Source organism: Pelecanus crispus, chromosome 4 (genome assembly GCF_030463565.1).
Source record: "Pelecanus crispus isolate bPelCri1 chromosome 4, bPelCri1.pri, whole genome shotgun sequence".
Classification (NCBI taxonomy): Eukaryota; Metazoa; Chordata; class Aves; order Pelecaniformes; family Pelecanidae; genus Pelecanus; species Pelecanus crispus.
In genome coordinates this window covers 55,546,374-55,618,172 of record NC_134646.1, presented here as the reverse complement: position 1 = coordinate 55,618,172, position 71,799 = coordinate 55,546,374, and the positions used below count along the sequence as shown (strand labels likewise).

The 71,799-nt window shown below is 41.6% G+C and overlaps 2 protein-coding genes across 3 annotated transcripts in view; one reads left to right on the top strand and one right to left on the bottom strand.

Moving 5' to 3' along the window:
* Positions 1-40,529: 40,529 nt before the first annotated feature.
* CRACD (capping protein inhibiting regulator of actin dynamics) lies at positions 40,530-66,380 on the top strand. Its single transcript, XM_075709628.1, has 9 exons — positions 40,530-40,649; positions 51,011-51,175; positions 53,676-53,744; positions 55,023-55,205; positions 56,908-57,338; positions 57,405-60,175; positions 61,851-62,041; positions 63,144-63,309; positions 66,220-66,380. Exons 1-9 carry the CDS (start codon positions 40,530-40,532, stop codon positions 66,378-66,380), a joined length of 4,257 nt encoding a protein of 1,418 aa, XP_075565743.1.
* A 3,640-nt stretch (positions 66,381-70,020) lies between these two features.
* The window catches only part of AASDH (aminoadipate-semialdehyde dehydrogenase), a 20,269-nt gene continuing 18,490 nt past the window's right edge, over positions 70,021-71,799 (bottom strand). For both annotated transcript variants that reach the window (XM_075709249.1, XM_075709250.1), the window contains one exon: positions 70,021-70,803. In XM_075709249.1, coding sequence (XP_075565364.1) covers positions 70,396-70,803 — 408 coding nt within the window. In that variant the 3' untranslated portion in view covers positions 70,021-70,395. The remainder of the gene's footprint in view (positions 70,804-71,799) is intronic.

Here is a 71,799-nt window from a genome sequence, read left to right as displayed (position 1 = left end):
TCTACCTCTTCATCATAGGATTGTCCACCACTTGTCTTCATGCCTGTTGTCTGAATGATGCTGCTCCTCAACTGCTGTTACAAAAAGTCCTTTGATAACCTTGTGTGATGATTAAACACTGCTAATTGTTCTCAGCTAGGAGATTGTTTCATGGTCATTCGTGCATCACCAACTTTGATGCTAGATTAGGTGGTCCCTCTAAGAACTACCTCTTGAGACCTATGCTTTTCAATACTGATACTGTAATGTTCGTCTGTTGGACTCCAAGTTGGAGCTCGGTCCTGGGATTTGAAATGATAAAACTGCAAAGGACCGGAATAGCTGCAGAATGCACCCAGGGTTGACCATGGCTGTGATCCACAGAGTGTTTGCTTGGGTAGCCATGCAGCCTTTCTGATGGTTCTGAGCCCTGTTGTCAGCTCTCATGGTCTGAATTAATCCTGGCTTGTTGGTTATTAGGAGGGATGCTAGATCTAGTGTAGTGCTGTGGGAGGAAGGCTTGAGGGGGCTGGGTGAAGTGATCTATTTGCTGCAGGGAATCTTGGGTCTGTCAGCTGCTGGAGTGGAGGAAGCAGCCTTTTTAGATGGGTCAAAAAGCCATGCATTTTGTCAAACGAGAGTAGTTTCATCCTTCTATTCTCTTTTTTTTTTTTTTTTTTAGCTCTTTTTAATTAAAAATTAAATTGGGTGAAAGTCATTCTCTTGGCTCCTGAGAGTTTCATTAATAAAATAAAATATGTCCCTAAAGAAAGAAGTCGCTAAAGTCATTATGACATGTAAGTCTTGATGTATCTGCCAAAAAAAAATCAGTGTGAGATACCTCAGAGGAGAGGGGGACAGGAAGATACTACTCTCAACTTTTTTATTTTATCTTCTCTCATTCTCAGTTCAATCGCATTTGCCTATGTCTTGGGGAAGTGATTCTGTGTGTCAGTATTTCCAGTGCTTAGCAAAATGCAGCCAGTAAGTAGTTTGGGATTCTTAAATGTTTCTCCAAATAAACTAATAATGTATGTTTAATTGACTTTACAGAGGGACATTTAACAAATCAGATATTACTGAATGCAGTATGTACAACAGATTAATCAAAATTTTGTTAAGGCTTTATCTTACTGACTTCAAAAGTCTCTGTGATTGATATGCAAGTGCTAAGGACCTCTGTTTAAACTAGGAGATAACCATAAACTTCCTTGGTTTCACAACAAGAAAGTACAATCTTCCTCTAGATCCTGAATTTTATGAGAAGCACTTTTTGGTTCAAACACCTTCGGGATGTGAAACCAATTCTTGTTGCTGGTCTTTGGGTAAAACTAGTAAGACGGAATTTTAAACAAACACCATGCAAGAACTGAAAAGAGAGCATTAAACCAGTAATTTCCTGTAGAGGATTTTACTGCACTAAGCTACTTGATTCCCGGGAGATTTGAAAATCAGACTTCTCATTTGCATGCCAGACTACAGATCTGGGAGCCTAGCTTTACCAGGTATATTTTCCCTTAAGTCCGGGTTGCAAAGATCTGTTTGTGGAAGACTGTCGCCTCTGCGAAAGAAGCTACTGGAGCCATCTGAAGTTTTATCCAGAGCACAGAGAAGTACCGTAGTAGGCTTTGGCTCAGTCTGTGTTGACAGAGAATTGCACAATGTGGTCTTTTTTAGGTTTTATATTCACAACTTTATTGCTTTCTAAGAGGGATTTGCATCATTGTTGCTTCTTTTATGACAATAATAGAGACTGCTTAATGTTTGTCTCTATTTCATGGTACTGTAGGATGCTTCAGAAAATACTAGTGTCTGGCACAGTTTTTCTTGGAAAATGCAGCCTCCAGATTTCATGGTAGTTACTGACATTAAACTGTTCCTGTAAAGTTAAAAACATGGATGACAAAATAATGATTTTTCTGACTTTTTAAAGACTGCTGCTGTTATTCATAGCACCTGTACAGAGTTGCCTAGTTTTCCAGGTATACCTTATTGCCCTTGTGGAAAAGGTAAGCTATTTTTGGCTTTGTAGCTGGGGAAGACTGAGCAAAAAGCAGTTGTATAAACTGATGTACCAATGAACATCGCATGAAAGATCAGTCGGGAGGTCTTAGCTATCAATCTGAAATCACCTTGGATCTTGCTAGTTAAAACCTCCCTTAGTATTTTCCACAGGGAGAGTGCTAAATAAGAACAGAGTGCTGAAATATGTGGTCAGATTGATTTGCAAGGCTGTTCCTACAAGCTTCCTATCATGTTACAGTATGTCCTTCAGAGTGCTCTTAAAAGCAGCAAAAAAAGCCAGACAAACCCTTCTCTTTGGTGATTTCATGGCTTTTGTTTCTTCCTCAGAGAAGATCAAGTCTGGAGTTTCTCTGACTTCGTCTGAAATTGTAGGCATGATCAATTTGTTTAAGAAACCTTGTAAGTACTTGACCGATTCTGTAGATTATGGAGCACATGATGTCCTGTCATTCGAAAGCTCACTGTTAAGTTTTTGTGGCTTAGTCTGGAGTACTTTCAGCGGGGAGCTGGCTGAGTGGGGAATGTGCTATGCTTATTGTTTTTAAGCAGGAGCTGCTGCTAATGTATGTGCTGCTTTTGTCCATTTTTATGGCAGTCGTAATGAACAGCGTATGTGTGAAGCGGAGTCACTTCCAAACCAAAGAGGTGAATAACCTCTGGTTTATATTTTTGCAGGTAATTCCCTGTGGCATCACTGGGAGCTACCTGCACCACTGTGGGAAACTTGACTCCCCCAGTTTGTGTTCATGTCAGATGTTGTGCTTTACCGTACCTTTGGAGATGGTCCTTTTAATTGATGAAAGTTCAGAATTTATGGATTTAAATTTTGAAGTAAATAGAAAAGCATGTGCCTATTTAGGATCATCCGGACTATTTTTCAAAGTTGTCAAAGTTTGCTATTTTTAAAGCTTACTACTGTAGCTCTAATGTCAATAGGTTTTCCTATGTTAGTTGTCAAATATTATATTTCAGCTGCACTGATACTAACTTACGTTATTTCAATTTTATTTCTTGCATTGGATTTGCAGACGTTGTTTGACAAATTCAGAATTTATTTGAGTTAAATCATGCGAATGGACTGAAGCAGTATTAAGTTTGTACCTATGTGTAAATACCAAGCATGCTATCAAGCAGTGGTGTCCTTCTGTTCACCTTTGTTGGTGGGGTTTTGGGGTTTCGGGGGGGGGGAGGAGGGTTTGGCCAAAGTGTTTATAATGAACAGGATTTGCTTTCAACATGAGATGATGGTTAACATCTTAACATGACAAACATGACAAAAGCTTTAGTCTGTTTTCAGGTTTCCTGATTATTTGTCTATTCCAGTTCAGAAGAAAATAGTATCTCTGTTGCCATTGGATGGTATGATGTTCCACATGAGCTTATGCTACTGAAAAGGTATTGAGGGGAAGAGGCTCTCGCTTGATTCACTAACTGCCCTTCAGAACAAGGCGTGAAGTCCCCCTGGCACTGACGGTCAGGTCAAATGCTCTACCAGGGAAAGAAAGGAGAGAGGAAGGAATGTAAAAAAGCCTTTACCTCTCCACAAGTTATTTAATCAGTTCTGATTACGGATTTAAAGCATGGCATAAGTAAGAAGACTTACTTTGCCTGCGCTATTGAGGAATTCATGTAGGAAGAAGAGACACAAGTGTTTGAAATACCTGGCTAGCTCTCTTGTTGCCATCTGTTAATAATTCACATGGCCCTTTTATTTGTATTTTGCTGAGAAAAACAGAGTAGGCTTGAAATATAAAGAAGCTCTTAACTTCCTTTGTGAAGCAGTGGGAGTACAGCATGTCCATTCAGTACAATGAAAAGAATTTACTTGTGTGAAGTTTTCAGACTTTTTCAGTTTTCTTTTCGTAGGGAACTTCAGTGGCATTGTGGGAAGGAACTCTGTTTCTCATGTGGCTTTTACACTTGTGTTAGCTATTATTAGTTAAGTCATAACTGAGCAGCAAATTCCAAACCCAGACTTTCCCAGAATTTGGTGCCTGCTTTTGTAGTAAACCATTTGCTATACAATTAGCACCAAATAAAATGGTGCATCGCTGTCTTGCCTTGTACTGGGTTTTGTGGTTGATCGCTGTATAGTACTACTGTAAAGACTTAAAAATCCCTGGCAGCCAGCTGTGGGGAACAAGTCTGATTCCATGTCATGTGAGTCTTCTCTGCAAGCTACTGTTCTAAGAAACCTGTGTCCACGGCCGCTGCCTCCTTTAATACAAAAAGGATTGGCAAAAATATGTTTGGTTTCTCTGAGGGTACCTGTGTTTCACTGATAGGATTAAAAGTAGAAAGGTAGAGAATATCTACAGTTTTCCAGCCTTCTAGCTGAGGTGAGTGATGACAATTTTGCATGCCTAGGTGGCCTTGTTTGCAGAACATGCTTCTGTGCTAGGGCTTTATTTTGCCTTTGTTTTCCGTCCCTTTTCTGTCCTAGTATGTGCAATGGTTTCTGAACTCTCTCACCCACAGCAAGTTTTCTCTCCCAAAATGGGTAAAGAGCAAATTTGGAAAATATTATGGTATTAAAATCTTGTTGATAATGTCTTACTTGGGATATTTGTTTCTGATTCCTTAAGAAGCATACAATTTACATAAGAGATAAGTATTACTTACTTATCTTACTTCTGTGTAAGTATTAGCAGAATTCTAAAAAATGGTAACATGAACACAGGTGATGTATACATCCACAAGTACTCTAGATAGGATAGCAATGCTTTTTATACATGGAACATGAAGTTTTAATAGCTCATGGGTGGAGACAGCCACTAATTGGCTAATCTTGTCATTTGTAGTGAAGGCATTAATTAGCTTTGGTTTAGATTTCTTCCTAGTCCTCTTTCAGAAATGCTGGAATGCATGGTCTGACTGCTTGTCCCCATGGGTCAGGACTGAATTTCAAATTATTCCCGTGCTGCTTGAGCAGACTGGCTGCATTGGAAATGTGACACTCACCTAGGTGGAATTCTTGTCTGCACCAACCTTACCATGCCTGCATTAGTTTTTCCTAATTACAAAACAACTTACACTCAATGAGCTGCAATTAATCAGTACCTTTTGCTTTGCTATGCATTTAAAGTTATACTTCCAGTAAAATGCTTCATGAACTAATTAGAGCTCTTTGGCCCAGTGTAGTTGGGAGACTTCTGTTCTTTAGTTTACTGGTTTTCTTATTAAATAGTGTGATTAAAATCTTGACTCCTCACTCCAGAGATGCAATCTCTTCATGTTCTTCTTCTCCCATGGCAGTTCTTCTCCCATATACTTCTCCCATATACGTTTAATTCTTATTCTGGAATGCTGTTTCCCTAAACAATGTGTCCTCTTTAGCCTACAGAGCACTTGTCCCATTTTGCAGTATAGCTTAAAGCAGGGATGACCAGCTGCTCTGTGGCTATGTTTGCCCCAGCTGACTACTCAGGTGCTGGAGGATTCTAAGAGGCTGACTCTGCAGAGGGTGCTCGGGGTATCCTGAAGAACAGGTACAAACAAACCTTACCAGTCTGATGGCATGGTCCAGGAGGGCAGGGCAAAGAAGCACAGCTATTGACAGCAAGGTCAGGTCCTCGGAACCTACTAGCTCTGGCACACAGCCCGTTCCAGCAGAAGAGAGCAGAATCCTGCAAGGCTGCCTCGGTGGCTGTGCCCTTGCCCATCAGCAGCTTGCGGGGTTTACAGCCGCCTTGCTGTTACCCACTGTGGATCTTGGAACAAAAGCTAATAAGCTTTTTTCAGTAAAAAACCAAGCAAAACAAGCCCCTTTCCTCCTTCAATTTGGGCTTGTTCTGCTAGAGGCCAGGTAATACTGGTGATGATTCTGCATAAATTACTGAGGACTGAGGTCTCTGGAGCTGCTGCTTGGGTTCCTGTCGTGCTGTGAGTAAGCACTGTGTTTCCACCACGGCTGCAAAGGGTGACAGTCTTTGAGAGGGTTTCTTTCACTGGGGGTTCTGAGGGCTTTTATGGACTTTTATACAGGCAGTTTTTGTGGCAGACTGTATAAGTAAACAAACATCTGATGTTACAAGGAGGTAATACGGATTGCCGCTGCCTTGTCCTTCTCTGAGAAGTAAGGTCTTGCATGAGTTCTCACAGCTGACCTTTCTGCCCTCTTCCTCGGTCCTGGTTACATTTCAGATCCTTTGGTTAAGAGGCTTTTGGCCTCTTTTATGATGTGCAGCGCATGTGGTGCCCGTGCAGGAATGTGCTGCTGTAAGTGCCGCCAGGCTGAAACGCTTGCCAGCCAGCAATATAGCTGGCAGCAATATATATGATGCAGATAGGCATCGGTCGCATGGATGTACCCATCACCAAGGCACCTCAAAGAGGAACAGTTACAGGGAGATAACCTGCTTCGGCTTCTATTCAGTGGACCTTTCCACTTCACTCTGACTGTTTTATTTAAATAAAATTGGGGAAAACACTTCCCTGTGCTTTTGGAAGAACTTAGTAAAAGCATTACTGTATTTTTAAAAGCAGTTCAAATCAGTTTTGTTACAAAGTAGTGAAATCTCATTACTCTCTTATTACCTATTTTTTGGTTGAGCCGTTATCCAGACGCTGTTCCTGGAGCTTTAGTATACAATGTAGGTGATGCCCTTATAGGAGTCTGTTTACCAAAATCAAATACACATACTTGAACACCTTTTAGTCACATGTTTGGCTGTGGTTTCCAAACTGGCACCTTCGAAGTAAGTAGCAGCTGCCCTGCTATTAATGAATATGGATATGTAATGCCAGGTAGCTGTATGTATTCTTTCTAGTGGTTTTTTTTTCCAGATTCGTCAGTGATCTGCAATATGTAAGTACATGATAAATTTCACGTACAGAAACATGTCTGTGCTCATCTTCATTTAGCACTTGTTGGAATGTTAATAAAACAGTGAATTGTCAGGTTATACAGCAGATTATTTGTCATTAGTTAATTTTCAGTTTACAGTCTGAAGTACTTAAACCTGTTTGTGCGAGTCAGCCAGCCAGAGAGCAGTTATACATAGTACTGACTGTGACTAAACAACACAGCTAGAATTGCACTTGCTCAGAGTAATGTTTTCTGCAAACAAATTGTGAGCAGTCCATATCCTGGTGTATATGTCATACCTCTACCGTCAGGTTTATAAAAGCTGATAAATCAAGCCAGACTGAAAACCAGAAGATTTGGAGGGAGGTTGTGCCTTTTGAGGCACAATCGCATCTCTGTCTCCTATTTTGTGCTGGTGCGGTGCGGTTGTGCATTTTATGGTTTGGCTCCACATAATTTACAGCAGAAAAGCAGGAACTGGTGTTTCTCTTGTGATTGAGAGATACCCTCTGATGAAAAATCCTGGAGAAAATGTTGCTCTGCATTGGCATTACAATGTGTTCCTGCCCCACAACTGGTGACAGGCATTTTTCTTTCTTCCATATAATGTGCAAGACTTAGTCTTAAAAAGTGAAGAAGAGGGGATGAAGGGGTGGGAGAAGCATGAGCTTAACTTGGACATTGTGCAAAGTTACCTTCGTATAACTGACAGTGCTGTCATTTCATATACCTAAATTAAATGGGTGTTTCCCCTGACTGTCCTGGGTGGGTGTTACTGTGCATATGGCTTTTGGGCTTTAGCTCTGCTGTTTAAAGAAGTATCAAGATTAACACAGTCATTTAGAGCATCAGGACTTTTCCAAAAATGCAGAAGAAAACCTGTTATGGGGGTCTGGGGATTTGATGGAGGGCAAACAGAGCCCTGGAATGACCGTTCTCTTCACCTAGGACTTGTGGCTATAAATGTTAATTTCCCCCTTCTGTATGCCATGATTAAAAAGACTGCCCATGACACAAAGCAACAAGTACTGTGTTGTTTCCATACTCACACTTGACAGATCTTTCGGAAATGATTGTGTGAGGAAGGTTTCAAGAAGTGCAACCTGGTTTTGCTTCGAGATGCTTTGCAGTATCTCAGCTTTAAAATGTGTCAAGGAGAGAGATGTGTGCATCTCTTGAGGCTAGTTGGTCACATAATGGAAACTGATTGTTTTTATAAATTTTTCTTTCTGCTTGTTTATTATTTTTGTACTGTCAAAACTCCTTTGCACTTGCATGTGCTGCTGTAACCCTGGGTGGTGCTTTACAGAAATGGAGAAATACTGTTTCAGCTACTGAATGCTTGTAGTCTAGGTAAATTAAGAATAGATACGAGGCAAGTAAAAAATGTTAAAACTAGATGCATACTCGCCTCTTTCCTCTGCCCCCACCGCTTTCCCACATTTGCTCTCTGGGATTTCTTTTACAGTGATTGCCTTGAATTTTACAAGTAGAGCAGAGGTATCAGGTGAAGGAGTGTTTTAGCAGGGTGGCAGGAAGCCTGCAGTGTCAGAGAAACAGTGAGGGAAGGGAGCTAAATACAGTTCGGTCAGCATCGGCTTCCCCTGAATCTTATTTTGAAGCTCCCTAAACTGGACAGGCAGGGTACCAATTCCTGTACCAAGCTGCTTGCCGGGATCCAAAATGTGCTTCAGCACCTGGGAAACAAGCTGCTGAAATGGACTCCAGCTTCCACCCTTGCTTGGCAGTCAGTCCCTGGCATTAATCAGTACCAGGAGCAGAATTTCTGTTTTCTTGCTCTTGCTGCTGTACTGGAAGAGCTGGAGGAAGGCATCCTGTACAAGCGATGTTTTCTGGAATGGTGCTGCATCAGGAGATGTTGCACTTGGCTGGTCCCCTGGGCTTTTATGGCTGCTGTAGCCCCTCAGAGTACGACGGATGCAGCCTGCGCTCCCAATGCCCTTCCAAGGCTTATATACTGCATACCTGAATATTTTCATTCTAGGGTCCATGTTGATGTCATATCTGAGAATCTACAATGCGTTCATTTCCCTTGGTGGTAGTTATGTTTAACCATCCTCACCAGCACAGGAAATCTTGTGCTTTGCCTGGCCACCTGAGTCCCCTCCGTTCTGTTTCATTCTGGGAAATAATAAATGGTAAATAAATTCCAGTGTGGGCAGGCGATGTTGGAGAGAAAGCACCGTCTCCTTTCTCAGTTGAATTGTGTTAACTTGTGTGGCTAAATTTGATGTATTTCACCAGTTTAGTGGTGATTATGCTTTGTAATCTCGGCACAGTGAGGTGGTGTGTGATTAGCGTGATCAGTCACATCCTGGCCTGGCAAATCCTTGCCTGGAACTGAACCAGCATGAAAACAGAAAGTAGTTTTTTCCTCTTTGTTCCCACTGCCTAATGGAAAGAAGATGTTTTAAAAGGAAATGTCTGGTTGTCCTAGTTCAGGAATAGAAAGAGTTGCTCACTTGTGCAAAGGCCTTTTTATATTTGAATTATTTTAGGTATTTTAAAAATGTTTATGTTTGTAAATGCTTGAGTATCATCTCCTTATGGCCCCTTCTCTTGTCCTCTTTAAATTTACCTCTTGATGAGTAATTAATTTTCTTCTATGATCATAAAATAGAATGGATAGGGGGAGATTTCACTTAGCATCACAGCAGTAGCTTGTTTTTTTTACATTTTGATGGTTAATAAATATACTCAGTGTCAGTCAAATAAGTTTGATGACAAAATACATCTATTTGAGTGTTTTATGAAGTGAATATTGTCAGTTTTGCAAAGATCAGAAGAAAAATATTCAAGATGTCTTTATTTCTTAAATATTTATAGGGAAGTCTAAGCTGGAAAATTTCACCAGATTTCTCTGAGGTTTGCAGTCAATAAGTGTTTCTAGTGATGTCCTGTTTCTCTGTTTTAATTCTGGAAAACAAAGGCAAACCATGCTTGCTTCAATTCTTCATTTGCTTCCAAATAGCAAGACCTCCACAGAAAATACACACAAAACCAAATACAATTTGTGTATTCTGACTTGTTCTTTCTTTCTTAATAAATAGTGACAGGGAAATATCATTTTATTCTGTATATTTTATTTCTGCATATTCATGACAAGATGAGGAATTGAGTCAACTTTAAGGTTCTTTTCCAAAGCATATCCTAGTGTTTAAGAAAGGTGCCAGAACTTCAACCCTAACACTTACAGTCTTCTTCCTGTAACAAAAATGCCTTATGCACATCTTGTGTCAGTGCTTGGCCTGGGTGGTGAAGGCAACCCAGGCTGAGGGCTCTGGTGCAGACGTGGAGAAGCAGCTACGAGTTCCCTGTCCCGTCTTTGACTCTGCTCTGTGAAAAAGTTGTTTGAAATTTGCCTTTGTGGCTCAGCCTGTTGCCTGCTTACCACATAGGGACAGGTGATGAATAAAGAGCTGCTAATTAAGGTTTGTAAAAGGCTTTGAAGTTTGAAAGACAATAATTACTGATTAATACTAATGATCAGTTTTGCATTTTTGTCTCCATGGTCTGTTTAACCATTCAAAATCTTACTACTGAAATTGCTGGTAACAGTGTTGGTTAAGCGCCAGCTCAGCTGGAGCTTTTCTCTTTTTTCATAGCATTCAAGTCAATACTGAGGTACAAATTTCATCCTTAAACTGATAGTAGTCTATGTTACAAAAATCAGCAATTTCAGAAAAAGGTGGAAATGGCCATCTATCTTTGGCACTCGGAAAGGAGATCCACTGTGGACTGGAAAAATGGCGTGTCAGCAGGGGAGGTAAAAGTGCGGTGCGGTACGGTACTGTTCCTTGTGCAGCGCGGGGGTGAGGCATGAGTGGGGAAAAGCCTTCGTGACTTGCAGTGAAGATCTACCCAAGTCTGGCATATTTCAATATTATGAGGATCCTTGGCTGAGCCTCTTGCTTGTGTGCCCAGGGGGTGAATCTTATCCCTGAACAGAAGAATAGGGAATGCCTCAGTTTAGTGTCTGCTGTTCCTGGCGGGGGGGGGGGGTATAATCTGGGCTTGTGCTCAATGTACATAGTGAAAGCTGCTCAGACAGTGGAAAAAACAGATGTTGGATAAATAGGCAAACTCACAGACTCAGGCCAGCTGTCCCAGGTCTTAATCTGGCCACAATTAATGTCAATTTGTGCAAAGAGGATTTGTTTATCAGAAGGAGTAAGTGAGCCTGGAGGAGTGGTTGGGAAAGGAGAGCATGCAGCAGAAAGGCAGAGGAGGAACAGTGAGGCAGTGAAGGTGTCCTCCTGCCCTGGCTCTGCAGAGTTCCAGCAGAGGAAGTGGCTCCTTGCCGGGGCACGGTGTTTCCAGGCTTTGGAGGGGAACACAGAGCAGGTTCTTCACACCCTGTGCTGCTGACGGATGTTATTTCCCACGATGATGTGGTGATATGCCAGTGCCAGTCTAGGGAATGAGTGCCACGGTTCCTTCTGACCACCTTGCCCAACAGAATGAGGTGGTTGAGGTTTGGCTTTCTTCAGGAAAAAAACCCTAAACGAAACAAAACCTTTCCCAACTCCCTACTTCTCTTTGCTGTGGTTTTCACCATGCAAACATTCACTTCAGTCTTTGCTTTTTTACCAGAATTGGCAGGAGGATTTCTGAATGCTATGGCTCATGCAGCTCTTTTCTTAAGAAATAGTTGATTTTCTTTACTTTGTTACCCAGCTGTAAACCATGACAGCATGATTTTAGTTCTGTGAAATCAGAGATGGTCACGAGTGTTTTCATTCTTTTAGACACATTGAGCCTGAGTTTAGATTTTACTTGGCTTCCAGGACGCTCAAATATGGGGTTTTTTAACTCATTGCAAAATTTAGAGATGGTTCTGAGATTCCAATCCCCTAAATTTGGGGAGGGGAGATGGATTTACTGCCTCCTGTCCAGCTTTACCTTTATAAAATTTAATGAGGAAATTATTAAAATAATGTTTCCACTGCAGTGGTTGGTAATTTGCTTGGAATAAGACCCTTTTTACTCTTGCCTTTCTGTATCACTTCGTAATTCTCAGCACTTTGAAAGACAATAAATAACACACAGGCATAAAGTAATTGCGCACCCCTCCCCCCCCCCCCCCCCCCCCCCCCCCCACTCTGGTTAGAGTTACACGTGGAACTATGCCTGAACTTTTTTAATGTATTTTTCTTCATAGAACATACATGGTAATTTTCCTTGTGATCCATGGAGCTGCTCTAACTCAAAAGGTATACTGATAGTTTCCAAAAAAAAAAAACCCAACAATCGGACATCCCTGATGACTGGGGACTAAGTAAGTTCACAAAATAAAAATTTGCCTCTCTTAATTTCATCTGACCTATTTACAATACTTTAGCAGTTCATCTGAATTGCAAGGGTAAAATTCATATATATGTTTGTCATTGTAAAAGTATATTAAACTGAAGTTGTGCAAAAATGGGGAAAAAAAATAACTTGAAGCCTTTGACACTTGCCAGTCACAATGAATCAAAAAAACCATTTTTATCTGCTGTTTTTCTTCATTAATTGGTTACTATTGTTCTGAGTAGTGACACTGCTTTGAAAGTGCTCCCTGAATTGCTAGTTTTAGTGCTTGCAGCTGCTGTATGTCACAGTATGTCTTCACAGGTTTCAATTTGTGTTAGGCAGCAAAAGCAGAAATATCATATCTGACTTTGCACCATGACAAGAAATTTTTATTCAGTAAGATTTCCCTTATGTGACATTCAGGAAAGAATTTGTTCTGTGTCAAAATGCCTCAGCAATGTATTAATTTGTTCTTTCCCTTAAAAAAGAAGGAAAAAATTCCAAATCCCAACCCAAAATATGTTTGATGTACCTGCTTGCTTTCAGCCTTGATTTAGTAGAACCTAGTGATTTATTAGCCAGTTGGCTCTCCAACCCCTTGCTCAGATAGTAACCCCTATGTGCTCCAGGAGCTCTTTCCATAGGATGACATTTACCTTTTCTGTAGTTAGAACAATAGAATCGTTTTGGTTGGAAAGGACCTTTAAGATCATCAAGTCCAACCGTTAACCTAGCACTGCCAAGTCCACCGCTAAACCATGTCCCTAAGCACCACATCTGCATGTCCTTTAAATACCCTCAGGGACAGGGACTCAACAACTTCCCTGGGCAGCCTGTTCCAATGCTTGACAACCCTTTTGGTGAAGAAATTTTTCCTAATATCCAATCTAAACCTCCCCTGGTGCAACTTGAGGCCATTTCCTCTTGTCCTTGTCCTATTGCTTGTTACCTGGGAGAGGAGACCGATACCCACCTCGCTACAACCTCCTTTCAAGTAGTTGTAGAGAGCGATAAGGTCTCCCCTCAGCCTCCTCTTCTCCAGGCTAAACAACCCTAGTTCCCTCAGCTGCTCCTCATAAGACTTGTGCTCCAGACCCTTCACCAGCTTCTCTGAACACGCTCCAGCACCTCAATGTCCGTCTTGTACTGAGGGGCCCAAAACTGAACACAGTATTTGAGGCACAGCCTCACCAGTGCCAAGTGACGATCACTTCCCAAGTCCTGCTGGCCCCGCTATTTCTGATATAAGCCAGGACGCTGTTGGCCTTCTTGGACGCCTGGGCACACCGCCAGCTCATATTCAGCTGTCTGTTGACCAACACCCCCAGGCCCTTTTCCACCGGGCAGCTTTCCAGCCACTCTTCCCCAAGCCTGTAGCATTGCATGGGGTTGTTGTGACCCAAGTGCAGGACCCGGCACTTGGCCTTGTTGAACCTCATACAATTGGCCTCGGCCCATCGATCCAGCCTGTCCAGGTCCCTCTGCAGGGCCTTCCTACACTCAAGCAGATCAACACTCCTGCCCAACTTGGTGTCATCTGCAAACTTACTGAGGGTGCACTCGATCCCCTCATCCAGATCACTCATAAAGACATTAAACAGAACTGGCCCCAATACTGAGCCATGGGGAACACCACTTGTGACTGGTCGCCAACTGGATTTAACTCCATTCACCACAACTCTTTGGGCTTGGCCATCTAGCCAGTTTTTTACCCAGCAAAGCATATGCCCATCCAAGCCACGAGCAGCCAGTTTCTCCAGGAGAATGCTGTGGGAAATGGTAGCAAAGGCGTTACTAAAGTCTAGGTAGACAACATCCACAGCCTTTCCCTCAACCACTAAGTGGGTCACCTTGTCATAGAAGGAGATCAGGTTAGTCAAGCAGGACCTGCCTTTCATAAACCCATGCTGACTGAGCCTGATTGCCTGGTTGTCCTGTAGGTGCCATGTGATGCCATTCAAAATGATCTGTTCCATAACCTTCCCCAGCACCAAGGTCAGACTGGCAAGCCTGTAGTTCCCTGGATCCTCCTTCTAGCCCTTCTTGTAGATGGGCATCACATTTGCTAGCTTCCAGTCAACTGGGACCTCCCCTGGTAGCCAGGACTGCTGATAAAGGATTCAAAGTGACTTGATGAGCACTTCCACCAGCTCCCTCAGTACCCTTGGGTGGGTACCATCTGGCCCCATAGGCTTGTGTGTGTCTACACATGTGTAGCAGGTCGCTAACCATTTCCCCTTGGATTATGGGGGCTTCATTCTGCTCCCTGTCTTACCGGCTCAGGGGACTGGGTACCCGAACAACTGGTCTTACTATTAAAGACTGAGGCAAAGAAGGCATTAAGTACCTCAGCCTTTTCCTCATCCTTTGTCACTATGTTTCCTACCCATATCCAATAAAGGATGGAGATTCTCCTTAGCCCTCATTTTGTTGCTAATGTATTTATAGAAACATTTTCTATTGTCTTTCATGGCAGTAGCCAGATTAAGTTCTAGTTGGGCTTTGGCCCTTCTAATTTTCTCCCTGCATAGTCTCATGACATCCTTGTAGTCCTCCCGAGTTGCCTGCCCCTTCTTCCAAAGGTCATAAACTCTGTTTTTTTCCTAAGTTCCAGCCAAAGCTCTCTGTTCAGCCAGGCTGGTCTTCTTCCCCACTGGCTCATCTTTCAGCACATAGGGACAGCCTGCTCCTTTACCTTTAAGATTTCCTTCTTGAAGAATGCCCAGCTTTCCTGGACTCCTTTGCCCTTCCGGACTGCCTCCCAAGGGACTCTGTCAACCAGGTTCCTAAACAGGCCAAAGTCTGCCTTCTGGAAGTCCAAGGTAGCAGTTCTGCTGACCCCTCTCCTCACTTCTCCAAGAATTGAAAACTTCATCACTTCACAATCACTATGCCCAAGACGGCCTCCAACCATCACGTCACCCATAAGTCCTTCTCTGTCCACAAACAACAGGTCCAGCGGGGTGCCTTCCCTAATTGGTTCACTCACCAGCTGTGTCAGGAAGTTATCTTCCACACACTCCAGGAACGTCCTAGACTGCTTCCTCTCTGCTGTATTGTATTTCCAGCAGACATCTGGTAAGTTGAAGTCCCCCATGAGAACAAGGGCTGGTGATTGTGAGACTTCTCCCAGCTGCTTATAGAATATTTCATCTGTTTCTTCATCCTGGCTGGGTGGTCTATAACAGGCTCCCACCATGATATCTGCCTTGTTGGCCTTCCCCCTGATTCTTACCCATAAATACTCAACCCTATTGTCACCATCATTAAGCTCTAGACAATCAAAACACTCCCTAACATACAGGGCTACCCCACTGCCTCTCCTTCCTGGCCTATCTCTTCTGAAGAGTTTATAGCCATCCATTGCAGCACTCCAGTTGTGTCAATCATCCCACCATGTTTCCATGATGGCAACTATTTCATAGTTTTCCTGATGCAGAATGGCTTCCAGCTCCTCCTGTTTGTTGCCCACGCTGCGTGCATTGGCGTAGATGCACTTCAGTTGGACTACTGATGCTGCCACCTTTTTGGGGGAAGAAGCCCTAATTCCTGTGTGACCATTCTCAGGCACTTCCATGGTTTCTAACACACCAGTAACACTTGCATCTTTGCTGCCACATGGATCTCCATCTCCTACCTCCACTGAGATGGCAGACCAAAGGACTTCGCTAGCACACTGTCCCTCAAACATTGGTGTGCTGCCCTCAGGCTTATCTCTAGTGAGCCTGGTTTTATCCCTTCCCCTTTCAAATCTAGTTTAAAGCTTTTTCAGTGAGCCCTGCTAACTCCTGTGCAAAGATCCTTTTCCCACTTTGAGACAAGTTTACCCCATCTGTCAGCAGCAGGCCTGGTGTCATGTAGACCAACCCATGATCAAAAAACCCAAAATTCTGTGGGTGACACTAGGCTCAGAGCCGGTTATTGATCTGCTGGCTCTTTCTGTTTCTTCCCTCATCATTCCCTGCAACTGGAAAGATAGAGGAGAACACTACTTGTGCTCCTGATCCCTTAACCTGTTGTCCCAAGGCCCTGAAGTCTCTCTTGATTACCCTTGGACTTCTAGTTGCAACTTAATTGCTGCCTACCTGAAAAATCAATAACAGCTAATAATCTGAGGACCATACCAGGGTAGGAAGTTTTCTCTTCACGTCCCTTACCCGGGCCCCAGGGAGGCAGCAGACTTCCCTAAGAGGGGGGTCTGGTCTGCATATTGGGCCTTCTGTTCCCTTCAGAAGGGAGTCTCCTGTGACAATGACCTGTGTTTTTTTCTTTATGGAAGCAGTTTTGATTTAACCTTGGTGATACTCCCAAGCTAGATGAACCACAGTGCTGTCTTATAATTATCCTGTGATCAGCCAATGTGGCCAGGTCTGTCTTGCCCATTTCTAGCTGATCAGGGCCAAGTTATTAGAAGAACGTCTCTGCAATATGCCCTAAACGAATGAATTTGTACGTAATACTTCAACAATGCCTCTCATTTCTGTTTTCCCAGTCCTCCAGCCATCCGGTCTTTCTGGCATGGCACTCTGACTCTCCTTTGAGTTCAGGATCCCTCTCAGCTTTGTCTTATCAATAGATGTCAGTAGCATGCTGTTAGCACTTGTGCCTTATCACTGAAGAGGTTTGGTCTATGAGTTTTATGCTCCCTTCATGAAAATTATTATTTTCTAAGGTAAGCCAGTAGTTTCTGTGAGGGTGAAATGCTCCTTCTCTCACCGGTGAAAAAATGGGAAATGGTATGATCCAAAAGTGTTGACCGGTGCAATACAGGACTAGTTCTAGGGGCTGGGGGGACAGAAAAAGGGGTTCATGTAACACAGCCCCCTGCAAGAATAATCTTAGTGATTTGACTGTAGGATCCTCACCTGTCAGCAGCTTGTGCTGGCCTTGAGGAGATACGAATGACTGCCAGCAGCTGGGGAGGGGCAGCGGGGAGGTGTTTGGCCAGTTATGGTTGTATTCCTTGGACTTTGGACCGCTCTGCAGCAGGACCTCAGTCAAGTTGCTTTGCCTTTGGGAGGTTTATCCTTCCATCTGCAGCTTGGCCCGTAGTTCAGGTTTTAAACGCATTCAAGCAGGAATTGTCTCGTATAAGAAACAAATCTACTGAGGGAATCCCATGTTTTACAGATTTTTTTTTTCACTGAGAAGGAAATAATGAGCCAACATCTCTTTATTGCGTTGACCTCAAGTGTTTAATGCAGATCTGGAAACCTCAGATAAAACCCAGCATACCAAAAGGATCTTCCATTAATAACTGTAGTTAATAAGTCTTGCCCTAGTAAAATAAAACTTTCTCCCTTCTGTTACATAATGGATGAATGTTTTGTTGGTGAATCAGAAGCTATTGCGGTCCCTTCCTTTCTAAAAGTCTCACATGCATGACTGAGCTCAGAGCTATTATAAGCAGGTTTTATCTTATCCCATATGTTCTGCAATTCAGCCCAGCACCTCAGTAACATCTATCGCATTTACTTAACCCTTTCGCAAATGTCCTTACATGTATGAACTCCGCTAGCTACTGTCACTGTGCTCAAGATGCATATCCCAAGTTGTTTTAAAGCCCTTGATTACTCACTGTGTAACCTGTACCTGGGGCTTCCCCCCTGGAAACTGGGAAAGAAGAAGGAAACTCCCTGGCCCCAGTACTGTTTGCTGCTGAAGTTTGTACTGACGTCCTTGCGCTGTTATCCCTGCTGAGAGTCCCCACTATCCCCTGCCTGTCCCACACATTCCCAAAGTGACTGCCTGCTCTAGGTTTGGATGTGTTTTTCAGAGAGCACCATCTTCCCCGTCCCAAAGGTACTGCACGAGGCTGGCAGTGGGGTGGATTAGGGAGGCAGGATGTCGGTGTTGAAATGAAGGGTTGGGTGAGGAACATGAAGCTTTCTGACTTCTAGGAGCCACCCATTGTGATATTTAATAAAAATAATGGGCACAGAAATACAAAGACTGGCTGGGAAGGCTTTAATTTATAGATGGGGAAAACAGGAGCTCAAAAAAGAAGGGAGGTGAGACTCTTGCCAGACTAAATGTGAGTGTGAAGAAGTAGAAAGGAGCAGTATTTATCTGGCTCTAGTTCTTCTGTTTAATGTAATCTAAACACTGTAAAACTGCTCTTTACTCCTCCACTAATATCTCTTCCTTGCTGCTAAAGACCACAGTGCCAGTCCTCATGCAGTGGAGGTTAAGTCCTTTTGCCTTGAAGTGTGTAAGACAAGGTTTTACTTTCCCTGTTACTTCCTTGTTGTGTGAAGAGAAGTGCTGAAACAGCTCTTTCCTTGCTTTGGATGATAAAGAATATTATATGGTGTTTGAACATTAATAGACTCTATTATGCTGATTCATATGTGTTTCCTAACAGCTGACTATCTCAGCTACATATGGTTTCTTTGGAAGATACAGTCTTTGGGAGGAAGAAAATGCCAAAATGGGCTGTTGTTTACGGAAATGCTTTTGCTTCTGCAGGTGGCAAGGGAAAATAGGTGTTTTTAGAAAGTAAGATTGGTTCTTGCTGTGTTATGAATACTTTAGGTAGTTTTCCTAGTTTATATCAGGTAATCCAAGAACACCTCATCTTCTCTGTGGGGCAAGGTTTGCAAGAAATAGTATCTCTTATAAGATCACTTGATACTCTGATGCAAGCATGGGCATGCTATTTATCTTTGCTTTGCCTAGGTGTTTCATGAGACTATTGTGGCTGCACCATTTTGTCGCTTTTGATCCCTCTCAATCTTGTTTTCACTTAATGTTTCTCAGGTATTGACTTAATCTCTGGTTATATAGGTCATCTTATCTCTGTCAGCATGGGACTTACATACTGTCCTTTTTACGAGTGTTATGCACTATCGCTAAATGTCTCAGTTAAACTCATTGCTGGGAAGTTACGTTATTGAATCTGAGCATCAGTCTTCTTTATATCGATCTTTATTCCCTTTGTGTTAGCTTAAATGTTTCCTTGAGATCTTTGGTGTTTGTGTCTGCTTTGTATATCTGGACTGTGCCCATCTATGAAATCCAGCTTTTTTTTTAGCTACATGTGGAAGAGAGGGCCAATGGACTTGGGGCAGGTCATGGAGGCAGAAAGCAGAAACCAACTTTCCCTGTGAAATCTGATGGACTTCAATAGGTACAGGAGCTCACACGTGTTTTAAAACATGGGAACATGGTTAAGCAGAGCAGGGTCTGCCCTCCTTCTTGCTTGTTCCCAAACAATTTGTTTTCCTTTCCTGGAGGAGTGGAGACACCTCTCTGGGGAGTGCTGCCCCCAGCTCTGAACGCAAACGTATTGGCAATAACGAGCAGCTCTGGGGACTCACAGAAATGCATGTACTGAGACATGGAGTGGGTGGGAAAGCTGCAGGCAAGTGCCAATCCCAGTTTGCGCAGGGAGACTCTGTGTCCTATGAGAACAGCCTGGGCGGTGGGGGGACAGGGTGGCTTTTTTGGTGGGGACCTGAAAAGCTAAGAAGTTTGTGCAGATGCACGGCCAGCCCAGGGCTCAACAGGGCAGTGCTTATGGTAGTGGATACCCTGAGTTATTTTAAAAAAGAGCATGAATAAACATACCATTAGCTTAAAATCGAGGTGGGGTTTTTATTACTGATACTAGCGATGTACATCATAACAGCCTTTTTCTGCTGTAGAGACGTGGTTAGAGATGTCAGTCAACTTACCCTCTTAACTGTATTTTTTAGTTCCCTTTTTCGCCTTGGCTGCTGTATTGTGCCCACAGCCCAGTAACCCTCCTGCCCTCTCCCTGCCATGCAGTTCTTAATGCTGCATGCATGTGGATTTCCATTCTCTAAATTCTTTACAGAAATTCCTAGTCAATTTAATAATTCATATCCTCATTAATCTAGCTTATTACACCATATTTTATAGCCATTAAATTCACTGACAAGGAACACGTTACTTTGGAGACAGCTCTTTGTACTTATCTTGTACTAGAGATAGGTATTACACACAGGTGCTGCATTTCACCTAATGAACTGTGAATGTCTGTGAAATCTCTGCAAATCCTGTTGCACAACTGAGGTTTGAAAAAGCTGGGCCACAATAACTTCAACTTTTAAAAGTCACTATAAATCCTGTTTTTCTTTATTTTTTCCCTCAATGATCATCTTTCTACCTACCAGATGATGCTTTTGTTTGGTCAGCTCTGCTCAGAGAGGTATTTCCCTGCAGGTTGTCTCACCCATCCCACTCTGAGTGCCCCCAGCATCACAGCAAGGAGGAAAAGCTGCAGGGAACCAACACCTTGTTATGTCTTTAGGTGTCTTTTCTATGATTGTGTGAGATTTTCTGTTTACCATGTGAGACTTGTTTTGCTTGAAAATGATTTTTCAGATGTTTCCAGTGGCGTTGACATCTCCTCTGTCCCACCCAGTGGCGCAGCCTTGCCCCTGCATTGTGGCTGGTGTTTGGGATACATTGCTCACTCTCTTTCCAATCATTTAAATCTCTTCCCTCTGTAGGAGTGGCAGTTAAATCTTTATTTGACCTGTGCTTGTGTTGAGGGCTCTGTGCAGTTTTTGAAGGGCATCACAGCCTAGGAATCCCAATGGATTTGGGTGACATTTGAGTAAAGTACAAGCTATCTCATGGGGATTTGTCAGCTGGTGCATTGCTAAGGCTTTGCCAGCTGGAGTCCAAAGGCTGTGCCTGATTTACTGGCAATAAAGCCCATTGCACTGGCCTTCATCTTTCTTGGAGAGAGCCTTAGAGTGAAAGAGGGTGGGAGAGGAGTAGGTGCTCCTATCGATCTCCCCTCTGTCGTTAGGGGTGGAGGGACCATGTGCTGCCTTCATGATACTGATGCTCTGTGCTTTAACTGGCTCTGTGTTCAGCACTGTGTGTCTTTATGTAGCTGACAAGTTATATGACAGGTTAAAGATTATTCTAATCTGCTCTGCTACTTTTCTGGAATAAGCTGAGAAGGGAGCGTTTACCATATGTGCTGTGTTATTCTAGCTAGTGTATCCAACCTTGTTTATCTGTCGCCTTCACACCTCATGTTTTTCTGTGATTCAAAACTGATTTGCTGTTAACTGTTTACAGTGATTTGAGCAAGCAAGGCTTGAAAAAAACAAGACAGGAAAAAGGTTTAATTGCTGATTTCCCATGTTATCCTGGGGCTGGATTCCCATTCAGGTGATTAAGGAGAGAAGCAAATGGCCTGTGGGAGCGGACTTGGTTCCTGGCTGTCTCAGCAATTGCCCTTGACACAAGTCAACAACATTGGAGGTCCCAACCTTCAGCCTTTCCTATCTCATTTTTTTCTTTCTGCAGTATAGATAGACAAGAGGCATGAGTCATGTTTGAGCTCTAGCATTAGAGACTCAAAAGGCTTTTGTGCAGGGTGTTGTCTGTTGCATTGCAAATGTTTGGATTCCTTTCTGTGCTTGTTTTACTGTTACAGGAAGCATTTTACCCCGTAGGTGATATCATCCCACATCTTCCTCTGTAAGATCTTGTGAAAAATGTACACAAATAGACTTTGCCTTAGCGGTCAGGCATTGCTTCCTTAGAAACCTGGAAGGGCTGACAGCTCCTTATCTGTGCACTGGTAGGATGGGGAATAGCATGTGCAGCCTGTGTAAGGAAGGGCGTTCATTGGTTTTGCAATGAGTCACGAAGACTAATTTAAAGAATTCACACTTAGTAATGTGACAACTGTGATGATGGGGTATGGAGCAGGGAAACAGCTAAGGGACATGTTAAATCATGTGGAGAAAAGCAGATCTTGGCTGGAGATGACCACGTTGGCTTTCTCCCATTTAGATGAAATGAAAGCTGTGTTGACCTCTCTTACTCATTCAAGACCTAGATTCATAGATGGTGAATCAGTACAGTAGATTTGGAGTTGATGAGATAATTCAGTTATATCTGAAGACCTCCAAAAGAGGAGGGGACAAGGGTAGTGTGGATGAATGATGCAGTGAGAAGCTTTTTTTAAAAACACTGTAGTTGAATTGATTTATGCGGCAAATTACATTAACTAGCAGAAATGGCGTCACACAGCCTTCCCTTTCAAAGAAGGCTAAGGAAGCAAGTAAAGTGGGAACTGTGGAAAAACAGCTCTTTCACCCAGTCTTGTGTCTGGTACTGATGCTTTCTCTCCTGTGTGCTCTACCATTTGATCTTTGAGTATTCGCAGGCAGTCTCTGAAGTGCATGAATGGTTGGGGCAGCTGTGGCCTAGAGCAATAATTTCTCTCTTTCTCTGCGTGACTGCCTGCCTGTCTGTTAGGGGTTTCGTATAGAATATATTTCTCTAAAGTCAGAATTGAGCAGCAAGCAATTGGTCTGGATGGAGATGTGAGCTGGTCAGCTTATGGAAAGCAGAGCTAGGGGACAGGGAGAGGGTAAACTTCTGTACCCTTTTTCTTCTACACCGGTAAAACTGCTGCTTCAGTGGTTGTTGTTTTCCTCACCTGCTCACTGTGGGTCAGCGATTCTGGATTGAAAAATTCTAATACTGGGTCTGAATTTGAGGTTTATAATTCAGCTTGTTACCTTTATGCAGCTACTGGGATGCCTTGTTGTCTTAATGAAATTGCACAAATGCTATGTATCTTGACTGCCCAATGAGAAGAATGATACCTGTGTAACCTTCTTAGGGATCTGTAAAGGAAATGCAGAATTATGATCTGTTGCGTCTTTGACTTCATGATTTCAATCTAGGTTTCCTCCTTCATCCATAGTCAGGTACAGGTATAGTCAGCTGCACAAGGAGTACCTTTCTTGCTCTTTGTGTAAGTTTGATCCCACGCCTGGGTTCAATGCATGCTTGCTGGCACCATGCTAGTTTGGAAACTACTTGTCACTGGAAGTAGCCAGATTGCAATGTGCTTGGGCACATTTTTTCTCTCTAAATACCCTGTAGTTATGCCTTCAGCAACTACAAAGGAGTGTTAACCAGATTTGGCTTTGCCATACACAGGTATAGCAGAGTGGAGTGTAAAACCTGATGTGGTATCGAACTACAGAAGATTTTTTATGTTTCCTGGTCAAATGTTCCTACAGGTGCCTTCTACATACTTTGCAACCAGTAACAGCTCATAGGAAGAGTAGAGTGTGCTGAGGCAGTGTGTATGCACGCAGCTTGGGAGAAGAGCACGTATAGGGATTTAAGTAGCTTATGAAAATATTTGTCACCAGTACAACATGATGTTTCTCAAACTGGATTATGATAGGAGGCTAAAAGTGTTGTGGTTTTTTTTTTTTTTTTTTAAATAGGTTGTTTTAAGTAGATTCAATGCAAAATTAAGTAGAGGCAGAAAAGAAATTAAGCTCTTTGACAGCTACAATGTTTTAGAAATTCTTTGGTGCATCCCAAACCAAATAAATTAACCTGTTCTTGGCAATAGTTAACAAGAAACTCTTGGTGCTTTTTTTTTACTAGATGTGGGGAAAGTAGTTTGAAGCTGCATTTATTTTCTTCAGTCTTTGGTGGGAAAAAAAAGTTGGGTTTTTTTTCTCATTGACTTTTTAATTTCTTGTTCCTGTCTTCATGTCTGTTTTGTCTTTTTGCCATGCTTTTTTTGGTGAAGCTTTTAAAATGTATGTGTCTCAAGGAAGAAATGCTTGGTCAAATTCTGTCCTCAGTTACTTGGGGAAAAAGAAGTCAGAAAAATATATTGACTTTGCTGATACAGAGCTGGATGTTTATTGAAGTAACCCACCAGCAAACCAACAGAACTTTATCCTCTTCTCTTCGTTCATTTGCAAATTGACTTGTCTAGTTATGAGGCTACGTAAGTAAATAGGTTATTTTCAATTGCTTTTAATTCAAGGCAGAGGATCCAGCACCTGCCAAAGTGGGTGACCAAAGCAGTGCTTGTCTTTTGGTGAAAAGGCCAAAACAAAAGTGTGGTGTAAAGCCTAAAAATGAGCCTCAAATAATAAATAACAAATTAATTCTGGCTTTACAAAATTATCCTTTCACTTCGTCCAGATCCCTTCCAACCCAAAGCATTCTATGATTCTATGATTCTAAATGTTTGGCTGCACTGACACCTCCAAGCAGATCCTTAAACCCAAGAGCAGATGCTTTAATGCTCTTATGTTTGCTTTGTCAATGTGATGCGTCAACAGTGAGTTGCAGCCCTGCATTTACATGGCAAGCACCGGGCTGCTTCGGGCTGGTGACTTGCTCTTTGACCTCATTCTTCCTTTGAAGCTGCTGCCGCGGTGCGTGCTTGCGAGCCGTGCCGAGGCACTGCGTCCCTCAGCCCTGTGCCTGTTTGTCTTGTAATCTACAGACAAGAAAAAAGCAGGCAAATTCCAGCCTTTCAAGAAGCTCTTTGGTAAGAGGAAGAAAAGAGAGCCCGCATCAGACTGCGAGGAAGCCAAACTGAAGCCCAGCCACTCCTTCGGCAACATCTGCAACGGCACCTTCTCCTCCGATGAAGAGGCAAACGGTGGTCTGAGGTAAGCTCACATGGGTCTGCTGCCAGCCCGTGCAAACTCAAGGCTTGCTCTCCCTGCTTTTAATGGAATTAAATTTCAATTCTCCCTCTGCTGAGTGGTAACAAGTTGCACGCTGCTTCTTAGGAAGCATGTGCATCTCTGTCCCTCCTCTGAAGGTGACACCCGCTGCTGTAGACCCCAAGGTCTCACTTCTTGCACATGTTACTTATTGGGTACCTGTGCCGGTCTGCAAAAAAGAAACCCCAGGGTGAAGCAGAAATTAATTTGAATCCGACCTCTGTGATTTAACAGAACTCCATGGCGAACACCTGAGTAAAGGTTTTAATAGTATCTGTGTTTTTAAAACTGGGGAAAGGGAAACTGAACTGGCTGCTACAGATACTTTATTGCATACTTTTCCCTGCAAGGTGGTATCTCTGGGTCGGGATGGAGACGTCCTCTTTCGGTCTATCCCATACAGTTTTTGCATTGTAATTGGGGTTAACAAACAGGCTGCTTTTATTCTGATCTGAATTGAATGTAGAGTAGAAGGAGGAAGAGAGGGGAGAGAGGCACTGGGAAATCAGATTGTATTCTAGTGACAATAGAGGACAGGAGAAGAGTGTGAGAATTTGCTGTAGAAATGATGGGAGAAAGAAACTACACAGAGTTAACTAATCAGCAATCTCTGACTAGGAACGGAACAGAAAAAAAAAAAACAAACAAGCCAAAACAAAACAAAAAACCCCACCCCAACAACAACAAAAAACCAAGACCAGGTGCACAAACTAATTGGGTCAGTAATACTTATTTCACTTTCCAGCTGAAAGTCTGAGAGGTTATTTGACTCCTGGCCAAAGCCTGTTTCTTTGGAAAAAAAGGAACTGTTGCACTGGGGAGTGTGAATGTAACGAAAAATCTGAGAGGATCAAAAAACCATGCCAAATTCCTCTGCTCAAGAAAGAAATGTGTATCAGAAACATCACTCTGCACAGTATTTTCAACAGTGCAAAATCAGAGCTGTAAAAATGTGATTTTTTTTTTCCTTTTGTTTTTTTAATCTTCTGGATTTTTTGTTCCATTCTGTGAAATTCTCTAAGTTCTAGGTTTCCCCTTTGGTTTCTGCAATGCAATATTGTGCACCTCTTTTGCCTGTCCCAGCTTTTCAGAATATCAAGACCGAGCATAGCCACACTGTAGATGGAGACGTAATTGACTCCTATTGCATTGCATTGCCTGTGTACATGATGCTGAGTGACCGTAGGAATTTACAGTACCTTTTGCCTCAAGAGCACACTAGTGAACAAGAGCAAAACAAAGGGCATCATCTCGCCATCAGGGATTTCCCATTCAGTGTAACTGAAAATGCAGTGCTGCACCCAGAAACAAACAGTAATATGGGAACTTGTCCCATTCTTCAACAGTGAAGTGAAGATGTGGCAGACCCTTGTGAGACTGTTAAATGCTTGCATTTTTAAAGGTATTAATTTTTATAATTAAAAAAGGCATTAAACGTAAGTCTAGAGTGGAATGAACTAGACTGCACAATTAAAATCACAGGGGATTAGCAAATGTGAAGGGTCCCACGGCTCGTCTCAAGTGGAACATTTCTTTCTCTGTGTGTGATTCCTGAGAAGTGCTTCTGTTTTAGCCTGCTAGAAATACTCAGTCAAAACTCTGTTTTCCCTGTCAGGCTTCATGGTGCAAATGTGGGTGGGATTTGATAACAATTTTCAGTTTGCAGGTAGCATTTGTCATGTTGCTCATCTTACAAGCATGATGTTCAGTGCAGTACATTAGATTTCTTTGGGCAGCTTAGCTTTGCCACCCTTTTCTGTTTTCAGCAGTGTTGCTTCCATCCATTATGTTTTTTTTGCCTTTAGTATCATTTCAAATGTTTATGAATTGAATGCAGAGATATCTAAGAAAAATAATATATGCAGTTGTTAACAAATTGTCTAACAGTAAATACATTACCATACCTTCCATTATTCATATAGAAATGGACCAGAGCAAATATAAATAATTAGTAGTGTATTTATATAACCAAAATCTTGAGTAGTTTTATAAAACCATCTGCTTCAAACTCTTTAAGAATGTACAACAACTGTGTATTTATAAAAGCTTAATAAAAGTTCCAATTTTGCAATGAAAGTTCAGGGATGCTCCCATTCCCTTAATAGAGCTGTATTTCTTCATCAACCTCTAGCGTACATTAATTTGTTATCTGCAGGTGTTTCATGTGGACTTTTTGTTTTGTTTTGGGGATGGGGAGGTTGTTGTTTTGAAAAGATATTAAGAAAGCAAGCTGCTTCAGGAAGGTAGAGACAAGAAGATAAATGAGTATAGGCTGAATAGGAGATCTGTATTGCTTCCAAGACCTAAGCTAGTATTTCACTGTGTGGTGTATTGGCTTACAAGCCCGCTCAGAGCTAATGCCTGAATCTCTAATAGAGACTGTGCCGGCAGTCTGCCGGTGATGCAGACGTACCAGGAGTAATTTAGGTAATCTGCATATGGTGTAGATTGCCTAGCTGAGTTGGAAGCAGCCTGAGCGAGCTGCCTGTCCATACTTTCTACAGCTACTTCCTGGACTCATCAGATGCAAATAACCTGCTTGGTATCCTGATGTATGCGCACTTCAACCTATTTATTCATCCATGTTGTTTTGCAGTTCCCAGGTGGGAGGTTTGCTACTGCAATTTGTCTTGCTCTGCCTTGTGAAAGACTGGAATTCCTTTTCCCACTTTTATATTGCCCTGCTTGAATTTACAAAGTTAAAACTGTATTCATTAACTTTCTGTCCTAACCATATGAGCTGGGAGATGGAACTGTTTATTACAAGACAAGTTAAATTGCATCTGGGGAGCTTCACTGAAGTCTCCAGAAGCTTTTGTTCTGAGGCTGTGGTTTGGCACTTTATAAGATTTTGTATTTGTCTTATTTGTCACAGTTGACAGTAAGCAAGCATTGTGGGGAAATACGTGAAAGGGCATCTGTGTGGTGCCCTACAAAAAGTTTGTCATCCTGGGCTGATGTGCAGAGGCAGCAGGGAATTACATTTTTCTTATAGAGGGTACAGTAGAGTGCCTTTACTCGGGCTCAATGCAATATTTCAAGGACCTGGAAGTACACCTGTCAGATCTTTAAGACTCAAGTGTGACAACATTGATCTTCCAGGGAAGAGTCTCAGCAACATTCAGGCTCTTGAATGTGCCTGTCCATGAAATGGGACACCTTTATTTGTAAATCCCCATCAAGTTCCACATAATCCCTGTAAAACTGTTCTTAGGTTGCCTACATAAAGTCATCTTCATTATGAAGGAATCACCTAAAGATCTTAGTTGTCTATATACGCTGAGGAAGACTGCCTGTGAAGAAGAGACAATGAGAGATTTCCTGTCTCATAAACAACTTTGCCCAGTGTTTGCTGAACCTTTGTCAGCATGTGTTGCTATTGGGACTGGTCCGTGAATCACCCAGCTCTTTGCCTAATAAAGCTGTGCTGAACTGTACAGCAGTTACTACTCAGCTAATGAATTCAGCTTCTTCTCTGCTTGTGGGGACCATGTCCATAAGCAGTGTGATTTCTCCAAATGTATTAGTTCTTTGAAAATGCCTCATTTTGGCAAGCAAAGTTGCTATTTGCTATTCAAGCTGTATCCTTGTTGTACTTGATCAGATAATTCACAGATATCATATAATTGCACTGATTTCTTCTACAATGACTGTAGAAGCCAAAAGCATTCCCTTGCAAATATAAAGTTTGGCTTCTGACAATTTTACCAGCAGAACTTCAAAATTATCTTTCCTTGACAATTGTCCTGACGTCTTGCCAGGAAACTTCAGTTCTAGAAATGTAAACTGGGCATATGCAGAGCTGAAGGAAAATCTTTCAGTACTTTTTGTAATATTTGACTAGTGTCTGCACGCAAAGACAGGTTTTGCGTGGATTTAAGGCAAGTATTTTGCACACTTCTCATCACTAGGCTGTATAGATAAGCAAAATAGGCAATAAACTGTTTATGGACCAAAGATGGAGCAAGGAGCACTGTGTGCTCCCAAGCTGCATCAGCAGTTTTATTGCTTGTGATGGAAAGTTCCCAGGGGGGAGGCTCCAGGGTGACAAACTGGGACACAGTGCCAAAGATGCAGCACAAGTCAGGTCACGCGTCTGTATGGAGCTGCAAGTTGTGTGAGTGGCTGTCCCTCGTAAGAACTGAAGTCTCCTGAATTTCTCTGGGCAGTCTGCCTGCCAATGCCAAGAGTGAATCTTTCCATTTGAAAGAAGGAGGACTGGGGAGAGGAAGAAAAAAAAAGCATTTCATTGTCATCTTAAGAGGCCTTCATTTAGTAATTTGCTAAGGTAATTTTTGTCAGAGGCTGGGTGGGTTGGGCTGCTTCACTGGTGGTTTACACCTGAGTCCAAGTGCCACAGACAGACTGAACGTGGAAAGGAGACAGTGGTTTTGTACCAGCCATCGGCATTTATAGTGCAAATTTGGCTTCTCTCTGCTTAAGAGAGGCCAAGGGCAGTGGTGGAAAGAATGTCAGTGACGCGTGGACGGGGCTTCCATGGGCTGGGGCACCAGCACAGCACATTTCTTGGAGGATACTTGGCCACCACTGGCCTTCCTCAAAGTATTTTTTAGAGAGAAAGTAATGTGATCAAGATTTGATCGGTAAGTTGAGTTGTGGTTTCAGCAATAAATTCCAGACAGCTGTTACTGTTTATCTAAGAGGTATTTGATCTGTAAAGTATAAATTTTGAATTCTGTGCCTGAATGGCCACAAAGGGCACAAGCACAAATTTTCAGGCAGAGAAAAGATAGGAGGTATAGCTGTTAACATGGCTAAATCATGATCTCTTTAATGCATTGAAATTTGAGAAAGAAGCCTACAGAAAGTAAAAACAAATGATGAATCACAGAGGGATGTAAAGGAGAAAGAGGAGTCATTTTTATGAATTCTTTATGGACAGGAGGAGGACTAAGCAAAAAGTTGGTCCTCTGTAAGCAAGGAAAGAATGACGGCAACAAGTGAAAAAAAACCAGCATTAGGTGTACGTTCAACATTAAATCTGGTTTTAGCTTGTGTGAACTTTATTACTGTGAGTGCAGTTTATACTGAATTCTTGCATACATGGATAGCAGGAATATCACAGCTTTGAGAGAATACATACAACAAATAAAATGCACGTTCTTCTGGAGGGTGCAGATTGGGACCTGTATTCTTGTGGGTTTTTTTACAGAAGTTAGAGATAGGAGAGGCTTGTTCAGTGCTCAGCCACCCTTTCTGTGATTGTTCCCAGCTAAGCATTTACCTTGGAAAACAAAATTATTCATCTGATTTTTCTAAACAGCACATTCAGCTTGGGAATTTCTGCAGGTATTTGTTGGTCTTCTACTCCTCCAATAACAGCATAGTATGTAAGTCAGGTCTAGGAGGTGATACAGTTTGTTCACTATTACTCATCTCTTGTATCCCCATTTTAGTTTCTGAATATTTAATTTTCATTTTGCATTTCATGTGAATGAGAACAACCCACCTACGTCAAATGTGGCCTTGGTTACTAACTGCTGATCAATGGCATTCACTCTCATCGTCATAGAGACTGGCCTGAGAAATGAACGTAATTATATTTTCCTCATCTCTCAATTGACTCTTTTATTATTGCTCAGGTAATTACCTGACATGTACCTTGAAAGAATATGTGGTGATTGATTAAGTAAGGGGAAAAAAAAAAAAAACAAAAAACCCCAAACCAAACCAATCAGGAGAAACTGCTCAGTCTATTTCTTCCTGGACTTTACGTTGCCTCTTCAGCAATCCCAGCCCCTGCTCTGATGGCACGTTCAGCTTGCAGCTCAGGTTTCCATGTCATCTCAATGGATAATGCGCTTCACGTGAAGAGTGTCTCCCATGTTACTTTGATGGGGGATAGTGAAAAGAGTAGGACAGATGCTATGGTCTTCTTTTCTTAGCGTTGTTCTGTACTACCTGTAAACATCAAATTTGCTGCAGATGACAATCAGCAGCAGGACACGAAGATTCATGTTCCTGCTCCAGGCCACCTCAGGGATTTCACTAAAGGCTTGATCCCAAGGTAGGGTCTGGTTTTGGCATCTTGTTTAGATGGACTCTTATAAAGCAGACATATCAAAGTAGTTGTCGGCGTGCAATCTGTCCCAAAATTTCCAAAAGCAGCTCATCGTATTTTAAAATCTTCATAAAGTGAAGTCTTGCTTTTACCTCCAACTCAGATTGTAAGCCTCATGTATAAGCTTTTAATGTCTGTGTATTGCTTTTCCTGCATGACTATTAGAGCATTTGCTCTCATGAAGATGATTCACCAACAGTTCAGCTGTTCAGTTTCTAAATTCGAGAGTGGGGGGGGGAGGGAAACCCAACAACCTATAAATGATAACTTGCAAGACTTTGCTTTGTTAAAATAGGAAGAATAAGGAAACTTTATTTAATGTATTGGTTTATTAGCTGGTAGTATACTTACACATTCATAAATCCCTATGAATTGAAGGTGCTGGCTGAACATGAAAACAACCAGACCTAGAGAATCACAAGCTTTTGTGTTTTGGGTCCAGCAGAATGTCCTGATTCCTTCTTGGACAATTTCAGCCACTACTTTGACACATTTCCATGAGGATGCAGCATTGGGCAGTTCTGTACGAAGCAACCTAGACCGAAAAAAAAGTGATCTGTCTACCCACTTGCAGCTTCAAAGAGCTCCCAAGATATCTTCCCTCTGTCACATCCAATTTTTATACATTGGGCAATTCTTTTTTTTTTTTTCTTTTGCTTACTAGCCTGATTTCTGCAATTGGCTGTTGTCAGTCTCCTAATTTCCCTTGTAAGCATCTCGTTTTGAGTGCCTTTCTGATTCCAGTGCCTTAGTGCAGTGGTGCTTGGTGTCCACCTTCTCCTGGAGACTTCATCTTAGCAGCACTCTGATTTCAGTATCTCTGATACTGCAACACATGGATATTGTAAGGCTTTTAGAAACAAAGCATGCTTGGATTTTCCTCACTTGTGTTGGCTGACATGGATCCATGTTGAACAAGTTTCTTATTTCTGGGTTACAAGGTGTATTGTGGGAATGAAAGGGTGTTCCAGGACAGAAAAGGTTGTGGCAAAGAGCAGCTTTTCTCTTTCAAGTTCTTCATTTGGATGGATCCTTTTATAGGATTCATTACAGGTGTTGGTGAAATTAGATTTGTTTCACCTTTTCTGTAATTTATATTGCAGCTGAACACCACAGCAATAGGAGCCACAACTACTGTATGAGTGGCCATTTCTGACATGTACCGAGTGGCATGTGTCCAGGGCAGAGGAGTGGGGAAAGCCTTCCTGAAATGGTCCTGGGTGTCTTGACAGAACATAAGACTAACATCATGCTCAGCAGTTTTGTTGATCTTACCCTTTCTTGACACCTCAGCTCTTGCCTTCTTCCTTCCTATTACCAACTTCATTAAATCTTTGTGCTCCAGACGCTTTCTTCTCAGCTATGTGAGATAGGACTTTTCACCACTTGTTGCAATTTTAACACTTACAAGAAATTTGCGCTAAATGCCATCAACTTGCCATTTTTTTTCCAGCTGCTACTTGAGTGCAAGACGCCTCATTATGTACGCTGTAGTTTGTATACGGTCCTGAGAACCCTTCAGTAGGCTTTCTCTCTGCAACAGCTGTTAACATTTTATACCAGGTCCCATTCTGTGTCTGTCTCCTTTTTTCCTTGTCTTTTGTCCTCAACCCTGATCATAACTAGCTTCATTTTCACCTTAGTAATCCCAGAACTTTTTTTTTTTTTAAAACTCTGGTCTTCACCTCTTCCATCACAAACACTGTCTTGCTTTAGTCTCCTTGAAAGGTTAGGCTGCCCTACTATCTACTTATCCTCTCCCTTGCCTCCCTTTCAGAGGTTTTCATTGCATTTCCCCTCCTAATCATCACATGCTTTATTTCTTTGCAAATTCTGCATGGCAACTGCCTTTTCCACGGCTGGTAAGGTCTAGAGTTGGGCTCAAACCAAGCAGAGTTGTCACCTGTAGTATAACATGCTGTCTTATTTCCTCTTCCTTTCCTTCCTTATGAGCTAAATGCAATCACTATAGCACTTCTTCCTGCCAAGGCTAACTTAGATTTTTCACTTCCTTGTCTCTACATTGTGCCATATTTCAGAGCAAATTTTGCATAAACATATGCTGCTGTTTGATAGAATAGTGTCACACGCAGTGGATTGCCAGGTCACGTGAAATTTGGGCCATTTAGATCCCTGTTTCTTCCATTAGTCTGCATATTTCTGTAGCAACTGGTGACTTGTTCACAATCCTCAAGCTGTCTTAGGGATTCGCTTGCAGAATTACTGGAAACCAGAGTGATGCCTTTCTTTGCTCTGCATGCTGAGACTTTCTGATGTCGGAGGATTTGGTGAATAATTACATAAAATTCACATGTCAAGAACTATCTAGTCCCACCTCATTACCTTCTTGTCAGAAAGCGGCAAGGGCAGGGCTGCTCCCTCAGGGAAGGCAAGCAGGGACCAAAGGGGGTCCTGCGGCAGGGTAGGGGCCTCATCGCCCAGGGCTCGGTCCTGCAGTATCTAAGCAATGCAAGCAGGGTAGATCCTGGGGTGATGGCCAGGTCCAACCAGGAGTACAGATAAGGCAATATCTGGGTGATAAGGCAGGTCTGAGGCTGAGCCAGGAAGTCAGTCTGTAGGTCAGGATCAGAGCCATTGATCACCCCGCAGGTCCACAGTGGGAAGGGAGGGCCAAGGACAAGCCAGGAAATCAATCTGCAAACAGGTCTGGATCAAGGGACTTCATAGAGGCACAGCTGTGGCTGAGCTGGCAACCAGCACTCCTTCAGCACAGCTCAGGCGGGGACCAAAGCCTCAACTGTGATCTTAAATAATGCTCCTGGACCCGTGTGTGCAGGTGGAAGTCCCAGGTGAGGCTGGTCAGGGACATTAAAGCTTATTAGTGCACTCAGGGCCCTGACACCTCCCACGATTAATTTCTATGCCCTTAAGGATCATGATTTTGGCTAGATTATTAGCATGCATTAAAGATGCATCAGCTACTTAAAACTTGACCCCTACTTTTAAAAAAAATTAATCTACAGTAAGTTCATAGGTTACAGATCTCCTGATGACACCAAACTGGAGCTTTGTATAAGACAGCGTTGCACGGTGTCTTTTGAAATGAGCAGAGCTACTAACACAGAGGCTGCAAAACAGGTCATTGGCATCAGTGGGACTCCGGTGGGTCATAACAATGGGACTTCGCAGTTTTCCCAGAGTTAGTGCCCTGATGTCCGGCAGTTCCTGAAGGTGATACAGGTATATCCTTAGATATATAAGGTATATCCTTAGATTGAGCACAGAAATGATCCCTAAGTATACTTTATGAAAAAAGTCCTTCAACTACCCTGCTAAAAAATCTCCCTTTTGCCTGTTCAGCTTGTAAGGACCATGTTTATGGGTCTGTTAATGCAATGAAGCAACGTGCTGTCTAAGCAGTTGTAACTCAGAGTTATGTTGCAGCACGGATGATGTTCCCCATCTAGGCATGAGTTAGAACTAAAACTCTCATTCCAGCATGACAGATGAAAGAGAGGACACTAAAAATACAACTCAGAATTACAATCTATTTTCCTCTATTACAGTATTAATGCATCTCTGGAATGACTAGAAAATGCAATTTGTGTTTTTCGTCTCTAGCTACCCTGGGGACACTCGTGGGAGATGCAAAGAGTTGGAATTGGATTTCTTTTTTTAAAACAAAGCGTTAAGTAAAGGCGACCTGTCACTGGTCATTTCCCTGTGGCACTATTCTGGGAGATGACTCTCAGATGTCTTCGAAGGGATTGTACTAGGGGTCAATACCTGGCTAAAACAAATTCGTTCTTGCTTTGCATGGTTTGTGAATTTTTTAGTGTTAAAAATGGCTTTATGTTAAAAAGTTGGCTCTGATCTCTAATGATTACAGAATCGGTTTCTAATGGAAATCTAAAAGAGTAAAAGTCATGAGACTGGGGGTTTTTTGGAGTCAGTCTCTACAAGCATGAAAGAACAGAACAACTCATTCTTTCCCTTTATTTTCCAGTTTCTATTTCTAACTCTTTAATATCAGAGTGGGAGGAACATTTATGACACACCAAGGAGGCAATTGGTGGTGCGAGCTTTCTGTACTACAGTAATGCACCGATATGGGATTATGCAAGAGCTGAGACCTCAGTGTTCCCTGCTGGCAAAACTTCCCCTTTTTAGGGAACCCACTTTTGTCTTTGAGAGGAGAAATAGCTCTGGAGAAAAATGGGGTCTAAAACATACTAGCCACCAGTACTGAGGTACACTTAGCCTTTTATTCTGTGCAGTAGTACCCCTGCACATACTCTGATGTACTTGAGGGTGCAGTCCCACAGCAGTATATGCTGATTGAAGTCTGGACTGCAGTTGTTTGACTCTTTCCAGCAGCTCTCTAGACATGCCACTAGCATGGAAGTTTGTGTCAGTGTTTGCTCAGCCAAACCAGGAAGTTGTGTGGCTTTTTCAGTTTTGTTGGTTTGTTTTTTGTTGGGTTTTTGGTTTTTTTTTTTAGTTAGTTATTCAGTCAGAACAGCTCTCTGAATTGTTTTGTGTGAACCATGAGCACTAAGTAGGCATGAAAGAGGTGATGGGAACACACGGAGAGGAGGAGAAAGGGTGATACCTCACCCAGTCCTGACTTGGAGTGTCTAGAGCTGACAGAAAATTGTATCCTAAACAGGTAACGATGCATAGCAGTGGATAGCTGATGGGGGTCCAAAGAGCAGTCCCTCCCAGTTTGCTGGTCTTCATGGGAGAGGAGCAGAACTTTACTTGTAGGCTCAGGCTGGTCCCATTCTGCTATGAAGGATTTGTTTCACATTTCCTAGTTTCTTAGCACACACAGACACCTTAGCAAAAGTGAGTAATCAAAAGAGGGGTTACTGCACAGGGTTTTTGCAAGCCGAATTCATACATAGATACATTAGATCTATGATATCTCCAATATCTATGTAATCTCTTCTACCTGTGGGTTTCTGGGATTTTTCCAGAAGTCTGAAATACAACAGAGTATGTTCTCCCTTTCCAGGGGAATGAATTTATCAGCACTGAGTTAAACAAAGAGTCTGAGAAACATATTCATTTTGTGCAGAAGAAAGCTAGTTAAGGGTGAGATGTGTTTGAGACAACTCTTTTTGCAGCTAAATACAGCTGAACCTGGGGTAGGAGTCCACGTCATGTCCATGGTCAAGATGTGGTGTGGTCCTCATACTCCATGTCTTGCTCTATTTCCCACCTGTTTGACACTACTGGCTTAATTATTTGTAAAAATCCTGTGGGATGGTTGGCTCTGCTGTGCACTCTTCTTGTGCCAAAGCCCGTGTGTATCAAAGAACCCCTCGCACATTCTCAAAAATGTAGTAGTTCTTAAGAATTTCATCCTAATAAAAGGAGGTGAAAAGTATGTTCTTGTTTTTGCTGAGACACCAAGTATTCTGACCTATCTTCAGGAATCTGAAGAGGGACACAGGTGTGGCAAAGAAAACTCAGAACGAATGGAGTTTAACTTTGCTTCAAGTATGAGAAAATTAATTTTGAAAATTTCTGTATTGGAACTGAAACTGGAACATGATACTTGGGTTGCAACACATCTTCAGAGAGAACATCTTTAAGGATTTGCTAGAAGTGCTTTGTATTTTGGTATAGCACATCCATAATTCATTTAATTTAGTCAGATTTCTGGAAGTGAGTCAGATGATGATTCAATTATTTTCAGCACAAACAGCCTCTGAAGTGTCATCATCAGTATTATCAACAGAAGTGCTCATAAACCGGTGCCACTGTTTTCCCACATCTCTTGGAAGTGATTTGGCAGTTTGAAACTGTAATACCTTCAACCATGGCCGTGGCAGTAGCCCAGGTTTCTGACATACCATGAATCTATCAAAAGCCATTCTTGATGTTGAAGAGCCTTTTAATTGAGGGGAGGGCTTTCTGAAGCACAGTCTGTAGATGTGGATTGTGAGGATGTTATTGTATAAAGGCTTCTGAGAAAAACTTCAGAGGTGGAAATGGCAGTAGCAGTGAAGGAAACTCAATTATTCATGCTGCATTATGACTTAAAAGCAATTCAGTCTTTCTGAAAGTAGAACATGATGAGAGTGAAAAAAGGGGTGGAAAAAGGACCTTTGTCATGTAATCTGTCAAACTCACAGCTGGGAAGATTTGAAAGGATTGTGGGCTCCAAGTGAGTAAAATAGGAGACCTTTCAGAAAGTTCAAGTTGCCTGGAAATCACCTTACATGCTATTTAAACTCACCTGTAAAAGAAACTAGGTTACTGCAATGTGTGAATATGTTTTTTCCAATGTACTTTATCCTACACAGACATTTAAGCAAAATTCTTAAAATGTTTTTACTGGTTATTGGACATGTGGCCAGCAAAATTGCTCAGTCATACAGTTCTGAAATATCCAGTATATCTGCAAAACATTTTGAGGGGATACAGTAGAGAGAAGTCTTGGGTTAATTCACTGTGGGGTTTCTTGTGAATGTTTCATGTGTTCTGACAATTGGGAGTATATTTGTTTTGGTAGCAAGTTAATAAGGAAACAGAAATGGACAAAAGCTTTCAAACATGTTTGGCTTCAGCTCTATGAAACAAAAATGTGCGATGCCATGTAATGAGGAAGTGCCTAAACTGCAAGCAGTTAGCGTATGGGAGAATGTCAGAGAGAGATGCTGTACGTGCTTAGCGTGGTCCTAACCTGCCGTCGGTACCCCTGCGGGCAGTTGTCAGAGGCAGGGTTGGACTTCCAGTGCCGATGTTCATATGATCGCAGGTCACGTGAAGCTCCCAAGCTGTTTCACGTGACCCAGTGTCCCAACGGAAGCTTGAAATGACATTTTAACAAGCCTGATCATACTAGCCATAAACCCAAATCTGCATGTCGCCAAAAGCCGGCGTACTGTGTATCTCAAACAGTCAGGAGATTCATTGGATTAGTTCACAGGCAGGAGGTGAGACTAGATCACTAAAGGTATCCTCAGCTCTGTAGCAGGATGGGGAAGATCTTCATCTGCAGCCATGTCCTAGGCAGTCCACCAGCACTGACCTCAGCAGTTGCTCTTTTCTTCCATTTCAGGGACTCAAATTATCGGACAGTTCCTACTGCCAGAGCATCCCTGCTGCTGGTTAGGTGAAGTTTTGGGGTTGGAACTGCTAGCAAACCCTGTTCAGTTCAAAAGCTGCAGGTTGGCTGTTCCCAACTTAACTATTAACAGATTCATTAGTAACATCAAGGACAACTTGCAAACAAGTCACTGAACTCTTTGGTGCATGAATTGCAACCCTTGCCTACTAATTAGTTGTAACAAACAACAGGGATAAACATGAGCTGTCTAATTTTAAGTATGAGAATGCCAACCCACTGGACAATAAAAAGGGAGAATGGTGTCATATGCACAGTGAATAGCTGTGAGACAAGTGCCTGAGCTGCAGCATTGCTGGAAAAATCTCTGAGAGAGGATCCTCTCTGGAGCACAATATGACCTGGATTATGCTTCCTCAGCAGATCTCTCAGCTCAAAGGTAAATAGTAAACGATAAATTCCCCCTGGCTTTGCCTTCTGCACCTCCAGCAGTTTCACGTATTCAACCATGCAAATGCAGGAGGGGTTGGCATGGGCTGGTTTGTCAAAGTTTGCACGTTCCCCTCAGTTTTGGTTGTGAATACAGGCTTCCCCCCGCCTTGTTGAACTTTCAGTTCAAACAGACCTACATGGTTATACAAAAAAACCAACTTCCACCCAGCTTCATGTCAAACCACTCATTTTACAAGCCAGGGCTGCTAGGACTTTGTCTCTGTTTAAGGGACATTTCTCAAACTGTGGTTCATGGGCTGATTCCTGGATGGCCAAGGAAGGTAGTTGATATATTCCAATGCCATGCAATTTTACTGCAGCTCTGTGTACAGGCTGAGTCATGATGATTTGGTACAGAAACCTTTTTAGAAGAGGGTTTAAAAATACACTTTCATGGTTTCTCAATAAAAGGTTTCTAAAAGAAGGTGTATTACCCTTAGCAGCCAAAGGAAATCAAGTTGTGGTTTTTATTAAAAAAAAAAAGAAGTCTAAAATAGAATATAGCATCAGTTAAATGTTTCCCCCTCTTTGATGGCTAAAAATGCTATGACATATTGACCAACTCTTTGCTTAATTGTGTGCTGGTTTGTTTCAAATGAAGCATGTTGTTCAAATATTAATTTTGGGTAAAAAATAGTTTTTCAGTTAGTCTGTGCTTGCATAGAGGATGAAATGATATAGGGAGCTGTGTGTGTTGTCACCAAAAGCTTGGATGATTTATTTTGTGAGTGCAAATGTATTTTAAATATAAACTAGAGAGAGTAAGAGGTTGTGGGTGGCTTTTTTTTCTACTGTTTTCAGGTTACCTGTAAGAAATGTTGTTATAAATGTCAAGAATAACCTATCATTAAATCAGTTATAAAAGGCTAATGTGACCCTATATAACATTTTTTCTTGGTAAGAAGAGATTATTATTTTTACTTAAAAAGATTATTTCTATACACCTGGGAAAAAAAAAAAACCAACAGATAAAAATGTAATAAATGTATTCCAAACCTTTTTTTTTTCAAAGTATGAACAGAAATATTTTGAGCCATTTATAAACAATTAGTACATTTTAGAAGGGCGAAAAAGATAATATACTGATTTTCTTAAATATGTGAGGCTTTAATTTTTCTTGTTGTTTTATTTATCCCTCTCTCTAGAAGTATCATCTTCCTTGGTTTTGCTGAAGTATTTGTTTATAATGTTTTTATCACACGTAGAAGGTGTGTTAGATTCATATAAAAAGTATCTATTTTTTTCCTCCAGATTGTTTGTTACTGAAGCTGTAAATGGATCCCAAAGAGTTACCAATAGGTTATTAAAAGGAGACCTCTCAGTTCAATTTTCTTCTACGGTGGCTTTTGTCACGTTTGTATTTTACAGGCTTTCCACTCACCATAAAATATTCTAGGCGAGACAAAACATAACTTTCAAACTCAAACATTTTCCCCCCGAATGTCTCCCAAACCCCAAAGTAACAACCTGCAAACCTTTTTTTTTTTAATCCTCAGGTTTCTTGATGTGCCTTTTAAATCTCCAGTAAATTAAAACACTTTGTTTAATCCCTTTGCCCATGGATTTAGAGCAGCCATGAACTAGGTCATTCGTGACGCACTCTCCTCCTTGGCATCGGTATCCGGTTTCACAGTAACACTCGGGCATCGCTCACTGTTTGTTGCTAATCAAATCCACACGGGATGGTGTAATAAGATTCGTACCAATTCGGGGGTTTGATGATAGCATTTTATTGCCAGTGTGATCATACTCGTGGTGACAGAACAGCTAAGTAATCAGCTAAACGAGGGAGCTCTTTAGAAGTAGGTTACTGGCGTGTATTACCTCTTTTTGTGCTATAGTGCTACCTTTGCTTGGGACCTGCTGTATTTCTTTGACTAAGAATGACAGCAGGTCCCAAGCATTGGGACTGAGCACGAATGCAGGCTTGCTTAAAGATGCAGTGTGGTAATGTATGCTTCATCATCACCTACCCTGTATCCTAAAAGTAACATTTAGATTTGAGACTTCTAAGGAAAATCGATTGATCTTCTCAACATGCCTATTAAAAACACCCCACTCTATGTCCTTGCAAGGAGGAAAACTGTATGTGAAGGAATCATGCGCCTCTGCTAAACTTTGGTAACAGAAAACATTTGGATAACTCTCTTCTGAGAATGTTCAAAGCTTTTATGTAGAAGGCAAGGGGGAGGGAAACTCTACATAGCAGGGCAGCTATGATATGAAGGGTCACTCTCATAAATTAATTGCTGTGCTTATTTACTCTTTAACTGTTTTTTTTCCAGGTCCTCCCATTATTCTATGGGCAGTCGAGCTTTTTCCCATGACAGTATTTTTATACCTGATGGGAGAACAGAGAGTGAACAGGCCATCCAAGCAATGTCACAGGAGAACGTTTTAGGAAAAGTCAAAACTCTTCAGGTAAGAAATTGTAGGTGGGAAAAGTATTTAAAATGTGGTGGAAGATGGTCTCCAGAATGTGTTACGTGTGGATAAAGGTGAGTTGCTTTTTCAATAGCCTTGGGGCAGTTTCTCAGCCATGTAAATGGTCTAGCCAAAAGCCATGTAAATAATTTGGGTAATCTGCAGAAGATCTAGGTTTTGGTCTTGAAAGGTACAGCAGTGGTGCTGCAAGCAAATCTGCAGAAATGTCTGCACCTTGTAGAACTCATTTGAATTGAACTCATGGGTTTGGCATATCCTGATGCCTGAGACCTACAGATGTGGTACTGAGTGAAAAAATGAGGGTGGTGTTGGTGGCAGGGAATGGCATGCAGGGTGAGACTTCTTTGCAAAGCTGATTTAATTATCCTTTTTTATGTATTACTTTTCTCCTTCTTTTTCTCCCTGTCCTTTCAATGTTTCTCAGGAAAGGTGGATATGTTTCTCTCTCCAAAGCAAACAGCACATAAGTAACTACATAAACAACACATTTGGGTATTTGCTTCTAAGGAACTTTATATGACCTGCTTTCCCTTCTTTTCCAGAACTCTAGATTTCCAGCTCTATGCCTATCTCAACCTTGAAAGAGCTGTCCCTCAGAAGCACGTTTCAGTTTATTGCTCAGGATGCTGACAAGTCCTGTCAAAATGCTGATAAATTTTTAATGCTGTGTAGGTGCCGTTACCCTGTAGCTGACTAGTAAAATACCATTGATTTCTTTTACCTCCAAAGTCTACCCGCGGTCCATCTTTTCTGGTGAGTGAGAGATCACGCACAGTAGACAGATGCTACATTCAGGATGAAATTGTTCCTGTACAGTGCTGTCAGCAGACAGAGAACCTGAATGGTGTTGGCTGTGCTGACTGTGGATGAACTTTGAAGTCGAAACCACACTAGGACATCTCCAATTTCTCTGTGCTCTTTGTTCAGCTTAAGTTTCCCTGGGTCAGGTGGATTCAATGCGTGCTACTTTCCAGGCTAGAAACCATTATATTTTCAGTGACTGCTGACTCTGAGCAAAGATGTGAAGTAGTTGGACCTGTCTTGCAGAATGCTTGAGTGTCCTTTGATACAAAGCTCACTGACTTCTGCAGGGAGCTGTGCCCTCCCTATCTGTTGGATCTCTCGTCTTGGCTTCAGCACATCAGCTTTTCTGTGAATACCTTTGCACTTTGTAGGAGTGGCTTCTCCCATTTCCAAACTCACCCTAAAATTCCCAGTGGAAATTATTGCCTTCGTTAAACTCAGAGACACGATAAAAAGTACAGTTACTGCCGTTGCTAACATCCATCTTCACTAAGCAAATGGTAACTTAAAGAAAATGGAAGCAAAAATAATCACCCTTGAAAGTCACAAAATAAATAGCCAGTGATTCGCTCTCGCTTGTGTGAACTTTGCATGAGCCTTTTTTGGTGTGGTTGTTTGCATGTGTATTAAGGGGGAGTGTTGTTTCAGCTGCTTGATGTCAAAAGTGGGCTTACCTTTTTATTTAAAATTGAAGCACAGTAGGTCATTTTTATCATTTAATATAGCTGTAACCCAGCCTGTAGCAACATCCCCAATTCAGCTTCTCCCACTCTACTAATGATGGTGATATCCAGAGCAACCCATTCAATCAGAAAGCAAATGCATAATAGGTTGTAAAGGACACTTTCAACTATTTACCTATTTACACAGAAGCTATATATTCATCTAACTCTCCATGGATTTTTTTCATAACCCCATGGAAATGCTCCTTATAAGAAGCCCAGGGGCCACCTCTTGTATTTGCAAAACCTGCTGCCCAGCACATAACTGTCCCCATTTCCCTAGCCATGATTTCTGCAACTGTTCCCTGAGTTTTAGGACAAGATCATGCCAAAATCCCATTGCATATTTTTAGGTTGACCTTAGAGTTGAGTCCCAGGTCTGACCAGTTATTTGGACTATCATTCCTGTCTGAAGGTTTTATGCACTCCATACCCCATCCTTTTTTTCTGCTGTAGTATTCTAAAAGGAGACTGTGTTTGCTCTGTGATTTTGCAGTCACAGAAAACACTGATACTTGGTCTCCAGTTATCAGAAGCTTGTATTTTCTTTTAAGTCCCTTTCCGCAAGCTCACTCCCGCTGGGAACGTCTGTATTTCTTCAAGTGGTGGAACAAGAGGAGACAGTAATCTCTTCTGAAGAGCGCTCCACTCCTTAAAACCAATTCTGTGGCCAGTTCCCGGTAAAGCCATTGCTACGCCACCAACATTACCGTGGTTTTGCCCAGGCTTGTACGTCACGGTGGAAGCACAGCATTTTCCATTTCCATTTGCCTGGCAAGATGCTCCTTAGTAAAGAAGTGTTGCCAGGATTCAGTGCCCTGTGCTGGCTCTGAACTCGATGGATTCCAAGCAGAGATCAAAAGCTCTGCAGATTTTAACCTTTTTCAGGATTTTTTTTTGGGGGTGGTACAGTGAACAATCCTGGAAAACTTAAGTCTTTTTTTGGAAGAAGCACCGTGCTTACAAGCCCAACTGACAGCATGGTGAAACAGGTTTTGTAATCAGAATAGAAATACAAGCCATTTAATACTGATGGTGCTGGATCTCATTCTGCTGATCACCAAAGTGTTTCCCCCTTCTTGCCTTGCATTTCTGCTGACTTTAGAGTGTTGATGAACCCACAAAAAAATGTTGTGTAATGGTGCAAAACTCTGTAGCAGTCTGGGCAGCTGGCCAGTGTATGCACTGGTTCAGTTTCTTGTAGGAATTCTCTCTTTCTGATTATGTGTGCAAGGTACATTCGTTCTTTCTGGAATAGCTCTCATTTCTTTTTATTGATTTTCAGATTGGCGGCATTCATCTTATCAGGCTTTCTGTAAATTGATTTGGTCATGTTCAAAGGTTTTAGCGTGTGCTAGAAGCGAGGCTGAGAAAAGCCTCACTTCTTAACTTCCAATAGCCTTTGAGTATCCTGAAGTTATTTTGTGTTGGCTCAAGCCATCTGCTGTTGTAAAAGCAGTCTGTTCCTTGTCCTTTGGATCCTCTGAGATTTATCATTACCTAGTTTTTAAGATCCAGTGTAGAAAGCCAGCCTGAACCTGCTCCCACAAAGAGATGGTACCCAGGCCCTGGTACCCTTAGTGCTGAACTCAGTTTCTTGGAATCTGGTGCTTTGCTTCTCATACAGGACTGTGAATGAGACACAAGGAATGTTTAAAATCTAAATCTAGCAGTGTGTCAGAACAAACCTAAAAGAAACTTGGGGAGCTTGTTTTTATATCCTTCCCTTTCCTAAGCTAGTGGGGTTTTTTTTCTTGCCTCAAAGTATGTTAGATCCACTTCCTCCCATTTTGCAGCTGTGACTCTTCCTACTACTGATACTTGCCAGAAATGGTCACCAAGTGAACCGAAGACAGTTTTTGTTTCAGACCCACAAAAACTGTAGCAAGTAAAATGGAAATTTGTTTTGAGTGTTAGTAGCTTGATGTGGCTAAGCCATTGTCTCCCTTTTGCTGTGACAGTCCTGTGGTGTGGCACTGCTGCTGCCTCTGGGGGCAGGAGGACAGCTTGTTCTCCGCCTCTTGCCTTCACTGAAAGTGTCTCAGGTGATTTGGCATCCATGAAGCTGTGGCAGTCAGCTGCAAGAAATACTGAAGGTTGACTATGGCATATGGCTTATTGCATTTAGGAACTAATGGGCTACATCTTTTCTGTTTCATGTGGCCACGTGGTTTAAAACAAACCAACCCTCTGCTTTGTACATTTGTAAAACACCCATTTACTACACAGACATTAATTATGATAAAAAAATGTCTTGAGAATCGAGACTTCTTGGTCAAGTCCTAAAGGACCACATTTTAAATTCACAGTTCCCTGTCTTTGTAATGATGAATGTCCCCAATCATTTTCTTCCTGTCAGACCTAATGACTGTTCATTTTTGGATCCCATTTCTTTTAGTCATTAGCATATGTTAGCTATTGATCAAGCCACTGCTTCCTGTACTGTGCTTTGCACATCTGTATTCTACCAGCCATTCCCATTGGTGTTTCTGTTTGATACTGCCCAGATCTCAACAAGGCTGCAAAGGCATTTGCTAAACCTCAAAGCTATTATCTTTAAACTTGATGCTCTGCATTTTGTAGAATTGGGAGTGAATTTTCACTGCACGATTGCCTGGCTTTGCATTTCTTACAATTTATTTCTTTGTCGCCAATATTTTCTAGTGCCACTGCAGCCTAATTGTTTTCTTCGCATTTGACAATCGTTTTCACTTTATAAACTGAATTTATAATTTTTTCTTAATCTTTCTAGCATTTCTGTGACAGACACCCTTTTTCCTATGATCATATTAAGCCCTGGAAATAAGCTTCCATTTTCCTTATTCACATCTGCTTTGCTTTTGGTATTCTGCAAGGAGAGGCTCAGGTGACAAATGCCACATAACCTGTAAGCATCTTCAGGCTCCTCTAGAAAGTCTTGCTCTCAACATGTGAGCATCTGTAAGTGGTCCATTACCACTGCGTACCGAAATCTTCATTTGCATCTGCATTTGCTGTAAATACGTATCTCTAGAGATCCATATAAGGTCCTTCCATCCATATGCTTCTTCACCATTCCTCTATTACGGACCCTTCCAAAATCTTTCTTGAAGTGTAATGCCCCAAACCACATGCTGCTCCAGCAGTGGAGAGTGGAATAGTTCCCTCCCTGCATCTTATATCCAAACCACCCGTGGTAATATTTCTTATTTTCCTCCCTTTCAGTAGGTTTACATGTTAATGTTGCATCTAGTTTACTTTCTAAAGCCTCCAGCTGTACCAGTATAACTTCTCACACGATGCTTTCCAGTTGCTTATGTGGGGTGTTTTGCTTGCTTGGATAACAGATTTGCAAATTTTTCTGGTTGGATAAAGAAGTGGACTCACTTCCACAGAAAGAACAGTTAGGTAAACCATCTTTTCAGCCTAGAAAAGAAATAATAAGAGAAAAAATACGATAGAGATGCATGAAATCATGAGTGGAATTGAGAAAATGAATAGAGGACAATTATTCACTCTTTCACAGCATGAGAACACATGAGCATCAGTTGAAACTAGTAACACTTTCAAACCAAAACAATTATCTCTTTATGCATAGTTGGACTGTAGAACTCATTGTCATACAGCACTGTTATTCGTGAAATATTTATAAAAGTTCAAAGAGCAATGAAACAAATTCATGAAAGAAAAGTTCCCAACTGGCTATTGACTCCAAAAGTCCTCAGATGCGACAAATGATTGGAGCGTTTACAAGGAAAATCTCAGTATGGGCTCGCCCTGTTCTTATATATTCCCAAGGCATTTGATTTTTGGGTCACTGTGAGAGACTGTACAGGACCAAGTGGAATTTCAACAGTATGGCTTTTCTTAGGACAAGTATTATGCATTAGATAGTTATTTCACAATTATATACAACTAGAAAACATAGTTTCATTTATTTATATATCTGGGCATTGCAAACAGACATGAAAAATAGGCATTTGAGTTGAAGGCAAAATATGACCAGCATTTCTTGTAAGACTTGTTTGAATGGAATCAGCTAAAATAGCACACTCTGTTTTAACAATTTTTAACTGAACAGAGTAAGCAGCTCAGTGGATCCGGTTTTGGATTCACTCCAGGCATGGAGCCATAAGAATGATGTGGTTTCAGGGGGCTGAATCCAACACGCGTGCAAGCAGGCATGTACACAGAAGAGGAGCCAAATTGGAGTGAAAGAGGAGATGTACAGCCCGATCTGGGCTCTGTGCCGGTTAATATGGAAAGTTTGTTCTGTGGCATTTCCTATGCAAACACAAAGAGTGCTTTGAAAGTCTAAGCTTTTTAATTTGCTGCAGGTGCCAACCAATGCAGAGCAATTTAACTTAGGAGTTTTATTTCTGAAGTTATTAATGGTAAGCTGGTGTAAAGATGTCAGTTAAATAGTATCACGTTTTAGCAAACTATTTTGCATTAAATAAAAGTGGGCCTGTGTCATGGTCCAGTTACTGAGGAAGATTTTAAAAATTGGATGAGTGCAAACTTTTTTTTTTTTCTAAATTCCCAGTATTTCTTTGCCTTTATTAGATGTGCAGCTCTGCTCCTCACCTCACGCTGAATGGCACTGCACCAATAGACACCTGGGTTGGGTGTGAATAGGCAAACTCTCGTGCACCTCTTGAATCTCACAGAAAAAAATTCAGGGATGAAGTAAACCTGGTCTGGAGCACAGCTCGATGATCCCATTCTGAAGCTCCCCTGTGTGTGCGGTCCTTCCAGCTGCTGTTTCATGGTATAATTATCATATGCGGTAGCCATGCTGTTTTGGTGCTGAGAATGGTTTATAAGTCCTGTGGAAATACCTGTCCACTGGCTGCAAACTGGGGGGCTGGAAAAGCCCACTGGATTGATAAGGCTGGAAGAGGAAGATGCAGGCAGGAAATGTTCATCTCTTCCCTTCTCCTTCCAGCTGACAGCTAGACTTTGGAGCAGGATGGTGATTTCTGGCTGTTAAATTACAAGCCTTCTTGCACAAACCAAAAGAGACCAGGTTAATTTAACTGAGGCCAATATGCATCTATGGAGATTTCCAAAAGGGTATTTAAACACCCTGTGCGTGAGTGCAATGGTAGAAGAACAAAATGTCATGTCTGCAACTTCTAATGACCAGAGTTGCAAATAATCCTCCTTAGGCAACCATCATCCACATGCTGTCACCACAGGGAATTCTCAAGTACAGAGGATTTGTAGTTTTCTGTTCAGAAATACATATCTAACTAAAACTTTTGAGAAATTTAAAGCAGATGCTCCTTGTCAGGGAATATGGCCTCTTCTCAATGGCCTTGCAGCTTAAATTGATGTATCGCTCCATCTCTCTGGGTTGGATTGTGTGTGTTCTTCCAAGTAGAAGTTATGGGTTTTTTCTTTTCTTTCAGGGATGGTGCATTTTTAGGGTTTTTAAGATTGGCCAGGTAGAGAATGCAGCCGTATGAATTTTTTTGAGAGAAGATAATTGCATTGAAGTTACAGTATAAGCACATTTTAAAAAAGAACAAGGAGCAGGTTTTACATTGCTCTTTGAAAGCAATAGAATAAATCTGCTCAGTGGTAACAGTAAGCTATTTGAGATTTTGACATTTGGTGTTCAGCATCAGCTTTGGAGATTAGAATGCACTGAGAGAAACTGGTCAATGGAAAACTATTAGTGGCGTTCATTTAAGCTAAATTTGTTTAAAAAAAATGCAATAAATAGATACTACAGAAAAGAGCCTTCCATCCTGGAAAGAATGTGAGGGCTACTAGAGTTTCTTCAATATTCAAACTAATTTATGCAAGTCTGAGCAAATAAACTTTTAAAACTTTGAAGTAATTTAAAAACAAAAAACAAAACCAAAACCAAAAAACCGTGTACAGTCCATAAATATTGACCGTACCCTATTTCCTGGAAATATCAGGAAAATAACATTTTAAACTTTTATAGACACAAATACACATTTTTACAGCAGAGCTCTCAAGCATCCTTGATGACAACTAACAAGGCCATTCTTTCTAAAGCACAGACCATTCTCCACAATAGCTCCATCACCACACAACTCCCACTGTGCACTGCACACACAGTAGATCAAGAACTTGTTCAGAAGATCAAGAGAATAACACACCATCCCTTCCTCCAAAACACATTGCAAGCAATATGTACATGCATGCATGTACTCACCACGGAACAGATGCACAAATCCTTGGTTTCTTGGGTAGTTGCTCAGCTAATGCTGACAGCTCCAGTTTTCTGCCTGGGAGAACTATTTTTCTAGGAATATGGCTTTTGTAAGAAGAAAGGAGCAGCCTCAACTTAGAAAACGTTATCGAATTAAGAAGCTGTTGTGAAGTAACTTTCTACTAGCATCAGAGGACCTGCAGGAATAGAGCAGAATTGCAGCCTTCACGCTATTTAATACAGACCTGTTTGATCTCTCCAATTCCCATTTACGCAGCGGAAACATGTAAGATTTCAAGTCAGAGTTGCACTGCTAACATGAAAGCTTGGGAGGACTTGGTGAAACTCTGGCCTTTAGACTATGGGTGCACTGGCAGCAATCTAGGTGGGAATAAAACTCTGCCATTCAAAACTGCCTGCTATCAAAATGATGTACTAGATGAATTTAATTACTTTCTGCCAAAATCCAGATGGGCATAAATAATGCGTAACTCAATGAGGAAGCTAAAAAAACCCTTTTTGTGGTGGTTTAACCCTGGCCGGCAACTAAGCACCACAGCCACTCGCTCACTCCCTCCCAGTGGGATGGGGGAGAGAAGCAGAAGGGTAAAAATGAAAAAACTCATGTGTTGAGATAAAGACAGTTTAATAGGTAAAGCAAAAGCCGTTCACACAAGCAAAGCAAAACAAGAAATTCATTCACTTCCTATTGGCAGGCAGGTGTTCAGCCACCTCCAGGACAGCAGAGCTCCATCATGCATAAGAGTTACTTGGGAAGACAAACGCCATCACTCCCAACATCCCCCCATTCCTTCTTCCTCCCCCAGCTTTACATGCTAAGCATGACGTTGTATGGTATGATGGAATATCCCTTTGGTCAGCTGCAGTCAGCTGTCCTGGCTGTGTCCCCTCCCAGCTTTTGTGCACCCCCAGCCTACTCACTGGTGGGGTGGGGTGAGGAGCAGAAAAGGCCTTGACTCTGTGTAAGCACTGCTCAGCAGTAACGAAAACATCCCTGTGTTATCAATGCTGTTTCCAGCACAAATCTGAACCATAGCCCCATACTAGCTACTGTGAAGAAAATTAGTCTCTATCCCAGCCAAAACCAGCACATAATTCTAATTTAATAACCTGATTATGAGGATTCTCTGCATATACTTTTTGTCTTAATAGTTCAATACAGAAATCCGGTAATGTTTTGGGGAAATATGGATAAACTTTTATGTAAGAGTCTAGTCCACTGTGCAATGATGGCAAGCAAGACTGATCTGACCTGAATCCTTTCAGAGGTCCACCCGCTGCTACTAAAGCATATCTTCCCTTGCCAGCTGCTCACCTAAGCCATGCTACTGATTCTGTGCTATAGGAAAAAAAAAATCTTTGTTTTACATGCTATCTGCTCCAGTCTTCTGCAGTTCTCAGCAGCAAACTTGTGTCAGGGGTCCATCTATGTACCTGGCATTTCCACTGAACAGAAGCTGCACAGTTGAATTGAGTATTGCTGAGCTGTAGAGGTTCATGATAACACAAGACAGAAATGGGAAATCTCCTTCGGAGAATTTTCTGTGCTTGAAAGAGAGTAAAGCAGGAAAACAACTCCATGGTTCCTTCCTTCCTTCCTAACTGGAAGTGATTCTCTGAAATATTTTAGGAAGAAAATCTATCAATAAATGTTCCTTACTCCATTTGTTCCTTCTAGAGAATTTCTTCTAACTCTTTTGCAAAAAATTCACTTTCAAAGACTGTATGCTATATGTCTCTGCAGTAGCCAGGGCTGTAATTTCTCCAATTCACCCTACCAGAGGACAGATATTACATGCTACTTATTTTATTCATCTTACGCTTGATACAATTCAAGAGTACTTTCTTGTAACCCTCAATAGAAAATTACTTCAACAAGGAGAATAAATGGTGGGAAAGCTCTTTTATCCATTCACCTACTGCATGTCCCCTGCATAAACTTCTTTGTGCAAAAGCGGTGTTGTGGCAGTGCACGTGAGCGTGAGCAGACATGAGTTGGTGCGCTGTTCCTATGAGATCAAGCATCTAAAAGAAGCTGGGTTCCCCTTCCTTTGAGAATTTGCCTCCTCTAAGGCAGGGTTATGCTCAACATTTAAAACTTACGACTAAGTCTTACAATAAGGATATCTTCAAGAACTACAGATGCATGAGATGCAGGGTTTGGGGTCTGGAGAAGAAAACGGTTGCCTTTTGGGGCTGTTTTAGCTTCTCAATATACATGGCTCATGATCTTATTTCTTTGTAACAGTAAGGCTTCACAATTAGCTTGTATAAACAAAGTCTTAATCTGGGACATAGATCAAAAAAAGCAAAGGAATGTTTCAAAATTCACAATACGTTTTCAAAGTTGGCAACACTGAGAGAACTCAAATTGACCATCCAAAATCAGAAGTCAGAATCAGAATAGTAAATTCCTGACCTTGGTTACTTTGCAGGCAGAAAGAAGAGGGGGTGGCCACTGTGTTGCAGCAATGGGAGCCTCAAGTTGATCTTTCTGTCCAGAGTCAGAAGTTGCCCTGAGTGCTACTGTGCAGCTTTTATGTGGAGAAGGGGTGTGTGCTGGACTTGGCTTGTTTTGCTCATAATATAAATACCTTTTTTTTTCTTTTCTTGTTTTTCAGCAACAGTTGGCCAAGAATATAAAATTTGGGCAGCCTCCACAAATGACAGTTTCCGTGAGGACAATGGGGGAGGCAAACGCTAGTATAGAAGAGGATGTGTTGCTCAGTAGCCCCATGGAGGTTGAGACTCAGCAGGACACAGTGATCTCAGACAGTGGTAATAAAGTAAGCACTTTAAATCGAAATATTCATGGCATTTTAGCAGTATTAAAACAGTAAAGTTCACTGGGGCATAGCAGATGTCTCCAGTGAGGTGTAGCTGAGCTCAGCGGGCTGTTTTATGTGGGTGGGATCTCTCCGCTCGTGCTTCTTGGACCAGTGAGAAGTGTGTGCCCTTGGCATCCTGAGCCAGGTCCCACAGAATTACTGGTTTGAACGTCTGCTCTCAACTTCAGGCAATGCAGACATCACTCACAGCGTAGCTAGAGGACAGGAAATTTTTCTGAGGCAGAAAAAGTCTTGAAATACGGCCTTCCCAGCATGGAAGGTTGTGCACAGCATCAAATGGCAAAAAGGAAAATCATTCTAAAATGAGAGGGGTCTGGAGCCTAAATCCATAAAATCCTGGGTCTGGGGGTAAATATCCATATTTCTCGTGGACAGGAACCGAAGGCAAAGAAGGGGGAGAAACATTTTGAGAATGCTCCCTAAATCCAAATGTCCCGTATAATTCAAATAATTATTCAAATTATCCATGAAGATTTTGAAATTGGGAACCGTAGGCATTCTGGTCTCCAGAAAGGGCTTGTTCAGGCGGTGAAGAAACACAGCGCGTGATGGAAGCTCTCTGGAAACCCTCTAAGGCGAGACTGGTCCTGTGTGTTGCTGTAATGGCTGAAGCGAGGACAGCGGGGCATCCTTCCCTGCGGGAACCCTTGGGGAAAGCATGCAGCAACCTACCATGTGCATGCAGCCTGTAAGATCCTGGAGGGACACCAGGGCACGGGCCTCAGCTCGTGTTCTCTAGCACTAGTGCTGGCTGCGTGAAAGGCAAAGGCAGTAAGCGTCCTCTGCAGCTCATGCTTGTATTCAGCCAAACACACAGAGGGGAGATTTATGGCTGAGGTGGCCCAAATTCTTCATCAGTCTTCAAGGGGCAACGTAGCTCCTCTGTGACAACTTCCTTCACGGCTGTGGTCGGGTCTGTCAGGGGGCCCGACATTTGGGTAGGACCTGCACACTCACGCCTCTCCCTCTGCAGTCTGGAAGGACAAAAATGCAGTCGAAGCAGGGTACATTTCTCATGCTTCACAAATACTCCCTTTTGAAGCAATCGGCTAAGGTGAATCGAGAGCATCCTGCGTGCACAAAAAGTGCAGTGGGATTGTGGACAGGTTTTGGCTATGTACCCTGGTACTAGGTGAGACTCTGTGTTTGATACAAACGCACATTCTCCGCAGCCAGCCTTCTTGCTGGGCCCTGCAGGACACCCGAATGTCACCTAGTGACCTCCAGCTCGAGGGATAAAATAATTAAAGCACTAAAAAACCACTAGAGTATCTCTGTGTAATAAGGAGGGAGAGATTCAGTCCTTACAACCTACTCTTTTAAATACTATGTTCTGAAAACAAAATTAATGCCCCTTTGCATAGTTCTTTTTCCAAGCACTGAAGGAGCAAACAGCCCTACTCAGAGGAGCTTGCAAACACAAACCAACCAACGCTACATGCGTAGGGTCAGCCAGAGCGCTCAGTACTTTTCTCTTACTGTGTGCTACTCATTACCTGCTTTATCAGAGATTTCTGGTGCATGGCAGCTTGCCTGGTTTCTGCTCCTGTCTCTGCTGCTGGCCTTGTGACTCCTCTGCCTGTTTATCTGCATAGGTCCTGGGGGGACAGGGTGGCTTCTGTCAGGAGTTGGTGGCCAGGACCACATAGCACTGCTCTACTTCAAACAGGTTTCCTATGTTGCTTTGTGACTTTTCATCTTCCTGACTAACTTGGATCAATGGCAAGAGTTCTGCGTTTCATTTAACTTCTATTTGTAAAGCTGATTTTTTTAGGCTTTATACTAACAATCATGTGCACCTGGTGTAATGGGATCCAAACATTCATCAGGTTATGAAGTAATGCTGGGATATAATGATTAAAACCAACATTTCTGGGTGTGATGAATGCTGCTGCAACCCCTGTGCCTTCAAAATCCCCTCCTGTGAGATGGCTAGGAGGGCGACAGTAGCTAAGGGGTCCTGGTGACTGATAGGCTCTGATTGCTCTGGGGGAACCGGTTTGCTTTGTAAGAAGAGCAGTTGTCAAGAATCTGCAGTTGAAACTTTTTGCAGTGGAGGTAATGCCTGATCAGGTTCCTTTGTTTTTTCTCAGGTGTAGGTCAGGAGAAAATAAAGTTATTAGGAGCTGATTGAAATCCTACAAAGCTGTGCTCTTTCTTTTGATTTGGAACCTGGTTATCTCTAAGGAAGTGCGAGTGTTCTGCCTTTTGTAGTGTCTTGTAGCAGCAACTGCTTCTGTAGAGACAGCAGTGATTCAAGGAGCAGCAAAGAAACTCATAGCATTTAGGAACAAGAATTGTTTATCCATCAATCCTGCAGTGACAGGAAACAGAGTAAAAAGTGTACTCTAACATGCAAGATTTCACAAGTCCTTTGAACCATATTTATTAGATCCTTTGCATTTTAATATCTAGCTGTGGTAATCTTGTTTTCTAGTCCACTGGCACCCCAGATTTGTTGAGAACAATGAATTTGCCTGGAACAGGACATGAAGTGGAAGAAAAGGTAACAAAACTTTTACACTTAGTTTGCACCAAGTTAATTTCTAATTTTAGTTATTAGAAGCCTGACAGTCAGTTTTTGCTTTAATACACACTTCGTTGTTCCATGATCATCCAAGATTTTGTGAATGTTGCGCAGTTTGGGGCCTAGTAAATAAACAATAACTAAGATTGAGAAATCTGTAAGAGTTGATTGCAGGAAACAGCAGAACTTGGTCTCTGCCAGTCTTGCAGCATTCCTGCATTTGATGTATTAATCAGAGAGCCTAATTTTCATAAGTATTTCTACTACTTTGTTATGCCTACATGTAATTCAATAAGTGTATGCAAAATGTTCAATCAGCTTTTAAGTAATTGGTTCCCTAATTAGCATACGTTTAACCTCAGAAGATTACAGAGCTGTCTTGAAAAAGATGTATGTGATTTTGTTTCCTTACAGAAGATGTTTTCTCTCTTCTTTTTTTTTCCGTCTTCTTTTTCCACTTGGATTGTGCCAAATACCAGTCTCAGGATGATAGCTCAGTGACTTACAGGAGAGACTGATTACAGGCTCACTCTTACACGTCTAGACATACAGTGCCACTGTATTTATTCATGAGAGGAGTCTCACTAAATCACTTTGTATTTGCACTTTCTGAACCCAAATATTTGAAGGGCAAGAGAAAAAAGCAGCAGTCAAAGCCAGTATTATTTTATTTCTTGCTGTTCTTTGGTGCTAGCTTGGACAACTCCACATCACGGGAAGGTTTTCTGCAGGCACTGTGCCAGTCTGAGATCCAATACCATAGTCATCTCCCATGCAGAGAGTACAGCTCTGTAGCTGTTCTATTATAATACTTAGATAAGTCAATCTGACTTGCTCTTGCCTAAAGTGTATAATCTAAATTATTTAAAGATGTAGATATTTTTTCTACAGTAAGCACACTTTAAAATGTTCCAGTGTTTGATGTTGCTCAATACTCTGCCTCTGCCCTTCCCATTCCCAGCAACTTCTGAGTGGAGCTAAACTGTGAAAAAACTTCAGTTAGAATGGTCTAAGTAATTTTTAAGTGAAAAGTATAAAAGTATGTAGTACTGGAAATAGGAAAATATTACAGCTGTAACTTGCATGTCCAAAGCTCATGATTTGTATAATGGAAAAACAGGGTTTGAAATCTTTTCTGCTAATAACTACTTTGAATTCAAAACTGCAAAGGCTTTGTGTGTGTGTGTGTGTGTGATTTATTTATTTAAATGGCACAAATAGCTTAATAATAGCTTCTTGTGTTTGTGATACAAACAGGTCACTCCAGTCAAATCATCTCGGCCAAAAAGACAATTTTCCTGTTCTGGCACAATTGAAACAATCAATTTGGATGCAGTTCCCCAGGCTGTTGCTCGTCTAGACAACAGTGCAGCTAAACACAAACTGTCAGTGAAGCCAAAAAAGCAGAGGATGTCAAGAAAGCACAAGAGATTAACAAAGGTATTGAATCACTGGTCAAATTGCAAGAGGAGCAGGGGTTGCTTTTGAAACTGGGTACAAAATAACCATAACTGAGTGCACCAGGAGTAGCTATAGGCAGAGGACTCTCTTAAGATGTGATGAACACTGTTAGAGATAGCTATTGAAAGCTTCCACAAATCTTGTGTCTTCAGGGCAAAACAAAATGCATGTTTCTTTCATTTTGTCTTGAAATCAAGATAGAGCCCTAAAAATGAAACCCTAGCTGATGAGAAGATGCACAGAAGTTTTAATATGGCCAGTTGAGACAAATATTACTTACACCTGAGGTACTTCCACTAGGATTTTACATTGGGAGACTTTTCTGATTCTAGTTTTTCTAGGAAAAACTGTAGGTCATAAAGGTCTGAAGGATATCTGCCACTGTTAATGCTGCTCTGATACAGGCAATCAAATGGTGCAAAATTTGGTTGGGAAAAAAAAAGATTCTCTAAAACTGGCATGGGTTCTGGTGGTGATAATATCATTGTCTTACGAGAAAGAACAAGACTTAAGTAACGCACTCTTGCTACAGCTAGAGTGAATTATCAAATCCTCGCTTTGTATGCTTACTGCATAGCTATTTTGGTTTTTATCCTGACATCTTACCAGTGCTTGTAAATGGGACAAGACTATTCAACTAATACAGGGTTCAGGAGAGGCCACTGTCCTTTCTTCCGCACCATTGTACTTGCATTTATCACTCTTGCAATGAAGAAATTAAATTTAAACCTCTTGTTTATACAGAATGTTTAACTGGAGTCAAATGATCGCTCAACAAATGGTAGCTAGACAGGGCATTAGCTGAGCTGTTTTCCTCAAGGAAAGTGCTGGGAAGCACTCTTCAGGTGCAGCTCATCTTCAGACCATGTGGCTACAGAGACAAGGAGTAAGCTGTGAAGAAGATCTGTATTCAGTTTATTGCAGGTATTGCACCCACATGGCAGAGCTGTGGGGCAAGCACAGAGAACCAGGAGTCAGCAGTTCGTACATGCCTTGGTGCAGTACAGTGCAGTATCGCTGGGGAGCTCAAGGTTCTCTGTCCACGCATGGTCCCATGGTTTCTGCAATAGAACTGGAGTCTCAATACAGCTAATGGAGGAAGATGTTCTGGCTCCGGATTTGTGAAAAGCAACCAAATTGTGTTTCCCTGAGCAGTGTTCTTTCCTGGCTAGCGTTGCAGAGCTCTTTTCTGCAGGCAACAGCTTCTGTCCCTGCAAGTAACAGCTAGATTTGCCATGAAAGAACTGGCAAAACAATGCCCTTAAGCATGTGCTAATTATTTCAGGCTTAAAGGATGGAGTTCTAAGTAGTAGAACAGGCATATGAAACTTGTGTTCTATTCCTCAGGCTTCTGTAAATTTGAAATGGCAGGCCTCAATCTGGATTAGCTCATGTACACCATATGGCGATTCAATATTTAGCATTATACTGTTATCACTGTTGGGATGTTTTCTTTCTTTTAACAGGTATCATCTGAATAGGTGAGAGGCATGGGATATATGATGATGTGATCCATAAATTGGGGTGGGTGTGTTGGTGTGTTTGCTCCAGATCTAAATCATTGTTTTAAAAAAAAAAAAAAAAAGTTGTTTTGCATTTGCAGCTGATTATTTGTTCTCTGTAAAGAGTAACAAGCCAATAGGCAATATTCAGTAACTCTAAACTTGTCTCCCAATTTTAGGGATCACAAAGTTTAACAATAACAGAATTTGAGCCAGAGGACCTAGAAACTCAGCTGTATGGGGACAGATATCCAGGTTATAATGGACACATCATAGCAGACAAGCTAATCCAGAACAGAGATGAGCAGAAACAGCTTCAGCTGGCAGAGGAGAAAAGAATTGAAGATCACTGGGGTGTCTTTGAGGCTGAAAGGATAAGGCAGATTGTAGAAATGGAAGAACAAAGAGAAATGGAAGAACAAAGGTGCCAAGAACTTGAGCAGGAGCAGCAAAAAGAGCAGGAGAGAAAGTGTTGTGAAGAAGAGAGGAGGCAGTATCTCCTTGAAGGAGAGACATCTATGAAAATAGAAGAGCAAACATACAGTAAAGAGGAGAGAAGGCCGCTGGAGGCTGAAAAGAGGCAAGAGCTGGAGAAGCAGAGGCAGAAGGAGTTGGAGGAGCAACAGGGACGAGAGCTGGAGGAGCAGAAGCATCAGGAATGGGAGAAGCAACAGAGACAAGAGCTGGAGGAGCAGAAGCGCCAGGAACAGGAGGAGCAACAGAGACGAGAGCTGGAGGAGCAGAAGCGCCAGGAACAGGAGGAGCAACAGAGACGAGAGCTGGAGGAGCAGAAGCGCCAGGAACAGGAGGAGCAACAGAGACGAGAGCTGGAGGAGCAGAAGCGCCAGGAACGGGAGGAGCAACAGAGACGAGAGCTGGAGGAGCAGAAGCGCCAGGAACGGGAGGAGCAACAGAGACGAGAGCTGGAGGAGCAGAAGCGCCAGGAACAGGAGGAGCAACAGAGACGAGAGCTGGAGGAGCAGAAGCGCCAGGAACGGGAGGAGCAACAGAGACGAGAGCTGGAGGAACAGAGATGTCAGGAGTTGGAGGAGCAGAAGAGGCAAGAGCTAAAGGAGCAGAAGCATCAGGAATGGGAAGAGCAGAGGCGCAAGGAGGTGGAGGAGAAACAGAAGCGAGAGCTGGAGGAGCAGAAGAGGCTAGAGCTGGAAGAATTAAGGCAACACGAGATTGAAAAACAGTGTCAAGAGGAAGAAGAAAGAAATTGCCTGGAGGAACAAAATGAACTGAAGGAACAAAATAAGGAAGGAAAACAGAGAGGAGAGCTGGAAGAGAAAGAGCTTCAAGAAGCTGAAATAAAACTGAAGCAGGAGAAAGAAGCTGAGAGCCTCAAACAACAGAAGAAACAGGAGGAACAAAGGCTGCATTTGAGGGAGAAAGGAGAAAAGACAGAGAAAGAACAACCCCAGCAAGTAATGGATAAGAAAAAGAAATGGGAAGAGCATAGAAAACACAAGCTCACAAAACAAATGCACTTGGAAAGTGCAGAGAGTATGCAACAAGATGAACTGAGACAGCAAAAGGGACAAAATGAACAAGAGTGGAACAAGCTGGAAGAGAAGGTAGACACAGAAGGACAAAATCTGCAGCAAAACCAACAAGAAAAATCCTTGAAACAGCAACAGGACAAGGATCAGTTGTGTTCTGGAGGGCCTGATAGGCATCCGGTTGAAGAGAAGCTCCAAGAAGGATCACGATCCCAAAAACTCAAACAGCCAGAAAAAGGGAATAAAACAGCAGAAGTCCTCTCCCAGAAACTGAAGAGAGAAGTTGAGGCTCAGGAACAAAAGCGAATAGGGGAAGAGCTTAGGTGGCAAGAGGTAGATGAAAGACAAACTGCATCCAGACCCTTCACATTTCAAGTGTCTTCTGGAGATAAACAGATCATATTTCAGAAGGTAAATCTGAGTCCCGTCATGCCCGTCAAAGGAGCAGGACTCTCTTCTCCATCTGTCAAAGACTGCAGGATGCACGCATCCAGCAAGGGCTCTCATACACTCCCATCATCTGTGTGCGTACCCCACACAGCTATTTTGGTTACTGGAGCACAGCTGTGTGGCACAGCGGTTAACTTGAACCAGATAAAGGACACAGCTTGTAAATCGTTACTTGGCTTAACGGAAGAGAGAAAAAATGTGGATATTCCTTCACCAGAGAAGGCCCAGACAAAAACCCAGGATCCCAAACCCGGCAGCAGTAAAATGAAATATGCACAAGAGACATTAAATAACCAGGCTGTACTAGCTGAGTGGGCTTCTATCCGCTCCAGGATCCTAAAGAACGCAGAAAACAGCAAATATAACGAGAGAGACCGAGTAAGTGTCTGCAGACACAGTGATGACTGGACACCCCGAGGACGGGGTGCTCCCCATGGTAACTTGAGGAAAACCCTCTCTGCAAATGCAAAGTTCTCGATAACACCAGCATGGCAAAAATTTTCAGACGCTTCAAAGAACAGTTCAGAACCTGAGAATGTAAATACGGCAAAAGGCAATGAAGCAGTGGCTGCGGGAAGAATCACTGGCTCATCCGCCGATGCAAAGGAGGATGTGGCTTCCACTTTCAAGGATAACTTAGCTGCAAAGGCTAAGGACAAAATGGAAACCTATAGTGGAATGACAGACAACACAGAAGGCTGTAAATTTGCAAAAGATCTTCCATCTTTCCTTGTTCCAAGTTTTCCTCATTCTCCAGGTAAAGAAGTACTCCAGGCAGAACTTCCCGGTGATCTTGAAAATCAGCAGAATAACAGCACGAAAAAAGTAGATAAACCGGCACCAAATGGAGAAGAAAATGTTTCTCCTTTTGGGATAAAGTTACGAAGGACAAACTACTCTTTACGTTACCATTATGATCAACAGGCAGAGCAAAGGAAAAAGAAAAGATACAGTGCAGGAGATAGTTTTGATGGTGTGCCTGACCCACTAGTTACAACAGAGGGTGAGAAAGAGTCCTCTGGTTTTGCTCCACAAGAGAGTACATCCCCTGGCATGGGGAGAGCAAACGTGCCTGGTACTGTAAAAGACTCTTCAATTACTGTGGTGGAGATTTCACAACCAGTGGGCACGCCAGTGGTCCTACCAGCCACCGGCCAGAGTGCTTTACCCCCTCATGAGAAACCAGCATGCAAGTCCCTGGTCCAACAGAAACCTGCTTTAGCTCCAAAGCCCGCCAGCCAGACACCACCATCCTCTCCTCTCTCTAAAATGAACAGATCAAACCTGGCTGATACGCTGGGGCAAAGGTTGGTTAAAGCCGAATCGGACGCTGGCTGGAGAAAAGAAGACAGAGCAAATGCAGTGCGCCCCACACCATCCAACGAGACCAAAAATGAAGAGGAAGAAATCAGAGAGAAGAAGTCGTTTTTCCCATCCATAAGTATTCCATGGAGGGAAAAAAATGACAAAAAGCCTGAGCCGTTGAAGAAAGGTATGTCTTTTTCAAAGGTCATTTAGCTATTGTCTGCATTTCCAAAATGAGATACTGGGGGTCCAGAGGAAGACATTTGGTCTTAAGCTAGAATTTTTACCTAGTGTGCTATTTGTGGAGTACCACTACTATGCTTAGTGCTGTCTGAATGAATGGGACTTCCCATCTCCGCAGTTTAATTCAGAAACGCACAAACTCAGCGTGACCAGTGCAACCTGCTTACGGAAGTTAATTTCAAGGAGGTAACTGAAGTGTGTGAGTGTGTTTTCCTTGGTAGACATGTTACCTAGTTAGCCAGAGGGTGGACTCTGTGTTCCATGTGTAATGGTGTCATCAGAGCAGAGGGAGTCATTTGTATAACCTACATTACATTGTTTCTATTTTTTAGGGCAATATTATCTAGCTTAAAAAATATTAAGATCTAGGCCCCCTTATAGTGCCTATCCTGGGCAAATTCTCTATCTAACCCGGTATAGCTGGGCTGGAGTCTGCATTTCAGAAGCACTCTTCAGTAGTAGAAACAATTACAGTAGCCATAGTGGCTCTTCAGAGGAGGGTTGAAAGTCCCTGTGTCCTGAAATAGTATTTTGTACGAGAGGAAAAATTACCCTTTCAGCGTAAGGACGCTCAAAAGAGCAAGGCAGGAATCCAGCATTTAATTGGGAAATCCCTTTTTTTTTTCCCATTCTTGAATTTTACAAGCATCAAGACACTTCTAAAACCCTATCTCAGTGCAATTGCTGCGTATTTTTTAACAATTTTTTTTACACTTTTTCCTTTAATTTCCATTTTAAAATGAGGATTTATGGAAACTAGTCGGAGGCAGAGGTGCTGGCCTGGGAGATCAGGGCCCGGGCCAGCTGAGGGTTTCTGTGCTCACTGAGCTCAGCAGGAGCACCTTTGCATCCCAGTGCTGCTCCCTGCCACTCGCAGCTCTATACTGGGTGCTAGCTCCAGTTTCATGCAGGGTGCAGAAAGTCAAATGCTCAAGTGGCAATTTAAAAAACAAAAAATTTTTAAGAGGGGCTGCATTTATAGGAGTACATAATTTCAGTGCCCTTTGTTTGCCTGAAGTTGGGACTTCTTCCCTTAAATACGTCTGGAAAATCAGGGAACTGCAGTATGTAGTGGCTGGATCCCTTTCATCAGAGGTGTAAACAATCAATGCATATGTATAAGGAAGAAATTTTTTCCAATGAGGGTGGTGAAGCACTGGAACAGGTTGCCCAGAGATGTGGTAGAGGCCCCATCCCTGGCAACATTCAAGGTCAGGTTGGCTGGGGCTCTGAGCAACCTGATCTGGTTAAAGCTGTCCCTGCTCACTGCAGGGGGTTGGGCTAGATGACCTCTAAAGGTCCCTTCCAACCCAAAGCATTCTAGGATTCTATCACTTTCACTTAAATGTGTAGTAAATTAGGCTATAGCTCTAAAAGTCTGGGGTAGGCTTTTTCACAAAAAGGATAAATTTGGACAGCTGTATGAGTGTGGTGAATTAGGTCTTATTCTTGAGGCATAAAAACTGTTTCAGGATTTGACATGGAGTGCACCAAGATCTGTGACTGGCATGGCATTCAATGGGCTTCGCCCCAGAGTTTTCGCAAGGTAGAGAAGTACTGGTGTGCTTGAGACGACAGATGTGCATTACTTAACCAATACTTTTCATGTTTTCTTTCAGAAAAACCGGTCCTCCAGAGCAGGCACTCTTTGGATGGATCTAAATTGATGGAAAAAGTTGAAACTTCACAACCACTTTGGATTACATTAGCGCTGCAAAAGCAAAAGGGATTTCGTGAGCAGCAAGCTACAAGGGAAGAGAGGAGACAAGCCAGAGAGGCAAAGCAAGCAGAAAAGATGGCTAAAGAAAATGTAAACAATCTTTAGAAACCTGCCCATTAGAAATACTGATACCATAATTATAACTGTTAGCTAGTTTTATTATGTGAAAGGGATTTTTTTTTTTTTTTTTTTAATGTTTGGTTTGTAAGATTTCATAAAAGTTAAAATGACAGCGAGTAAAAAGGAGTCTGAAAGTCTGGAGTTCCCTTTTGCAAAAGTCAGACCTCCAGGAGAAAATACAGTGGAATAGTGTGCCAATTTTAGTGTAAACTCCGATGCCTTTGTATCAGGTGGTAGTTAATGGCACTCATAAGCACGACCACTGCGCAGGTGATGGAACAGAAAAATCATATGTAACATGGTTCTTTCAAAGCTTGAGTAAATAAGATGTTAAGCCTTAATGCTTGGGCAATAACAGCTGGAATACTCATTTATAGGTGGATATTAGTAAGTTTAAATTTATTTTTAGCATAACATGTATTATTTGGATAAAATGTAGATGAAAGAAATGAACCGTCATGTGAAACATCCAAATGCCTAAAGCAGGCACTGAATTCAAGCATCGCTTCTTTCCTGTTCTCTAAATAGCTATTTTCTCTCCACGGTTTTCTATTAGTAAGAAAAACACTTCTACTTACAGTACAGAAGTGACGCTACACATGCAGTGATGCTGTATATAGATACCACAGATGGTAAAAAGGGAGATTATGTGGATAGCTAAGTATATTTTGATGTTTGTTATGAGACCCAAATTTCTGATGGACACATGCATAATTACAGACATAGAAAACTGGCAGAAGAAAACAGCAGTGGGTGGGAAGTTGCCCACAGATGCACACTGTGTTTCAGTGCTGTATTTACCAGGTAGGGCTGGCTCAAATTGTTCAATATTTTGACTGAAATGACAACATGACAAATTTAACTTTGTGGGGTTTTTTTTGTTTGGTTTTTTTTTTTACAGTCTTTGATGACTGTTAGTTTGAGAAGTATCAGAGTGTTTTGAGTCTTTGCCGGAAAGGAGGGTTAAGGAAAGGAGAGGTGATGAATGAAAGCATTGAGTGTGATGTCTCTTACTTGTAGCCACTACATGACAGACTGTGTCTCATTTAGCAGTTTTCCTTCTCTGTTCTAGGCTGCTGTAGGTAATCAGTCAGATAATAAAAGCAGCAGCAGCAAAACAAGCACACTGCAGAAATCCACCACTCAAGAAGGGGAGAAGAAAATTGAGACTGCTGTGTCAAGACTAGAAAGAAGGGAGCAGCTAAAAAAGTCGAACACCCTTCCAACTTCTGTGACAGGTACAGTGAGAGATTCAGATTTACTCTAAGAATAATGCACTTCAGAAATGGTATTGCATGTTTTTGAGAAAGTGAATGAATGATTCCCTGCCCCCCCCCCGCCATATTACCCCTAGAATTACAGGTGCATTTGCTTTCAGCATGGAACAACACAACTTGTCCCAGCCTCATGTGCTGGCCATTATGCTGGAAGTACATCATTTTAACAGGTTTTTACCAGGTTCCTGAGGTTATCAAGGTTGCACTACTGCATTTCTTTAGAATTGCCCCAGTTCAGGTTAAAAAAAATTAGGCTGTCTCCCCAAGCCACATCCAACAGTATTTTTGGAATGTGACTAATGCACATTAGAGGGATTTGATTTACTGTGAATTGCAATTGGAGTGCTGTTTTGCCTTTAGGTTGCGGTTAGCACAGAGGGGGGGATGATACTTAACTTCTGCAAAGTATATTTGAGTAGCAAATGAAGCATATTGTGTTCCCACACCTCCCAGTTTGCCAAGGAGAAATACTCACCCCAGAATATTTGGAATGCGTAGTCTCGTTTCATTCAAAAATGCAAAAACTAATCAATTCAGTGAAGGTAGCCCGGCACTTTGAATTTAGGACTTCTCCCTCCCAGTCAAGTATTTCATATGGAAGGTTGCAACCAGAACCCTACTGCCTACTGTCAGTTCAGTTAAGCTGAAACAATTACATATTCAAAAGGCAGGCACATTAAAATAAATACTTCCCCAAAGGGCATAATATTTGGGGTGGTGTAAGGCGATTGTTGAAATAGAGACATGCCGCATATTTCTCTAGCCACCATTAGTCCAGGCAAAAGGTTTTGTAGAAGAGTACAGACAGGTGTCGAAGAAACCTTTTTACCAGTCGCACAGTAAATAGCGTGGACTTCTTTGAAAGCAAATCCACATACCAGCTCAATTTATCAGTACCGCTCCAAGTCATGAATTGTGGAACGCAAGTATTGAAAGCAATGCGATAATTAGTTTATCTGATCTGTAATAGTAAAGGCTAAACCAGCGCTACTCCTGCCATACAGACTGTTCCAAGCTGAACAACCCCCCTGCATGCCTGTATTCAGTTGGTTCAGCAGCTGCATGCCAGCGCAGATATCCCCGAGAACCTTACTTGCAACATCTTGGGTTGGACTAGATGATCTTTAAAGATCCCTTCCAACCCAAACCATTCTAAGATCTTGCGTGGTTGCCCAAAACTTGCATGCCCGCACTTAGCCTGCTTCCAGTGTCCAAACCGGCTTTGGAGTTGGGCAGCTGGAGCAGCTTTACAGCATTCCTGTCAACCTGTAACAGGGCTCTACTGCAGCCCTACCCCAAAGATTTGGTAGTGTGATGTGATGCTGCACAGGGTCAATTCTAGCAGAAATCAAACTCGAGCACAGTAGAGGATGCCAAATTAGATCAAAGAAGGGCCAAACCCCAATTATTCTTGGTTGGTCTGCCTGCACTAGAATGAGAGTTTCAGGAGGAAATTCAGGAGGAATTACCAATTTTGAGTTACCTCAAGTGAAAGCATAGAACTGTGCTGGCCCTATAGGAAATAGCGACTGGATCTCTATGTGATTACTAGCTACGTTTGGAGCGAGGCAGCCATTATCAACTGCACAAATGTGCTACATTCAAGTATTTGTTTATTATGGATAATGACACTGATTTGGGTTTCCCACAATTAGGAGAGCATTTAAGGCAGAAGACCAGGCTAGAACACGTTTAAAATAAGTTTGCTGAGTCCTCCTCTAAGGACATTAAAAAAACCACCCAAAACTTGAAGAAGTTGGTGTATTTCAGACTTGCACTTGAGTCTTGTACAACAGGAACTGATAAGAGGGTGTAACCTTTAAAGTAGCATAAATTACCATAACCTTTAAAATAATTAGCTTTTCAAAGTGTCTGTCTACAGCAATAGCTGCTACTACTGCTCATTGACTTATAGCTAAAAATACATGATTAAAGATGTACTAAAAAGAAAAACAAACAATTTTTGGCATCCATGCACTTTTAAAGCTTTTTAAAACATGAACATTTAACAAAAAAGGCTTTTTGGGCCATAAAACCATAAAATGTGTAAGAGGAGATTAGTAAAGAGTTATTTTGTAACTAAGATTTTTAGAGTTACTCCATAGGTTTCAGATAGGACTCATTTCTACCCAGGCTGCCTTCAAGGACATTCACTGTCCCTGAATTAAACAACCTTCCCACCTGACTTCTACAATAAACTTCTACAGTTCTGCTCTGTAAAGCTGCTTGTTAGAAATCAGTTGCTTATTCAACACCTTTTCTTGCTGAGACAGCTGTTTGTCTTGTCTTAACTATACTATTTTAAAGAAAATGTGACAAACAGCTATTGGAGAAAGCTGGTTTATTTCTTCTTCAGGATAGTCTCATGGAAGTGGTTAACTGAGGCAGAAAACTCTAGGACTGCTTTCTTCTCTGTGCTTATTTAAGAACTCTAAACTGAAGAGGCAGTCTGAATCCTACTGAATACTGCTGGGTTACATTATGTATAGCAGCTGCAGAAAAAAAAAAAAAAGCTTTATTTCCCATTGTTTGCTACATTGCAGATGTAAATAAAATAGTTTATGTAAAGAAGACAACAGGCAAATTGGAAATGTTTTCTCTGGATCTCAGAGAGAGTCATTTTGTCTGTTTTTGTGAGTTACATTACTTGGAGTCACCTCTGAAAAATGAAACCCAGCTCCTCCTAATTTGATTATTTTGCAAATGCAATAAAAAGAAGGATTTAACTAAAAGGGTTGGAAATAGATTTAAAGTGTTAGATCAGAACGTATTCACAGAAAAGAAGCGAAATCTCTAGAATCCTGCAACAAAAGTACAGGGTTCAACTAATGGTTTTTTTCCCTCTTCCCCTCCCCACCCCATCAAAAACAGTGGAAATTTCAGATTCTGTTCCGTCAGCCCCACTGGCAAAGGAGGTGGCCAAGAGATTCTCTACGCCTGATGCTAACCCTGTGTCAACAGAACCAGCCTGGCTTGCGTTAGCCAAGAGGAAAGCAAAAGCCTGGAGTGACTGTCCACAGATCATAAAGTAAACTGTAAAATTACATCTCTGTTGCTGACTATTGATTGCTTTTTATTTATTCAGCTTTTTACACATGACAAAACTGAAAATGCATGTACTGAAGGACTGAAAACTGAACTGATTACCATTTTGCTCTAGCTCACTGTAAAGTCTACTCAAGTCATATATTCCATTGCTTTGACACATAGCTAAATGAGGTCATAGCAAAAAATTTCAGAGCCAGACTCTCTCAAAAATTTAAGAATGCTCAGATACTGGATGTAAATTTTAGTGAGTATCATAAAAAGCGCCAGAACTTCAGTTCAGAAGCTCCTTAAATTCTGTGAGTATTCGGTTCTGGAATTCTAGATCTCTACACTTAAGTGGAGATCTCAGAAAGTTTTTTCAACACTCCACTGTTGAAAATTAAGGCAAGATGCATGTTTCCTTCCCTTATTCCTAAATTCTTTTTAAGTGTTAAACTGTATGAACTGTCAGTTCTACCTGCTATTTGAAAGCTTCTTCCCTAATGAAGAACTTCAGGAGGTATCTTTCCACCTGCAAATGACAAGTGCAAAGATTGGTACCATCCAAATGCCGAGGTAATTTCTTTCATCATTGGATTGCTACACTATGTCTATATTCCCTCACTGCTAGGAAGAAAACAATTCATCCTACTTAGCAGAAAAACATTATTTAAACAAAAGTCAGAAAGCTTTTTCTGAAAGAAGCCAGGGAGTCAGTGTTTCTTCTCATCATTTAAGTGCATCACTGTTTGTGCTTGGCCATATTTAAGATGCATAGAGACAGTGATTGCAGATTACAACTTTAAATCAATCGACTGAAAGTAAAATAAGTGAAACAATTCCTGTGCTCACACAGCTGTAGAGTTAGTCTCAGTAAGTTCCCACAGGAGTAAGACTTGCAGAACTGAAGTTAACTGAGAACTGAGAGCTAAGTCAGTGAGAGTCTTAAGAGTTTTAACTCTGCATTCTTCCTGATTTTACTCCATGTGCAACTTCAGGTACTTCAGATAACTTCCTGTACTTTGACCAATACAGCCGGCACACTTCAGAAAGAAGTTTACTTACCCCATCTCAGGTATCTGCTGTGGCAACTGAACACTTTATTACTTCGTGTAACTAAAATAGAAATGTTCACCCTGTCCCTCTTGCAAAAAAGGATAAAGTCCACAATGTAATAAAAATTTTACTGTCCTCAACATCCCACAGAAATAGCTAGGTCTACATTTTAAAAAGTCACCCTAGTAAATAAATCTGTAACACACCTGACTTTGTTTTACACGGAAGTTTTTAACAAACTTGAACATTGTCTTCTTATAACCATAAGGCTCAAAGGAACCTTTAAGCCAACAACATCATAAAGGGAGACATTTTCACGAGAAGAAATTGCATCATTACAGAATGATACCACGTATGTTTCATGGAAGTATTATAGCCAAACTGCTGTATGCAGCATGAGGAGTAGCACTTTATATTATGCAGAAAACAGAATGAAAACTGCCGTATCCTCCCGTTCCAAGAATCAAAAAGGGCTTGTCAGCACAAGTCATTATTTCCCACCAAAAAAAACCCCAACGGTTCACTATCATGGTTACAATAGCACAAACACAACGGACATGTTAGATTGAGTAGATGTGCAGCAACAAGAGGGGTTTTTTCAGGTCTCTTAAGCCATCAGTTTTGCTCAGTTTCGTATTTAAAAACCAGAATCTCTAAAGTAAATTTTAACCTAATACTAAGTATTTAAAATGTTTTATACAGAGATGGGGCAATGCTGCTCTCAAATACTGGGGGGGGTGGGAAAAAAAACCAAAACCAACATTTAACGCCTTCAAAGTCAAATCTCTGCAAGCTTATCTGAAGAAAGAATTAGGCACATAATTATTTTTGCTCTGCTAGCACCGTGAATTAATGCTTCTTAAGTTAAATTTACATTTTTTCTGAGTTTATAAGCCTGCAGTATGTATCCGTAATTACAAGAACTAAACTGCCTGAAATCCATCTTTATGATTATTTCTTGGGAGAAGGAGCCAGGCAGAAATATAGAGAAGGTGAAGTGAATCAGGATTAAAGAAAGATACTGGTATTCCGAAAAGCATAGCAAAATTAGGTGCTATCATGCATGACATAAGGATGCAATTTTTCCAATACAATACATTTATAGCACATAGAATAGAGCTTTCATTAAGGATGTTCTTAATCTAAAGCTTCAAAGCAGAGGTTTTTTCCAACCATAAAGGTATCTAGTGTAATAATGGAAACTGTATTATGTACAGTACTTGGTGGAAACATTTCTAAAGTGTACATGTTCAACAGTGACATTTCATGTTAAATTAACAAAAATTTGCACTAAATACCAATGAAGTGAAGTGTTACTTTGCTTTAGCTTTGTTGCAACAATTTCTGATAGTGTTGGAGATCTGTAAAAATAAAACCAAAACATTACTACCGAGTTTAAAACAGCAAAAATGTTTTAAGAACCGAACAAACCACTATGTAGTATATTGTCTCAATTTTTTGTAACTTATACACACAAAGTACCATTTCTTCTGACAAGGTTATATATGATTAACCTCTATGTTCATATAGTAATGTATAAAAACTATAAGATGTATAACTGTGGGGTATTTGTTGTGTACTTTTTTAATTTTTCAAATGTTTTAAAGTGCAATTGTTTATTATACTAATGTCATTTTAATTCTTATTAAACTATAACCCAGTGAAAATTATGTAGTCAATGATGTACGTATTCTGCGTCTCCTTTTGCTAACCGTGTAGTTCAGGTTTGCTTTATAAACAGAACTTTTTACAGTGCTACAAGTGTCTTGCCTATGCATTTCTGCTAACGATAAAAGGGAGGAACCAGACGTGATGAAGCAACATAGCCCGTACAACTTCTTTAATTAAAGATGTTAGAATTCAAAGTACGTGGCTGATCAGAGAGTGTGAGGTAATAGTCTCTAGTTCTTTTAGAAGTCTCATCATCAGGAAGAAGCTGTCAGTTAAGTGTACTGTTGTCACTGCAAATACTTGATTCACATTACTAAGACCACTGGTAGTTCCTTTTAAGGCATTAAAGACAACCAAAAGCAATTTACACAACCCTTTATCAATAGTTCTCTGTAAAGACACTGTAGAGGACATTTATTCAAGTCTCTTAAAAAATGATTTGACAATGGTTGATTTCAGCAGTGCACACTTCATCTTGGAATTCATACTGTACCTGTCATTGAAATGTAATAAATATACACATCTAAGTGTATTCTCCGCTTCAGAATACAAGAAGTAACTCCTACTGACTTCAACAGGGTTTAAGTATATGCTTGGCTGAATTGAAGCCCAGGAGGGCCTAGGCTCACGAAAGATGAACTATGCAGTTTATACAAACTATAGTAACAGGTCATTACTACCAGATACATGCAATGCAGGCTACGTCTTCAGAGACAGAGTTAAAAGTTAGATTCAAAAAAGAACTTGGGTTACCTTGCCTCGGCATAGAAACCTCGTCAGACTAGACAAACATCAGGTCTGATGCATGGAAGAGCCAGGCACAGGCTAGGAGGAACCTGAGGGCACAGGCTAGGCTGGGCTCAGCGAGAGGAATGCATTCCTCCCTCAGGGAGACAAGCATGTTACTCCAAGGTGCAGAGTATGGCCCCTTACCACAGTTTGTCCCAATCCTGCAGGTGTTTGAAGCCAAACTACTGACTTTCATTTTCTTGCTACACAGGTCAGAGCACAACATTCAAATCCAAACCATCTGAAACATGTTCTTTCATGAAGCGGAACTGGGAAATGAGGCAGGGACAGTGAAACTTCCGGCTGGGTGCTGAGCAGCCATCCTCCTTCAATCAGTACAGCAAGTCAACGAACATCACTTTACCTACTCTGGACGCTGCCTGGTGCAAAATGCTACCTGAGAAGTCTATAAGAGCACCTCTTGCCTACAGTAATATAGGCAGAGAGGTATAGAGCACCTGTGAGTTCTTAATTTACAAAGGTAAACAATAAAAAGGAAGCAGCCTAACATCTTAGCTGTTCTTTTTTGCCTGTTATATACAAATCTAGGCAATAAACATAATCATTTCTACAGCCAACAACAAGCTTTGTTCCCCATACTACAGGGGAAGAGAAAACCTCTCCTGGCAGCTTATCTACTCCTTCTGCCGTTCCACTCTTGGCATTCAGGATCCACACTTTGCCATCTGTAGATACTGCTGCCAAAAGAATTTTGTTCTTTAAGTCATCACTTTGGAAAACGAATGGTGTTCCATATACACTTGAGGTGGCTTCAAACTTCCACAGTAAATTACCCTCCATGTTACAACAGTAGATAAAGCAATCATGGGAGCCAAAAAATATTTCTTGCTTAGTTAAACTTGAGATGCATGGAGATGAAAATACTGGTCCATTAGTGGAAAACTGCCAAACCTACAGAAAGAACATAACCACCTATTATCAAAGGTTGTTCACATTATCAGTTTGACAGCAACTACAATTTTTTAATAGACTAGTTGTCGACAGGAGACCATTTTATTTCAAGAGCATACTAGATTTCAGTAAGGGCTGGTAAATACTTGTCCAATTACAAGTTAAGTTTTACATACAGACTAAGTAATAAAAGACTCATAAAACAGATGTGCAAGAGTTACTATCTTCTGTAAGGCCCATGTAAAGATGGCCAACTTGGGAAAAGAATATTCTTGGCTGTTGTACTACAATTAGTAATGAACTTTGAGAATTCTGTTAACATGCTATTCTTTGCCAAAAAGGCAAATACTCCTTTTGTAATACAGATTTCCTCTGCTCATGCTAATGACATGCAGATCCCTCCTCAAGAGAGTATCAGTTCTGCAACAGTGCTGCAAGCAGACAGAGAGCAGGGCATGGGCTAACATATTTTATAATCAGAAAAGGCTTAGGAATTGCCATGTATACTGCACCTCGGGCAAACAAACAGAAACAGCATCAGTTGTTTTAATACCAGATACAAACCACATTCATCTCTGAGGAACTAAAAAAATATTCTCATTTAATTCAACATGAAAGCAGACACATATTTTGCCAGAATTATAATTTTGCATATCTCTGCTGTGATGTCAATTTTTGGTAAATGCATAAACATTCTAAGAAACCTTACTTCTAAATAGCCACCATCTTACAGAAGAGATGGCTTTAAACACGCTTGAAAAACTCCAAAACCAAAACCATACCATTTCATTTGCTGGCACTACTCTTGACCATTTACTTTGGGCGTGAGCTCTGAACTAGAAATTCTGTTACTGCATCAAGCAACTTGAGATTTTGTGGTTTTGCCACGAACTGCACGGACTATCCTAGACAAACAGTTTTTTCTACTTTCTCCTCTCTATAACAATAAACAGACACTTTATTTGGTTCACAAAAAGTTATCTGTTAATGATTAAA

Coding starts and splice junctions, on each gene's coding strand:
- CRACD (XM_075709628.1), top strand. CDS start 40,530: ATGGGCAGTCGAGCTTTTTCCCATGACAGTATTTTTATACCTGATGGG. Junction 55,206..56,907: donor AGCACAAGAGATTAACAAAG/GTATTGAATCAC, acceptor TCCCAATTTTAG/GGATCACAAAGTTTAACAAT. Junction 57,339..57,404: donor GAGAAGCAGAGGCAGAAGGA/GTTGGAGGAGCA, acceptor GAAGCAACAGAG/ACAAGAGCTGGAGGAGCAGA.